The sequence below is a fragment of the Helianthus annuus genome, chromosome 4 (assembly GCF_002127325.2).
Source record: "Helianthus annuus cultivar XRQ/B chromosome 4, HanXRQr2.0-SUNRISE, whole genome shotgun sequence".
NCBI classification, from domain to species: domain Eukaryota; kingdom Viridiplantae; phylum Streptophyta; class Magnoliopsida; order Asterales; family Asteraceae; genus Helianthus; species Helianthus annuus.
Window position 1 is genome coordinate 24,574,435 of NC_035436.2, and position 72,089 is coordinate 24,646,523.

The window sequence follows — 72,089 nt, forward strand, 5'->3', positions numbered from 1 at the left end:
TACGTAAGTAAATGCCTCACTTGCCAACAAGTGAAAATTGAACACAAACGAGCAAGCGGTCTGTTGCAGCCATTGGATATTCCCATATGGAAGTGGGATGAGATCACAATGGATTTTGTTACTGGTTTACCTAAGACATTCAAGAAGAATGATGTTGTATGGGTTGTTGTCGATAGATTATCAAAGTCAGCACATTTTCTACCAATTCAGCAAGGATTTTCGGTTAATAAGTTATCCGAAATATTTCTTCAAGAAATTATTCGACCCCATGGCACACAATCTTCCATTGTTTCCGATAGAGACCCACGTTTCACCTCACGATTTTGGAAAGGTTTTCAGGCAGCTTGGGGGACACGACTAAAGTTTAGTACGGCTTTCCATCCACAAACAGATGGGCAGTCAGAACGCACGATTCTGACCTTGGAAGACATGCTCCGAGCATGCGCACTTGAATGGTCTGGAAACTGGGATGAATATCTATGTCTTGTTGAGTTCGCTTACAACAATAGTTGGCAAGCAAGTATTGGCATGGCACCTTTTGAACTTTTGTACGGTCGGAAATGTCGCGCACCATTATGCTGGGATGAAGTCGGAGAAAAGATTATTGAAGGGCCAGAATTAGTTCAGATTACAAATGAAAAAGTCACTATGGCCCGAGAAAAACTGAAAGAAGCTCAGAGTAGACAAAAGAGCTATGCAGATCAAGATAGGCGACCCCTCGAATTTAAAATTGGTGACCATGTATTCTTAAAGGTGTCACCTTGGCGTGGCGTTCGTAGATTTGGAATTAAAGGGAAACTTAGTCCCCGTTTCATCGGTCCGTTTGAAATCCTTGAAAGAATTGGGGAAGTGTCATATCGACTAGCTTTACCGCCTCCACTCTCTCACGTTCATAACGTTTTTCATGTATCCTCTTTAAGAGGATATAATTATCATCCACTCCATGTCATTAGTTATCCATTACTTACAATTCACGAAGATTTATCCTACGAAGAGGAACCAGAAGCCATCTTAGATCGACAAGAAAGGATTTTGCGTAGGAAAGTAATTCCGTTTGTTAAAATCCTTTGGAAAAATCACTCTGAACACGAAGCAACATGGGAGTCTGAAGAATCAATTCGTTCTCTATACCCTAATCTATTCTCGCAATAGAATTTTAGTCAAGTAACGGTAAATCTTGCTCTTTGATATATGTTCATTTGTTTCTGTTTACAGTCATTTATGCTTTACCTTAAGTAAATATATTTTCGCTATGACTAAGCATATCTATGTAGGAAATATCAGTACTAATAGTCACTCTAAGTATCTATAAACCTCTATTGACTTTTCGTACGGAAAGATATTTTATTAAGATACATTATAGAAGGATCATTAAGACACATATATAAGGTAATTGACAAGTATAGTCATGACCTTAGTTATGAATTTCAAATACACATGTGTGGTTAGGAGATTCTGGTCATATAAGTTAATAAATCTGTTATGAAAATTTCGTTTCTGTTACTTATGGTTATATTCTTATTTGATAAAATTTCGAGGACGAAATTTCTTTTAAGGGGGTAATAGTTGTAATGCCCATAAATTTAAAATCATTATTCTAGAAATAAAAAGAATAATAGACCACTAGAAAACCCTAATTAAGACACCCAAGTAATTCTGCACAACCCCTGAAAGTTTCAGAGCAATCAGAATCAGGATCAGGACCCCTAAAACTCAAAGGGGGTAAACCCTAGTTGACGATTATCTACTTAAAACATTGTCTAAATATAATTGGACCAAACTTCCGACCAATCAAAGCTAGTCCCGTGCAGGGCAAGCCAAAGAAGTATAGGTGTCCCTTACGGACCGTAAGGGCTTAGGCTTACGGTCTGTAAGCAGGAGCAAAATCGAGTATAAATAGCAGAACATTAGCACTTGCTTCTGTGCACAAAAACGACGCTCAAATTCTCAATTGACGTCGAGTTATACTTCTTCCACTACCCAAACACACACACACACCTCGAAACGCTGCCGCAATCAAGGTAATAACCCGATCGCTATTACGATTCAACGTCCGATTGATTATAACTATCCAACTATTGTCTGAGTGCTGCTCAAATTGAGCTTCTACTTTGATTATTCGTCGTGATTTCAACTTGAATATTTGAGTGCTGTTCGAATTCGGACTATGCTCTGTTATTCGTTGTGAATCCGATTGAATTATTAAGTATTGCACTTGATAATAGTTGTGAGGGTTTGATCTCGTGAATTGACGTAAATGCTGTATTAAGTTACTAACCTAGTTTGTGTGCATGTTATTTAAATTAGGTGAAAAGATTAATCAGTAGTCAAAACTCTGCTCATATAAATCTAAAATATTAGCACAAGGTAGCTTCACTTTGAAGTTATTAAGGTACGGATCCTTACCCCACTCTTTATTGCTTCATATTCAAATTGTTATAAAACCACTAAATTACTATATCTGTTAAAAACTCCTCACGTCTTTGACTATCGATTCATTTGACAGTCCGTTCGATTCCTATCATTTGATTTAACTTTCATGTCATGCGATAGTATTATGTTGTTATACTCATTATCGCATGTTCCAATATATGTTCCGTTTTGTTATGAAAATAAGTTTTATAAGTTATGTGAATAAGACCATTTGTACTCTGATACCCTGAGTATCGCTTCTCGTGGAGTGTCCCACGAGCATGTTGTTGTGGCATCAACATCATGTGCTCCATCCGTGACGGAGAGATCAGTTCACGGCGTCTCTTAAGTACAAGTGTGGTACATAAGGCTATTAGGAGGCGTATGGATCGATCCTAGAATTTAACTATAAGGAGGTGGATAACGGGTATGCCAATTCGCCATCTCATGTGATAATTATGTAGGAGTAGCTACCTGTGTATTGTCACGTTTTAAGTTTGCTCATGGGTACATCCGTAAGATATGATTATGAAATTATGTTCTTGCATCGTATCATTTTCGCATAAAGTTCCATCCGGATAAGATTTCATATAAAGCGTTAATTGTTATTTGAGCCTAAAATTCCGTACTGAGCATTCGGCTCATTCCGTATACTTTTTGTATATACAGGTCCACAGATTATTTTGGGAGGAGAAAAGAGAGAAGAATAAAGCCTAGGAATAAATCTGAAGATGTTAGTTAATTAAGATGAATGTCTCCGCTTGTATATTAATCTTAATTTTAATGGTCGTGTGGTTGTATCCTTATCAAATAAATAAATGGAATTGTGACTTTTGGTTATGTTACCGTTATTGTGACACGTCAGCCCTTCCAGGTTGGGGTGTTACAGTAATGCTCGCACACGCTTAGGTGTAGTATCCTTTCGACTGAGGGCGTCAGCCACAACATTTGCTTTGCCCGGATGGTACTTGATGGCACATTCGTAATCATTCAGTAGCTCGACCCATCGACGTTGTCGCATGTTCAACTCCTTTTGCTTGAAGATATGCTCGAGACTCCTGTGATCGGTGTAAATGGTGCACTTGGTACCGTACAGGTAATGTCTCCATATCTTAAGTGCGAAAATAACAGCTCCCAGCTCCAATTCGTGTGTGGTGTAATTCCTTTCGTGAACTTTAAGTTGGCGCGACGCATAAGCAATGACTTTATCCCGTTGCATCAACACGCAACCAAGACCCTGAATTGACGCGTCGCAATAAACCACAAAATCGTCTGTGCTCTCTGGCAATGAAAGAATCGGTGCGTTACAAAGTCTGTCCTTTAGGTGCTGAAATGCAGATTCTTGTGTCTCACCCCAACGGTAGGTGACTCCTTTCTGAGTTAGTGAAGTGAGAGGTTGCGCAATCTTGGAAAAATAGTTGATGAACCTTCTGTAGTAACCTACCAAACCCAAGAATTGGCGTATTTCCGTTGGTGTGCGAGGTGCAGGCCAGTTCTTGATTGAGTCTACCTTGGATGGATCAACATGAATCCCATCCTTGTTTACCATGTGGCCTAGAAAGTGGACTTCATGAAGCCAAAAGTCGCATTTCGAAAACTTGGCGTACAACTTTCTGTTCGAAGGAGTTCTAAGATAAGCCGTAGATGATGCTCGTGTTCCTCCTGACTCTTAGAGTAGATCAGGATGTCGTCGATGAATACAATAACAAACTTATCCAAGTAAGGCTTGCATACTCTATTCATAAGATCCATGAAGACTGCAGGCGCGTTTGTCAATCCAAAAGGCATAACCAGGAACTCGTAATGCCCATAACGAGTTCTGAATGCTGTCTTAGAGACATCCTCGTCTTGAACTCTCAGTTGATGATAGCCTGACCTCAGATCAATCTTTGAGTAGTAGCTCGACCCTTGCAGCTGATCGAACAAGTCATCAATGCGTGGTAGTGGATAACGGTTCTTCACAGTCACCTTGTTGAGTTCGTGGTAGTCGGTACACATTCTGAAGGTACCGTCTTTCTTCTTCACAAATAATACTGGAGCTCCCCAAGGTGAAGAGCTAGGACGAATAAAACCCTTATCCAAGAGTTCTTGTAGTTGCGTGGACAATTCTTCTAGTTCTGATGGAGTTAAACGATAAGGTGCTCGAGCTATTGGCGCTGCTCCAGGAGCTAGCTCGATTTGAAATTCAACCTAACGATGGGGTGGGAGACCAGGTAATTCCTCAGGGAATACCTCAGGAAAATCATGCACAATCGGGATATCTTCGATCTTCTTTTCTTTCTTCGAGGTGTCAGTAACAAGTGCTAAAATAGCGGTGTGGCCCTTTCGCAAACACTTCTGGGCCTTAAGAAAGGAGATGATGCCCACCACAGCACCACTCTTGTCGCCTTGAATCTCGAGAGGTTCTTTACCAGAACGAGGAATATGAACAATCTTCTCTTTGCATAGGATCTCTGCTTGCTGTTGGGATAACCAATCCATCCCAATGACGATGTCGAAACTACCCAGAACTATAGGAATGAGATCGATAGAGAAGGTCTGACCAGCTAAGATGAGATTACAACCCTTAACTACGTGTGTGGCCTCTAAACTTTTACCATTTGCTAGCTCTACTATGTGCTTGGTGTTCAAAAGTGTTGGAGCACGCTTTAACATTTGACTAACTTTTTGAGACACATAACTGGTATCGGCACCCGAATCAAATAAAACAGTAACATAAAAGTCGTCGAGAAGGAACTTACCCATCACTACGTTAGGATCATTCCTTGCATCACCCTGACCCAGTAAGAACGCACGGCCCCGGGCGCCATTGTTTCCATTGTTTCCCCCGTTGTTACCCCCATTGTTGTTTCCGTTTCCTTGGTTGTGGTTCTGATTCTGATTTAACTGTGGGCAGTGTCTCTTGAAGTGACCTTTAGTGCCACACTGAAAGCATCCCTTGTTGCCCTGTTGTTGTTGCTGATTCTGCGGTGCTTGCTGTTGCTGCTGACGATTCTGATTTGCAGGCCGTGAGCTCCTGCAATCCTTGGCTTCATGACCCATCTTGAGACACCTCTGACAACGTCCCTTGTTGCACTGACCACTGTGGTGTCTGTTGCATTTGTTGCACTTTGGGTGGTTTCCTCGATATCCACCCTGCCCTTGACTACCAGAAGATTGCTGACCAGGACTCTGGTAGTCATCAGTCTTTCGCTGCTGTGCCTGGGACTGAACTGTAGTCGAACCCTTGCTGGAGTCTCCATCCCATTTTCGCTTGTTGTCACTGGGAGTAGCAGAAGTAGTAGTAGTAGCACCTATACGCTTAGGCAGCCTGTCCTGTTCCATTGCCTGGTCTGTGAGACGATGAGCAAGGCGAGTAACATCCTGGATGGTAGCAAGGTTAGCAGAGGTCACATGGATTTGAATCTTTGGTACTAAGACTTTGAGGTACAGCTCGATACGCTTGATGGGAGGATCCACCATGGTTGGACATAAGACTGCCAGTTCATTAGATCGCTTCGTATACGCCTCTATCTCTGACCGTGTCATATTCAGGTTAAAGAACTCCACTTCCAGCTTGTGGATGTCATCACGATTACAGTATTCTCGCTTGATCAGTTTCTTGAAGTTGTTCCATGGGGTGGCATTAGCAGCTGCCAGCCCTAACATTTGAACTTGCGCGTTCTACCAAGTCAACGCAATGCCTTCGAGAGTACCAGTGGCATACTTCACCCTACGAGCCTCAGGGCACTCGCGCATCTCGAAAACAGACTCGAGCTTCTCGAACCAATGGAGGAGTCCAACGGCCCCTTCAGTGCCACTGAAAGTAGTAGGACGACAGTCCATAAAAGTCTTGAATGTGCATACAGGTGGCTGAGCGTTCTGACCTCCTGCTTGAGCGGCTGCAAGTGCCGCAGCAACTTGTTCGTTGATCAAAGCCGTCAGCTGGGCTTGTGTGAGGTTGATTCGTCCACTCATGATCTTCACAATACAGAGAACACGAGTGAGAAGTGCGTCGTAATCAATACGTAAGTGTGGGATGACAGAAGAGAGCGAACACACAAAGTTTCCAAGCAGTAGTTACTACGTTATCTATGCATACCATGAGCAATGTTCTATGTAACTAACAAGTAGGTAATATAAACATGAATCACATTACCTATAGTGTCGAGTCTTGCACGGGTAGCAGTACCGAATTTCCCAAACTAAAAGATTTTCAAAATCAATTCGATACCGACTTTTGGCGTTTTATGTACCAGGTTGGTATCGGTTTTTACCCTTCATGTATCAATAACCGTATCGGTATTTTTGATATCAATACCGGTTGACAAAAGCTTATTCAACTTAAAAAGTAAAGAAACTATATATATTATTATAATATTAATATATAAATATACTAGCTTATATCCCGTGTGACACACGGGTTTAAAAAGGTTAAATTTAAAACATATTAATAAATATGATGTATGAATTTAAAAAAAAATCAAAATAATATGAAACCAAGTAATTTAAAATAATAATGTTTTGACACTTGTCAGTTCCATTTTCCATTTTATGAACACAAGTTTTAGTTTAGTAAATTGTTCAGGAAATATAAGTCGACGTCTCCATCTTTTAAAATGTTCCTATGAAATGTGTATTTAGAGTATGAACTATGAAGTAACATAAATTAATGCTAATCTAAAATAAAATAACAAAAATAAGTAAATAAATAACAAACTAAGTAATTTGAAATGAAAGTGTAAAAAAAATTATAAAATTACTTTACAAATTTCTAAAAACTTCTTTGTATACAACATTTGATGTTATATTTGAAAGATTACCATCACTATTCAGAATAACAACTTTGAGGCCATCACGTCTTGAAACATTAAGCCATAACTGCCATAAGAACGAAAGGTACAATAATATCAGACCCACAACCATAAAAACGTCATAAAATTGCTGGCGCAAATCATATAAAATTCACCAAATTTGGGTTGTGCGTTATCTTGAACGGGTCAAAAGGGTCAAATAAAAATACAGCTAAAATGGATCAAATTGGTCATATGGATCAAAATTCGCCAAAAGTGAGCTTTTAATGCACAAGGGCTCCTATATTACATTATTATTTTACACACAGTTTGTTTATAAATGATTATACTTTAAGAGAAGTGTCTGGGAAACACGCCTCGACCCGTAATAACCCATTTTGACCTCTAAAATATAGCAATAGAAGATTTTGTACATTTGTGATCGATATTCAACAACGTTGGAGACAAAGTTGTCGGTCGACTCCCTGTTGCAGCGGAGTTAGACAAAGTAACCTCCAACCCGGTCTTAGGAGAAACCTAGTAAAAATACAAAAAAGAAAACTATTGTCAAATTGAAGCTAATCAATTTAAACAAAATTAGTTTATGTACACGAACATACCGTAACAGTTGGTTTTTGAAGTAATTGAGAAAGAGAAGCAACTGCAGTCATATACAAAGAGATACACGACTCTGGTCCGTGTCAAAGCTGCAATAAAGAAAGGTAACAATTTTCTAGAAAAAAAATATGGAAAGTAATAATAATATTTATAAAATATGGATTATAGCAAATGTTCATCCATATATTTGACTTAGACAGGGGGCAAGACCTGTAGTCCTTGTAAGCTTTTTCGTAACCGCATTGAGTCATAACGTTGTATACCTATGAGTCATTAGTAGTGGATTAATGATAAATACTATTTTGCTAATGTGACTTACAACTAATGGTGCAGAAAGGGAGTATTATATATTATATATTAACTTACAATTTCTCATGACCGTGGATGATAGCCCACTGTGAATCTTTCAAACACTCGTGAGCCCGGTTTCTCTCACGGAATTGCAAGTTCCATGATAATTCTGCACTCAACTATAGGAAATAATTACATACTATATCATTAATATGTCTAACTCAAGTTATCATGTAGAAAAAAAAAGAGTTTGAGCTAAGAAAACACCTGCAATCTGACTCAAATGAAACATTGCAAACGCATCCAAGTTCACCTAGACGGAAACAGTAATAGTAACCAATCAGCATGGGTTATAATGAATCTATGGTCACAAAAATCATACACGTATAACCCGTTACAACTTATGTATCTGTTAATTTTAAATACCAAAAAGATATTCGGTTAACCACTTTTGTACTTCTTAAATTCACCTCTTTACAAACTTCTTCTGCCTCTTTAGACGACCTTGCATAATTAATCAAAACCTGAAACATTAATCCATAACTACCATAAGAACGAAAGGTACCATAATATCAAACCCACAACTATAAAAATGTCATAAAATTGCTAGCGCAAATCATATAAAATTCACCAAATCTGATGCGATTAAGTTTAAATAATATTTTTTTTAATGTGACTTCCAACTAATGGTGCAGAAAGGGAGTATAATATATTATATATTATCTTACAATTTCCCATGACCGTGGATGATAGCCCACTATGAATCTTCCAAACACTCGTGAGCCCGGTTTCTCACACGAAATTGCAAGTTCAACGATAATTCTGCACTCAAATATAGGAAATTATTACATACTATATCATTAAATATGTCCAACCCAAGTTATCATGTAAAAAAAGAGTTTTGGCTAAGAAAAAACCTGCAATCTGACTCAAATGAAACATTGTAAACGCATCCAAGTTCACCTGAAAAGAGTTTTGGCTAAATATGTATTATCATCAGTAGGTGTAACCACAGTTTCTAATTATACAAACTAACAACACAACAATTAGATGTGAAGAATACCACGTCATACCTAAATAAAACTAAAAAACGCACAAATCTGAGGCGATGAAGTTCATAAACATCACAAAACTCATCAACGCTAGCACAAATCATATAAATTCACCAAATCTGATGCGATTAGGTTCAAAAACATCACAAAATTCATCCTCGATAAAGCAAATCATATGAAATTCATCATAATCGATCGATTAAGTTCTTCAACAACACCAAAATTATCATCCTTTGTAATGAGATTAATAGATCTGAGATGAAAGAAATCTTACATGAAGAACAGGATCAAAGAGGTGGTATGCGACAGCGGGTCCTTTTGGATTGTGTGAAAACCCTAGAGAATATATCTTTTTTGTGAAACACAAGCTTGCAATGATTTTACCCCAGATAAATCGATGTCAATCAACAGAAATCGAACCTCCAAATAGCTATTAGATTGCGATGAAGATGAAGAGTAGGAAAAAAGTAGATCTTTGATGTAGGAGAAACATCTTACAATCGATTGAGAACAAAGAAGAAAGGCGAGATAGAGAAACGACTGAAATTTTGGGGCAATTATTAGGGTTAGGAAGATGAAACACAAAAAAAAACCCGGTTCAGGGGAATAAGGAGGCGTGGATAGTCTAGATGATGAACACGGTAGCAAATAAAAGGAGGGGTTGACATGTGTCTCAAATGAATGTGAAGGGGACAAGTGTCCCAACCTTTGTTCCTTTATTATATATAAAGATAATAATAATAATATATAATAGTTGATTTTCCGCCCGTGCGTTGCGGCGGGGACCCAATGACTGCAAAACGCGTGTCAGTAACGGCAAACATATATCAAATATCAAAACATAAATAAAAATGTCGTGAAAAGGATAGTCACTCCGTCCTAAAAAAGTGATTTTAAATAACCTAATATATAATAATAGGACCCACACGTGTGATTTTAAATAACCTAATATATAATAATTGGACCCACACGTCCTACACGTTGGAAATTCGATTGTTTTCAGTTCAGTTATAACAGTTATTACGGTTCTAACACGTTAAAATATGGATGATCTCGGTACCGGTACCGATAACGGCAACTAAAGTACGATCCAGAAAATCATCGAAATTAGGTACCGGCACCGAAAATGCTCGGTACAATACGATATGGTATTTGAAGGTAAAAATCAATAAATACAGGTATGGTGCTAGACCGGTGTCGAACCGAAAGTAACGATTCTGAAAACGTCAAAAGGTGGGTACCAAATTGGTACCGAAAATGATTTGGAATAGTAAATTTGGTACCGATACGATACCAGTTTGATTACAGGATTTGATACGATTGCTTATCAATAATCTAAATATCCAAGTTAATTTTATATGTTACAATGCCTTCATTACAGAAGAAGACAAAAAATAAAGCAAAATAAGCTGTTGTTTATATAAAACCTCATTCAAACGAAATACAGTTTACATACTGTGTGTATGAAAAGTAATCTAAACGGTGCAATTACTTGCATTGCTACGTTGCTACAGGATTTGATGAGCTCGGTACCAACCGGTACCGAAAATACCGTTACCGAAATCCCCAAAAGTGGGTACCGGTCGGTACTGGTACGACACCGGTATTTGAGGACAAAAACCGATGAATACCGATGCCGAACCGGTACCGAAAATACACCCGGTTTGGTAAATTTAATACCGGCACCGGTTGTCACACCCCCAAAATCCACACGCGGAGTAACACCGCTTGGAGGCGTGACTGACCAGGATCAAGCCACCAATCATATTGAACATTGTAAGTAATAAATAAAGTTCAACTCATCAATACAAAAGGTGTTCAAAACAAAACATAGTTAAGTGTTTAGCGGAAGCATAAATGTGAAAACCCAACATAAGTGTTAAGTTCGAAATGTGATAATGTTTTTAACATGGCATCCACTATCCATGTCCCACAACGACCGCGCCTCCCTGTGCAAGCTCCATGAGTACCTATCGACCTGCAAGGCATGTAACAACGAGTCAACAACAAAGTTGAGCGAGTTCACAGTTGATTGTTCAGTTATTGAGTTCGTTTCAGACATCGTAAGTTTGTTTCAGAATCATGTGTTACCCAGTATCCTTGTTTCCCAAACATATCCATATTTAGTGGGAGGCTTCCCATGTTGTATATTACTAGACTAGTCGTATCTATAGGTCTCCTTCCCAATCCGAGGACAGTGGTAAGTATGAGATTACGTAGGTTTTACGTAAGTGCCCTTCCCAATCCGAGGACAGTGATAAGTATGAGATTACGTAGGTTTTACGTAAGTGCCCTTCCCAATCCGAGGACAGTGATAAGTATGAGATTACGTAGGTTTTACGTAAGTGCCCTTCCCAATCCGAGGACAGTGGTACGTAGCGAGTATGTAGATTTAGCGCTGGCGTCCTTCCCAATCCGAGGACGGTGGTAAGTAGTCTAGTAGTGGTATATGTACAAGTTCTGTCGTATTTATTCAATCCCATTCCCAACCCACCGGGAATCCCATGCCTTAGAAGTGTGAACTCACCTTGGTTTGCTCGGTTTGATTAATTACTTGGTTCCACTTAATCAATCGTGGCCTATGGTATGCATGTATACACAATCAGTTGACATTCACAAAGTTCGACTAACAATCAAGATCATCACGTACATGCAAGTAACAACTATCACATAGCATCTAACAGTTATACAAGCTCATGCAAGTCATGCTTATCATTAACAACCGCTGCCTAACCCAGTTAACCCTTAACAAAATTAAACTTAGTTACTGTGCAGTTTTCTAACTCGACGAAACACACTTGTTTCGTCGTGCATCCCTTCGGCGAAACACACTTGTTTCGTCGTGCATCCCTTCGGCGAAACACCCTCCTGTTTCGTCGTGATTACCCTCGGCGAAACACCCTCCTGTTTCGTCGTGGTTAGCGTTTTGTCGGAAAGCATCGGTTACGTCGTGACAACAGTTGATTACCCAGAAACCCTAATGCTCATTAACAGCCGTTTTATCATAACATCGATCATACAGTTTCATTACAATTAAGCACTCATTATTCGTCATTGATCTATCACACATAATATCTAGCATGAATGCTAAATCACAAGGTACCCTTATCCGATTTATGTTGAAATCTGAATGTATTCAATGATGAGACCTATTTAGCACAATTACAATATTAACAGAAACATGAGTAGTGAACGTAACCAATTAAAATCATGAACGACAGAATCATCAAACTTTCATAAGAACAACATCACATACAATCATCGAATTATCGGCACAACGATGCTAGGTTTCTAAAGTTTACGAAAACCCTAACCCTACACACCAAATTCATCACATAGCAATTACATCGAATCGTAGAGTCTTACACTAACCGTAACGCCGGATATTTTAGATAGATCGAGATGGATGGGCTCGGGGTTCTCTACAATTGCCGTCGCACAGAGATTCTATGGAAATAGTCTCTAGGGTTTTGCCAGAATAACCATTCACGCACCCTAAGTCCTTATCTACATAAGCTATACTAGGTTGGGCCCTTATTGGGCTTCGGAGAACTTGGGCCGGCGAAACACCCTGTTTCGTCGAGGTGTTTGTGACGAAACAACCTGGTTTCGTCGAGATGGTTCGCGGCGAAACGCTGGGTTTCGTCGAGGTTGTTCAGGGTACAACATTCTAAGATTCTAAACCGATTAACAAGTTATAACTTTTAAATCACCAAACATATAACACAATAATCACAATATGATTTAACATATTACAAACTTGTACGGTTACAAAACAAACAAGTCGTGTAAACGAACAACTTAACAATTAACGTGCAATTAATGCAAGGGTAGAATCTTGGAAACTCGAGTTGTCACACCGGTACCCGATACCATTCATTCAATTCTATTTTTGTTATTGTTCATTCCATTCTGTTTTAATATATATATATATATATATATATATATTATTACTGTTCATTCCTTTCCGTTTTTAATATATAGGTAAATAATATATATATATATATATATTCAGTTTTTAATATATAAATAGGTAAATTACATATGAATCTCTATTTATAGGCTACACTATTAATAATTTTATTAAAATAAAAGAGCGTTACCGAATTATTAATTTTAGTCAGCAACTAATATTTTTAACTTAGTTACATTGAATAATGAAACCAACAATTTAAAAAGGGTTATTGGATTTTAATAATCCTAAGTTTTACCAAGTGGCCGATAATAATCTCAACTTTAAAAATTCCCTCCAATAATCCCAACTTGTAAAAGTTTGGCCGTCATTGATCCTTTTCAAACATATACGAATTTGATCTCCTCAATGGATTCAATTACACCTAGAGACTCCTTAATTGATTTACGTACACCTATGTTAGAAAAGGATCAATGGCGGCCAAACTTTTACAAGTTGGGATTATTGGAGGGAATTTTTAAAGTTGGGATTATTATCGGCCAACTGGTGAAACTTTGGATTATTAAAATCCAATAACCCATTTAAAAATATTATTAAGATATTTTATATAGAGTTAAATGTCATTTTAGTTCCTGTGGCTTGAACCATTTTTACAATTTAGTCCAAAGGTTTTACTTTTTGTCTGTGGGTCCAAAAAGTTTCACCGTTGTCATTTTAGTCCGCAGGGGTTACTTCATCCATTTTTCTGTTAAAGAGAAAGGCAATTCGGTCATTTTATATGTAATTATGTTAACTAGAAGAGCATTTCGGCTATATAAAATAACCGAATTCCCCTTCTCGCTAACAGAAAAAATGGATAAAGTTAACTCAATGGACTAAAACGGCAACGGTAATCCAGGGGCGAAGGTTAGAAGGGGCCGGTGGTGTCCGACCCCCCGAACTTTTCGCTCAGTAGTGTTATGTATGTAGCTTTCGTATAGAAATTTTTGAGTATATACGTTTTGGACCCTCCGATTCTAATAAAATTTTTTGGGTATATACGTTTTTGACCACTAATCAGAAATCTCAAGATTCGCTACCAAAGTAATCTTCTTTAAAGTAATCTTCTTTAGTATGTATGGCTTGATAAAATGCCAATATAGAATAAAAAGGTAAAAACGCTAGAATATTGTGTACTACGACTGAGACTACAATAAGGTTAAAGATGATCAAGCTATAATCTATATAATAATCATACCTTTTAATTTACTCTTTGTATTCTTTCTATTTACTTAAAAAATGTTATTTATACTTTTGAGTAATTGATTAGATGATTTAATAATGATAAATAATTCTTACAATTGTCTATGGGGTTATATCAAACCCTCTTTTATAACTAGACATGCATACTTGTATGGGTTATATTCTTACGTTTATTAATATCTTTCATTGTTAGGCGTGGTTTTTTTAAAAAAAGTCAACAAAAACGTCCGATCAAGCCCTCATACCGTCCCTTGGGCGTGATTGGTCATTTTTTTTGTTTTTGCGTGATTTAAATCATGCCTTGCCCCTATTTGTTTGTCTAATCATCCTCCATCTTCCTATTCTTTATACAATAAGATTTTTTAATGTTTTTTATTTATTTAATTATATTACATCTCATTTAACATAATGCGCCACATCCCCACTACACCTCTTTCGTAAAAACGCCCAATAATGCCTAATTGCTGACTGGGCTACCATATAGCGCAAAACGCCCTATGATGGGGCATTATTCACCAAGATCTTAAAAAAATAATATTGTAGTTGGTGTTTAAACGGTTGATTTGTGTACTTATGATGATGTCAATCATTTTGTTCAATGTATACTAACAATTATGCCTCGATAAAACAAACAATATGAGATTTACATACAAGATTTGTAGACCCCTTCAGAATTTTGTTGTTTTGCCTTAAAATAGAAAAATGAGAGCCGAAAGTAGCCTTTAAGTAGGTCAATTCAATGATTATACCATGATACCACAAGCCCATTAGCATCATGATATGTTAACTTAACCCTATGATCGTGGACCTAATATATATCCAAATTGGATATAACTATTGGGATTCCTTAAATTATCTGACGCAAATTTTGATCGGTATTAGTTCGATATATTACAATATCAATTTTTGCTATAACAAATTAGCAACTGACAGAAAAACCCAGAAATTATAATTGTGATATGCCTCAAAAGATATCAACATATATTTTACATTATTCGAAAAAACCATAAAACATAAACCGTTACCGGTGTGATAATGCAATTCAATACGTTCTAAAACATAAAACACAGTTATAAGACCTACATCTGTACACCTATATGTATAAACATTTACCATGTAATATCTGGCCCTTTTATCACATATTGTCCGTTTTGTACCCGATGAGTTATCCATCCAGGAACTCATTGATTAGATTTTGGTTCACCCAGTGGAAACTTCCCATAAGGTCACCCATCCTAGTATTACTCTCACCTGAGCACACTTATGTAGAGTTTTCATGTGCTTCACAAATCCATGGCCAATTAAGCATAGAACGCGTTGGTAATTTTAGAGGCGGGACATTCCTTATGATCAAAGAATCTTTCTGCCCACGACTGATGTTATATTTGTCTAGGATGTTACAATGGTCCATGTTAATCTTCTCGATAACGTTACAATCACCCCTATAGGGACTCATCGTCCTTGATGAGGTTTACCCTACCATCCCGAACGAATCAGGAGTGGCGCTGATACCATTTGTAGCATTTGGTCTCTCGTACCACCAATATTGTCACCCGATGGGTTGCCCATCCAGGAACTCACGGATTTGTTTTTAGTTGCCATGATAGAGACTTCTCGGGAGGTCACCAATCCTAGTACTACTCCCCATTGAGCACGCTAAGCTATAGAGTTTTCATGTGCTCCACAACTAATTAAGCCCAAAACACATTAGTGATTTAAGAGGCGGAACATTCCTTATGAATAAACAATCTCTCCTGACGACGATTGATATGAGATTTGACTAGAGTGTTACAATAGTCCATGTTAATCTTCTTGGTATCGTTACATACCCAATTTTATAAATCACATGAAACTCATATGAAATATGTCACAGACTAAACTTGCTCTTCATGCTACATACACATACCAACACCTTCGACAATAACTAATGTGTTCTTAACATGAAACCCTATTTAGATTAGGGAATATGCCACAGAATAGTAATGAAATTTTAGGAGTTTTCCAATTAGATCACTAATAAAAGTTATTGTTCCAATTAGATCATTATACTTTATTTTTGTGTTCTAATGCTAGATATTTTACCTGAATAGCAAGTCATAGTCCTACATGGCATTTATTTATGGTTAGCTGTTTATCTTTTTTTATGACTATAATTTAAATGTTTTTGGCGTAGGAGTAATTAGTACTTTCTTCCATTAAAAATTTACTGACATCTAACTATTTTGCACGATTTTATAAAAATTTTGATAACTTTTTAGAGATTTTGAAAAAAAAAATCACATTTTTTAATCTTTTTTTGCATTTTTTTAACTTTTCTACAATTTTTTAAAAAATTTTTTAATCTATTTCGCATTTTTTTTCTAACCCTTTAAATCTATTTCGCATTTTTTTCTAACCCATTTGGCATTTATGTGTCATGTCAACAAGTTTTTTAAATAAAAAATCTAAATAAATGCCATGTAGGATGAATGACATTCTATTTAGGTAAAATATCTAGGATTTAAACATCAAATGAAACTTGAATGACCTAATTGAAACAAAAAAATTATGAGTGACCTAATTAAAACACTCTTGAAACTTGATTACTATTGTACAAAGTTAACCCTTTAGATTACAAGTATTAGTTACTCAAGACATAAATATAACTACTGCTATTCAAAACATAATATCTTTTTTTCAAGCAAAAAAAAAAACATCTTTTTACCAATCAATAGTTAAATACATAAAATACCAATTTGCATCTCAAGGTATCGAACGTACGTGACATGTCAAATGTTTAACGGTATGGTCTACTATAAAATCTGCTTAAACATATGGAATAATGGTCGCTCCTTCTCATCCACTGCAGGTGCCTAAAGGATCAAGGAAATGTGTATACAAGAAGGGCTTACACTTCTTATTCATATGTGGGACAAAATGGTCAGTCATTAACAGATGCTCGTGAGACAAGTCCATAAAAGCAGTATTAGAGCGGGTGTGGTCATTCGAGCTATTGGAAGGAAGTTAAAGTCACGGTCCTAAAAGCTTTTGAATAGTGGTTGTCCGAGACAATCTACCTAGAAGGCTAATCCCTGTAAGTAAAGTTGGTGGGAAAGATCATTATCTGAGGAAGGCTATGTAGGGTGACATGATACAATTGGGAGTTTCCTGCTCCATTTGAGGGTGTTTGGAGGGATGGAACGAGATTTCTAGAGAGGGTAATGAACCAAGTCAAGGGTGGGGCATTAATCAAACTCTAAGGATGACTAAGGGATAATCCATGGGGAAATGGTTATTTGATGTTGGAATCCTATTATGTCAAGTGCCCCTTTAACCAATTCATGTACAATCTTTACAGGGGTGTTGTTAAACGAGTTAAAAGAATGATGAAAACCAATGAACCTCAATCATACATTGGATAGACTAAAGGAATCATGGACACCATATGGTGCTCAAAAGACTAACATGTAACACAAAACTAACTAAAACGTTACTAACATTTAAATTAAATCGCAAACAGCTCCTGAAGCAAGAGAGAGCTTCCATTACATCAACACAAGTTGTGCGTCTTCCTTCGGTAGGCTTGTCATCGAAGGATGTTAGCCAAATCAGAAGAACAACAGGCTCTCGATGGATCAAGCAAACAGATTCATGACTTCGAAATCCTCTAGTTTTCTTTTAATTTTCTTCAAAAGCATGATATATGTAGCTAGTCATGTGAACTCAACACATATATTTTAAAAAAACATGACATGTGTACATAGTCATGTGAACTCAACACATAGAGTTAAGTGTCATTTACGTCTATGTGGTTTGTCCACTTTTGCCACTTTAGGCCAAATTTCAAAATTGTACTATTTTCCTTCCTGACAATCTTAAAATGTGTCATTTTAGTCCAAAAAACTAATACAGTTAATAAACTCAGTTAGCTCAGGGACGTAATGACACTTAAACCTTAGGGACGTAAATGGCACATAACTCCTATATGTTTTTTTTAAATTTTTTAAACTTATTATTATTATTATACGCACACAGTTAGGGATGAGCATTTAGTACCGTGTACCGGTACCGAATTTCACGTACCGAATTATTTCTGGTACGGATTCGTTACCACCTTTTTGGCGTTTTCGATACCGGTACTTTTGGTTCGGGACGGTACCGGTATATTACCGAATTTTACCTTCAAATACCTGTACCTTAACGTACCGTACCGAACATTTTCGCTACCGATACCGGTACCCATATTTGACGATTTTTGGCACCGGTAATTTCGGTACCGCCGATACCGAACAGATTTTATGGTATTTTTGGTTGCTTGTATAGCCTGCTTGTATACAACTTAAGAAAAGTCAGCTATTCCTTAAACTCCAGGAAGTTGTTTTAAAAACAAGAAATTGTATGAATGATGGAACACTCTGTGGGAGTGTGCAAACATTTAAACATGATACACTCTTGAAACTTTCAGATGTAAAAGGTGTTGATGAAAAAACGACTATTTTGCATTTTGTAGTACTTGAAATCGTTCGGGCATAAGGTATAAGAATTGCCAAAACAGCTGAATAAACCAAAAGGCTCTCCTCCTTTAGTTCTGATGTACTTCTAGAAGAATCTGCTAATACTTCTCAAGATTCCGATGAATATTAAGCTCGGTACCGGTACAAAAAATACAAATTGCCAAATATGGGTACCAGTACGAAAATGTTCGGTACAGTACGGTGTGGTACTTGTATTTGAAAGTAAAAAATCCGAAAATACAGGTACCGAAAACGAAAAAAACTGGGTACTGAATCGGTACCGGAAATAATTCGGTCAGGAAATTTGGTATCGGTATCCAGTACCAAATGCTCGTCCTTAACTATGCTTGTGTGTATATAATTATCCTATATATTATCCTATATATTAATAATACAACCTTATGAATAGTAATTTTTATATTATAATAACATATACATTTTTTTCTTTACTTTTTAGGTTGGATAAGTCTGGCGTCATTAGTGCATTTTATATTATAATAATTTTTTAATTTGTATCACGGGTCGGGATAAGCTTGGTGTCAACCGGTATTGTTATCGAAAATACTGGTACGCTCCGGTTCGGTATCGGTACATGAATGTAAAAACCGTCACCAGCCTGATACAGAAAACGTCGAAAGTCGGTACCGAATTGATATTGAAAATCTTGTAGTTTGGGAAATTCGGTACTGCTACCCGGTACCGTTTGCTCATCCCTGATCACGGGCACCGTACGAACAACAACGGTATCGTACAACTTTTTTGTTGATTTTCTTCAACTTTTAATGATTTTTTTTAGTTTCATGGGTAGGGATGAGCTCCGTGGCAACCGATACTGAATTAGCACTGGTACCGAAAATACCAGTTATGGTACAGGTATATTCGGGTAAAAATCGGTTGCGAACCGGTATCAGAAATGCCAAAAGTCAGTACTGAATTGGTACTTAAGATATTTAGGTTCGGGAAATTCAGTACTGGTACCCAATACCATTTGCTCATCTCTAACTACAATTTTCATACGAACAACATCATTACAAAACAACTTTTTTTGTTGATTTTCTTTCGGTTATCGTTTGGTGTTTTTTTCTACATTTTATTTTTATTCTTGTCAACGATTCCGTGCGCAACGCACTCGTCGTGATTTCAAAACACAGACTAAATAATAAAAGAAGTTAGCCGCAACGCGGCGGGATGACAAAACTAGTAAGTTTAAAAAATATATAGGAGTTATGTGTCCTTTACGTCCTCGGGATTTAAGTGCCATTTACGTCCTTAGGTTAACTGAGTTTTTTAACTGGGTTAGTTTTTAAACTGAAATGACATGTTTTAAAAATGTTAGGAAGGAAAATAATACAATTTTGAAATTTGGTCTGAAAGAACAAAAGTGAACAAACTATAAAGACGTAAATGACAATTAACTTTTAACATATATATAATAGTTTTACCGTGAAAAAAATCAACGATATAGACAAGTGTCTAAATTGATAAACCGTAAAACTTTACACAACACTCGAAATACGATCTATCAATTAATTAACTACTAGCATACAACATATGGTTCTCACAACGCTCAATTCGACAACTGGTACTAATTATTGCTTCACAACGAATCAAACCGCGACTCGTATATCACAAATGGGTCTTGTAAGTTGTAATACAACTCTCAAACATGGGCTTATTTTGGGCCTTTGTATATCTTTGTTGGCCCATGTTTCATTTCATACAAAAATGCTGATCACACAACCACCGTCCACCACCCAAAATTTTCCGACTGTGACGGCGGATGGCGGAGGAGAAAAAGGGGAATCACAAATGGCGGGAAACAACGAAGATTCCTTTCAATGGGATGAACACTCACAGTTGTATTATCATGCAAGGTTCGACATTAATTTATCGAAATTTCACTTTATTTGTTATCACCACACCAGTGATTTCATTAAGCGTCTTACCGTTGAGTTGCTCGATTGCTTTGTGGAATTAGTTTCATGTTAGATTATTTCTGAAGATTCAGAGTTTGAATTTCTATATTTTGATTGTGGTAATTCGTTTTCATGAGTAAGCTAGGGTTTTGTTGATTTAATAGTTTAGATGTGCTTAGGGGTGCAAACGAGCCGAGCGGCTCGCGAGCTACTCGAGATCGGCTCGAGAAAAAGCTTGAAACGAGCCGAGCCTTGTCGAGCCCGAGCCGAGCTTAAGCCTCAAAACAAAGCTCGTTTGTTTATCGAGCCCGAGCTCGAGCCTCACATGTGAAGCTCGTTAGGCTCGTCGAGCCTTAGTGTAAACGAGCCGAGTCGAGCCAAGCTTATTTAAACTTGTTTACAAGCCGACCTCAAACCTAAAAATAAGCTTATTTAGTAAACGAGCCCGAGCTTCACTTATCGAGCTCGCGAGGCTAAAAAGTCTATTATTTATATTATTTTTATTTAATATATTAATGAATAGATAATAAACGAGCCGAGCCCGAGCCGAGCTCGAGCTTGAGAAAATACAAACGAGCCGAGCTCGAGCTTTGAAAACAAAGCTCGAATCGAGTCGAGCCCGAGCTCGAGCTCTCATAAGTTAATCGAGCTCGAACTCGAGCCTGGTCGAGCTCAGGCTCGGCTCGTTTGCACCCCTAGATGTGCTTGAATCTTTGTGGTTTGTATCGATCACTGGATTGAATTTCAATAGAAAAAGTGATCTCATTTTGTCAAATATATGAGGGAGATTATATCTAGAGCCCGGAAGTATGCAATGCATTTAGTTCTGAAACCAGAAGTGATGTGTCGAAAAAAGTGTGAGGATTTATTGAAAGTTTAAAGTTTAACTGTACTTGTCGTGGTCGGGTTGGACCTGTTCTAGCACTTCAGAGAATGGGGATAAGCTGCAACATGGAGAAAACCCGTTAGAACTAGAAGTGGTCTCGAGGCTATAGCCTTGGCTTTAAAATGTGCGCATTAGCAACACATAATGCGTGGGTCACATGGAGTGGTGATGAGATCGTACCGCATGATGCGGCGCATAGTTATTAAAGGCGCTAGGCGCACTCAAGGAGCATAGGTCTTGCCTGCGGCCTAGGAGCAAAGCGCAAAAAAAGCGAGGGCCTGAGAAAAATAAAGCGCATAATGAAAAAAAAATGTTTTATGTATTAGAAAAAGAGTACTATTCTTTAAATAATATAACCAAAATCTATTATATAACACTTTATATCATTTATTTAGTACAAAAAGTTCTAAAATATTAGTGTATTAGTGTAGAAAAGTAGTTTTCCTTGGATAAAAGAAGAAATCTGGCTAGAATCTTGTCGGAATTTAGAGAATTTGGCCGGAAACTCTCCGGAATCTAGGAATCTCACCGGAATGTGCGCCTAAACCATCACCTGGAGAATTAAAGCGTAATTTCTTCGACTTAAAGCGCAACTGACTCGCCTCGCCTGAAAAATGGGCCTAGGCGCAAGAGGCGATGGCTTTTAACAACTATGATGCGGCACCTTATACAGTTGACTAGATTTTGAACTAATTGGAGTACTGGACTGCGATTGCTTTGGGTCTGAGTTTTTTAAATCTGATTGAACAAATCTGACCATCAGTTGATCAATGTGTATCGAGTATTTGAACAATCAGACCGTCAATTGAACAACTTTGGCTAGAGATGAGGAGAATATCCTAAATTTAGTGTTCAAAGTTAACAAGTTAAAGAATTATTTGTAATATTTTTTAACGAACGTCTCGTATACTTGATGTGTGCGCTTCGCGCATTGCACATCACGTATCTGCTTTTGGGGTCAATACTCATCGGAATGCCACACACTCTTCAAAACCAAGGCTATAACCTAACGGTCAAGTCAATACCTATATGATCCGTGTTAGTATGTACATATAGGGAGCGTATCAAGTACAGAGAGACAGTCTGCTGGGGAGAGTATGAGAGGAATTCATGGAAGGTAGAAGCCAAGGAAAAATGATCTGTCATCAAGTGGTTGGCCCTTCTTTAAAGGAGGAGGTGTGGGCTGGATCAGGAACAATGTGCAGGGCTTACCCAAGCACAGGCCCGTTGGTTGAGCCTGATCGGGGACACACGTTATTTTCTAAAATCTTAATGCCAAGTTTGATAGCTGCTTGAGTTTTTATTTGCAGTATTAAACTGGACATACCTTTTTGCTTTCTTGCAGTAGTGGATTTTATCACGATCCAGCTGCAGGCTGGTATTATAGCAGCAAAGACGGTCTGTATTACAAATTTGAAAATGGCAGTTACGTGCCATGGGAAACCGACCAAGTGAGTTCATTTCTCTTTCTTATCTGGATTTTCTGTTGGGTTCCTAACTTCTTCGTTTGTGATCCAAATTTGTTGATTTTTGGTAACCGTAAAGCTATGTTATTGATTCAGGTTGATCCATCCAATGCTAATCAGAGCATAATTACTGCCGATGATAATTCTGCTCATTATGAGTCTTACAAGCATGAACCTTGCAATAAGGTTACAGATGAAGTTAAGTTCGAGGACGGTGACACCGAGTGCTTAACCAATGACGTGCCTGAAAATCTACCACCGCCTTCTGAATGGTGTTACTTTGGCTCAGTAATTATATTTTTGACAAAAATGCCATTTTCGTCCCTGAGGTTTGGCCAGTTTTGCGACTTTCGTCCAAAGGTTTGTTTTTCTGCATCTGGATCCAAAAGGTTTGAAATCTTGCCATTTTCATCCAGATCGTTAACTCCATCAATTTTTCTCTGTTAAGGCAGGGGTATTTCCGTCTTTTTTGCTAACTGAAAGGCAATTCGGTCCCTTTCACTTTATGTAAAAAGACCGAATACCCCTAAAAAGACCGAATTGCCCTTTAAGTTAACAAACAGAAATACCCCTGACTTAACAGAGAAAAATGGATGGAGTTAATGAGCCGGATGAAAATGACAAGATTTCAAAACTTTTGGATCCAAATGCGAAAAAACAAACCTTTGGACGAACGTTGCAAAACTAGCCAAACCTTAGGGACGAAAATGGCATTTTACTCTTATTTTTTTGTTTGAATTTTGGAAATTTAGTTTATGTGGTTACTCTAAATCTCTATTAATGTCTTTATCTGTTTATGTATTTAGGCTAGAAGACACTCTTATTGAACTTTATCTGTCGGGTTATTCCACCCAAACAACAGATGGTGCGGATGACACTTGTTTATCTATTCCAACAGAAGGTATGTCAAAAGTCTTTTAGTTACCTTTGCAGAGACTTTGCTACGGTTTGACTTTGACTAAGACTTAAAACAGGTTTATTTTTGTCTAGGTGTAGAGAACGATAAGGCTGATGAACTGGAAGAGGGAGAATGGGTCCCAGATGAGACTCATGAAGTCGTCGATGAATGCGGAGTTGCTGCAGATGAAGGTTCTTGCGATTCCTTAATATGTTTACGACTTTACGGTTTTGTATTTAATATAATACGTTGATGATTTTAGCGTACTTTACTAGTTGTAGACGCAGAAGTGCATATTGACTAGAAATATGCTATTTTGGCCCCTCAAACAGCTTTGGCCCCTCAACTTTGGCATTTACCAACTTAGCCCCTCAACCATAATAATGCCATGTTTAGCCCTTCAACTTTGGTAAGGACATGTTTAGCCCCTTAACTAAAACCACTTTAGCCCCTCAACTTTCATAATAAGCGACTTTAGCCCAGAACATGTTTAGCCCCTCAACTATAATAATGACATGTTTAGCCCCTTGACTACATCAAACAACTTTAGCCCCTCAACTTTAATCATAAACAACTTCAGCTCCTCACCTTTAGTAATGACATGTTTAGCCCCTTAAATTTAGTAATGACATGTTTTGCCCCTTGGTTTAAAAAAGCGAGCTTAAAGCAAAGGGTTTGGCAAAATGCTTTATTTGGTCTGAAGCGTCAAAACACGTGAAGCGTTTTGAGGCGAGCTTTAAGCCCGAAGCGACCATGGTTTGAGGTGACGCCTCGGCCTAATCAGGTGCAAAAAACGATGCTTCATAACGTTGTTTCAACATTAATGTTCGCGGGCCCGGGATTTCGGAGCGGCATTCATGTTCGCAGGACGTGCTGGCACGCACTAGTTCAACCAAATTCCAGTTCAGAAACTCATTTTTTGCACCCCTCTGCGCGCGGGTAGGACTTGTGGTAAAACATGTCATAAAGTTACAATGGAGTAGTAAAGGCTTTACCTTATAAACAACCACACCTTATAAACAACCACTCACTTTGTTCCCACACCAATGTGGGACAAAGTATTTACCACCTTTTGAGACTTTCATTCACACACCCAAAACTTCTAACATATAAGTCCTAAACTTTTGCTACTAACCTAAGCGGTGCTATAGCGGTTAGCGGACCTCAGGGTGTGTGGCGGTCCAAATAGCGGTGGCCTATAGCGGTGCTAAATACCGCTATTTGGCCGCTATTTGGAAACCTATATAGCGGTTATAGCTTCAACTCATTAAAAACCCAAGTCAAAGAGTGTACTGCTTGGTCCTTAGTTGCTAGGTAATAATAGAGAAGAAATGGTGGCTAATCGAAGTTGCTGAATCGAACCTTACATGCTGATCGAACCTTACATGCTGATTGAACCTTACCTTCCCTGCTGTAACCGGAATAGAGCATCCATCATCATCATCATCGTCTAAAGAATGTGTATCTGGGAACAGTGTGAATGTGGATGCGACCGTTCCTCTTGCAGCAGTGAAGAAGAGATAGGGAGTGGGATAACGGCGTATGATGAAAGTGAGGATGTTTAGGGTTATTTAAGTTTGGGTATTTTAACATATAATATAACCCCCTCCATCTTCATTAGTTTATATTTAGTCCTCATACTTGTGAATTTATATATATTTTTTCATAGATATATTTATATATATATATATAAAAATACATAAATTATGCATGGTATAAAAATTACCGCTATATCACCGCTATAAACTATATATCATATAGCGGACCTTGACCGCTTTCCGCTATTTTACCGCATTATCTGCATAGCTACTAACTATTAGCTAGATGATCTTATTGAGTGATGATGGAGATGAATACGTACTTGATTATGATGATTATTGATTAAAGACTGTTTTTATGTTTGTGTTTTAAGTGTGTTTCGACTTTAATTTATGTTTTAACTATGTTTTTTATGTCTTAAGTGTGTTTTTTAATCATGTTTTTGTGTTTATTATTGATTAACAAGTAGAATAGGTCATATTGATGTGTATAATATTTTTTTTTATTTTGAGCGCTTCGAATATGTGAAGCTCTCGCTACGCGCTTGAAGCTTTAAAGCTTTTGGAACCAAAACGCTTCGGAGCGCCTCGCGCTTTTTTAAACCAAGTTTTGCCCCTTAACTAAAACAAGTTTAGCCCCTCAACTTTAATAATGAACAACTGTAGCCCCTCAACGATAATACTGACATATTTAGCCCTTGGTTTAAAAAAGCGTGCCTTAAGCGCGCTTAAGCGCAAAGCGACCCTAGGCGCAAAGAGCTGCGCCTTGTGTGACATAAAGCGAGCTCTGTACAAAAAGCGAGCTTTTTTGGAAAAAAAAATCCCACTGAGGCGCACGCTTTTTGTACAAAAGGTGTTTTTGTGCTTTAAAGTGTTATACATGCAGCTAAAAAGGTTGTACATTATATGATTTATACATTAAATCATATATAAACCTTATTAATCACTATATTTTAGGTAAGGGATGCTAAAAGCCTATAGGATATACATAAAAAAATATATAAGCACCTTGTGCCTCTCACGTACGAAAAGCCCACCGCTTTTGCGATTTGCACTTTGCGCTTTGATTTTAGACCTTGTTGCTTTTGTGTGCTTTACGCTTTTTTAAACCAAGGTTTAGCGCCCTCAACTTTAATAATGACATGTTTAGCCCCTTAACTAAAACGTCAAACAACTTTAACTCTCGTGATTTGCTAATTTTTATCTACGTTTCGAACCTGTTGCGGAGCGTGGGTGGTAACCCACTAGTTGACATCTTATTTTGCTAATGGATCAATAGTCATTACTTATTGAAACTTTTTGGTGCCCATTTCATTGCTTTATAGATGCTTTTGAGGAAGAAGAAATGTGGCGTGCACAATATGGTCAGCCAGTCCGTTTAGACAAAGAACTTGTACCTGATTACCCAGTTGTTGACTTGTGGGATTGGTCAATGGTAAAAGAAACCAAAAGGATCAGAAAACGTCGTATACGAAGATTGGTGGGCCGATTAGTGAAACGGGACACTAAACTCCACCCCTCAATGCCTTCAAGTGGTCGGGTATTGAAAACCGCACCAATATGTGAAGTGCATCTTGATCTTGTTAGGGTTAGATCAGGTCGGGTGTACAAATTAAGGACTCCAAAAGTTTCTTATTTAGCTTCCTTGTCGTCTTATGATTCCTCAAACCCGACAAAAGATTGGGGCTTTCCAGAGCTATCAATGGTCAACGAAAGTCAAACACTAGTCAAGTCAAGGCAGCATATTGAACCCAAATGCATAGGAGTTCACGTTGAAGAAGATGGACCAGAAAAGGAACTTTCTTTATCCGAAAAGGTGAGTTCTGTAAAAAAATAAAATAAAGAGTGAAGTGCCATTTACGTCCTTGTGGTTTGTCCACTTTTGCCATTTCAGGCCAAATTTCAAAATTGTACCATTTTCCTTCCTGACATTCTTGAAACATGTCATTTCAGTCCAAACAACTAACCCCAGTTAAAAAACTCAGTTACCTCAGGGGTAAAATGGTCATTTTACATCGTGGTTTGCAGTGGTTCGGAGGTTGATGCACGGTGGAGGGTATGTAAAACCTCTGAACCACTCCGAACCACTATGTAAAATGACCATTTTACCCCTGAGCTAACTGAGTTTTTTTAACTGCGGTTAGTTTTGTGGACTGAAATGGCATGTTTCGAGAATGTCAAAGAGGAAAATGGTACAATTTTGAAATTTGGTCTGAAATGGCTAAAGTGGACGAACCACAGGGACGTAAATGGCACTTAACTCAAAAATAAATAAAAAATGCATGACACCTGACGGTTTTATTACGGACCGTTTCTGATTTTTTACAATCATCATGTTCTTTTTTTTTGAATCTAATCTCGGGTTGTTTTTGTTAGCATAAGGGTAATGTATACAGAGACAGAGCTGCAGAGAGAAGAACTCTGCATGGCGGTTTTGGTGTGGGCCCCGGACAAAAGAAATCAGCAGATGATGTTGATCCAGCATGTTCATCCCCTGTTTCCGCTACTCCTGAAGAAGCTGCATCCGAAGCTTTGAAAATGTCGTTTGGAGACGGGAGTTATGCCAGAAGAATTCTAGAAAAAATGGGCTGGAAAGAAGTAAGCATGAACACTCGGATGGTTTTCAAAGTATTAGATTATAGTTTTACGTCGTTTGCTCACCCATTTTTATACCTTGCAGGGAGAGGCACTCGGAAGCAGCATGAAGGGTATAACTGAGCCATTACAGGCAGTTGGAAACAAAGGAAGTTCGGGTTTGGGATGGAATCAGAACTCCGATTGGAATCGCGTTTGATGTCAGTCAAAACTCTTATTGGGTCACCACAAAGTGAGTGTTAAAAAATGTCCATTGTCTAGTGTATACATGACAAAATTTTAAATAGGTTTACGGATTCCCTAACTGAATTGAGATTAGTTGTCCAAAAGGTACATCTTTTTAGTCAATGATATGAATTATGGACACTGAAGTTAAATCCCCTCGCATGTCTTGTATACGAGGGTATAGCTGTTTTCGTCATAAATTTTTAATATTACAAAACACAAAATTCCGCCTCACATTAGCAAATCTTAGTTTTGAAAGGTGCTTAGGGTGGAGGGTATAGTCAATCACCCTAGGGTGTTTGAGTGAAATCCTACCCAATAATATTATGCCATGTCAACTTTCCATTCTACTCTCCATTTTACACTCAATCACTACGTATCCTCAATTAAAAAAAAAAAAAAAACTTGATTGGTCTCTCCTCTCCTCTCCTCTCCTCTCAATCACATTGGTGAACAATCACCGATTTTTGTTCACTCTCTCCAACTCAAACACCCAACTCAATCAAGTGGGGGTGGTCACCGATCGGTGACTCCCACTCAAACACCCAACTCCCCAAACCTATACCCTCTACCCTTAGTAACCTAAGTCGGCGCTAATCCCCACTTATCAATAGCTTTATCTCAGTTAGGGGTGCAACTTCGCAATTATTGCTATGCATTTTGGCGCGCCTTTACCTTCACGAGCTGGCGCTGCACCACCACCACCACCACTATCGTGGTAGCTGCTTATTGTATTTTTGGTTATGTTATTTTACTTTTTAAACATTGTAAATATTTATCTTTTGTTGTTTTAGATGTAAAACATTGTAAATATTAATCTTATGTTTACAGTTTACATTTTATCTTGTTTGTATAATAATTGTTATCGTATTGCTTATCATATGCACATGTTTTGCTTATCCGATATATATAAAGAAGAGTAAACTTCCGTTTTGCTCCCTGTGGTTTGGTCACTTTAACGGTTTTGACCCAAACCTTTTAAAATAGCCATTTTACTCCCTGATCTATTTAACTTATATCTATTTTACTCCACGCCCCAAACGGCATCCATTTGCAATGTTAAAAACAGTCACATGCCCCTCACATGATGGGCATTTTAGTCTTTTCCCATATTTTTGATATTTTATTATTATATATAATAATACATATATAAAACACATACACTCTATCTCTCTATATTTTCTCTCTCTCTCTACATGCTTTCTCTCCTCCATCAATCAGCCTCACCATCAACCACCTCCCCACCAACAACCACCATCCTGCACCATCACCTACCGACCACCGCTAACCACCGCTAACCACCGCCTGCCGACACCACCCACCACCCCACTAACCATATGCTCCCCCTCATCCGGCTACTCAGTTGACAACTGAAACCCAATCACTTCCAACACAGGCAAATCAAAACCTACCTTACAATTCACCAAACACAACTCCTTTAAATTAGGAAAACAAGAAAACTAAACGGGGACTAGGCCATGGCTTGTTTGCACAAAATAACAAGTCCCTTCAATTGTTCTTCTTCCTGCAAACCCCCAATAAACAAGAAGCAAGAACTGAATCAAAATGTGGCATTACCGTCGCCCATTTCAATTTTAAGAAGTTTAGCAACAGCAACAACAATTCTGATATGAGTGACCCTAATTTCATACCCTCAATAGTTTGAAGATTGAAGATGAAGCTATAGTATTTTCCTTGATGCAATTTACCTGTAGACCACAACAAAGAAATGGCGACGAGAAGCGGCGGAGCAACGGCAGAGGCCCCGAAGATAGTATGGAACGAGAGAGATAAGAGGTTTGAGACAAAGGGCAAGAAAGCCTACTTAGAGTACAAATTGAGAAATGGTGGAAAAGTTATGGATATTATTCACACCTTCGTTCCCTCAAGCAAGAGGGGTTTAGGGTTAGCTTCACATCTCTCTGTTGCCGCCTTTAATCACGCTCAATACTGAGTTGAAAAACCCTAATTTTGGTCGAAGGAAGTGGCTGTGATGGTGGTCATAGAAGGTGATTGTGATGGCGATTGTAGGAGGTGGGTTCCTGTGAGGTGGCTGTGATGGCGGTTGTAGGAGGTGGGGTAGTGATCGGTGGTGGGTGTTGGTGGTTGGTGATGGAGAAGAAAGAGATAGATTATGTAGAGAGAGAGAGAAAAGAGAGTGTCTGTATACTACATGTATGTGAATTTTGATTTTTGAAATACTAATAAGTTATTAAATCTTTCTATATATAATTACTAAAATACCCTTACTTTTATATTTGAAGTTACCAAAATACGCTTTCAGATAACAGACAATTTGGATGGAGTTAGAGGCAGGGAGTAAAATGGAAAAACCATAGCAAACTATTGGAGGAAAATGATTATTTTTAAAGGTTTGGGGCAAAACCGTTAAAGTGACCAAACCACAGGGAGCAAAACGGAAGTTTACTCTATAAAAAATAATACGGCAAATACTATTGTAACATAGACGTTTTACAAACTCGTAACATAATTCGATATCTCTAAATAATACGGAAAACACTATCTAAACAATTACTAAAGCTTATTAAACCTTTGTTCGGGTTTTACAAAAAAAAAAAAAACTTATATACGGGTCGTATAACATTATACGGCCTATATACAGATGTTAAAAACCCAAAAATCTGATCAAACTTCACAAAAAATACACATATATTGCTCGTATACAATTGTATACGGCTCGTACAATGTTATACGGCCCGCATACATGTAAAACAAAAAAAAAAACATTCCACTGCATTTATTTCTGTGCAACAACATTCTATACGACCCGTATACATCTAGGAATGTGAAAATAAGAAAATAGGGGTATGAGAATAGTGGAGCCGTTTTTTAAATTATTTGGTTGATTTTATGCCAAAGTTGCAAGCCTTTGTGTGTTATTTGTGTCTTCTGATGTTTTGATTTGGTTTGATGGATGGATTATTTTTGTTATTTTTGGTAAAAAAAGTAGTTGGGTTAAATGCATTATTTATAAGATATAATGGGTAAGGGTAGTTTGGTAATTGCCAAAAAAGTCATTGAAATTGACAAAGAAATTTAACACCGTGAGTGAAAAGAATGTGACTTAGGCTTTTTTAAACATAAAGTATGAACTCTGACATTTATATAGTTAAAGGACATCCGTTGCAATTTGATATAAACATTTGAAAATAAACTTCATTTACTGTTCCTTTTCTTCTCAAAACCACCACCGCCGGAAAAGTGTAATTGTTGGCCACAACAATCATCATCATCTCTTACTCGCCGATACCACCATCAACTACCACCGTCACCATCATTAAAAAGGTTGATCTCAACAACCCACCAACAAAAAAACTCTAATTTATGTTAAATCAACACCCAAAATGATCATTATGCCCTCATTTGATTAGCTCATGACATGACTTAGCGTTAAAACGCAAAATGAGTTACAACAAAAGGACGGCGTCTGTATAGAATTTTAAACACAAAGGACATCCGCAGTAATTTCGTTAGCTAATGGACAATGCCTTAAATTTGGTTGAAACTTAAAGCACATAAAATGCGGTTTACTCTAGATATTAAGTGAATATGACCATTATACCCTCGTGTGAGTGGCACTTTTAAGAGTTAACAAAAAAATTATTGGATTAAGCCAAAAGGACATCGCCTGATAAGAAACAATAACATAAAGTACGTCCAACATAATTTCGTTAGTTAAATAATAACCTATATGAGCTCTCGAGGTTGTCAAACAACGCACTAAATTTAATTACTGATTTGTGTTTTATATTGTGTCTGTCAACTGTGGGTCAAGGATCTCAAGCATAAATACGGTATAAGCTTTTTAGCTCTTCAGGAATCTAAAGTGGCTAATGTTTCCAGAGGGGTGATGATGAAATTATGGGGTAATAGAAACTTTGAGATGGACAGTGTGCACTCGTCTGGCCTCTCGGGAGGTTTGATCTGTGTATGGGATAATTCTCTATTCCGTCAATTTGAAGCTACCAGAGACAGGAATTTCCCTCATATCAGGGGTAGTCTGGTGGGAAGTGGAGTGGTCTTGAATGTTCTTAATGTTTACACTCCTCAAGGGGTGCCGACTAAGAAGGTGTTGTGGGATAAATTGGTTGATCTGATAAACAATTTCGACGGGCTATGGGTGGTGGCCGGTGATTTCAATGCGGTTAGGTTCCGGGAAGAAAAGAGGAATTGCGAGTTTAAAACTTCATGTGCTAATAATTTCAATTCATTTATCTTCGACTCAGGTCTTATGGAATACCCTTTGAAGGGCGGTCAGTTTACTTGTGGTTCTATTAATGGAAGGAAGCTCAGCAAATTGGATAGGTTTTTGGGGAATTCAGACTTTTTTAATGCCTGGCCAGATGCTTCTTTTCAGGCTCTTCCTAGAGTGTGGTCTGATCATAATCCCATTGTTCTGATCTCAGAGTCCCTGAACTTTGGCACCAGGCTGTTTCAGGTTTTTAACTCTTGGTTGGGTAGGCAGGGCTTCAAAGAAGCCGTTAATGAGACCTGTTTGAGTTTTGTTAGCTCTGGAGGTCCTTCGGATGTTACTTTGATCAGGAAACTTGGCCACATTCGTTGTCGGTTGAAAGAGTGGAGGGACGTTATGATTAAAAAGGGGAGCGAGGAGGTCGCTGCCGCAAAAGAGGAACTTCATGAATTAGAAGTTTTGATGGAAGCCAGGAATTTGTCCGAAGAAGAGGAATGGGTGTATTCAGAAAACAGGAAAGTGATTTTAGAAGCCGAAGAGGCCAAGGTCAAAGATCTTAGACAAAGGTCCCAGATCAGATGGTCCAAAGATGGCGATGATAACTCGAGCTTCTTTTACTCTATGGTAAACTACAGGAAGGCTAGTAACACGATTCACTGTTTGGAAGTCGATGGCAATTGGAATTCAAAACCGTCGTTGATTAAAAAAGAGGTTTTTAAATTCTTCAGAGACAAGTTCGTTGAAGATTGTGTTAATCGGCCATTATTGGGGTGCCCGAATATTAGAAAGATTTCTGTTGACAAAGCTTCAAGGTTGGAAGAAAGATTCTCAAGGTTTGAGATCAGAGGCGCTGTGTTTGCTTGTGGAGATGATCTGGCCCCCGGGCCTGATGGCTTTAACTTCAGGTTTTTCAAAATATTCTGGGCTATTTGAGGACGATTTCGTTAGAATTTTGGATTATTTCTTCGATTCTGGGTGCATAAATGTTGGATGCGGGTTGTCTTTCATCGCTCTCATTCCGAAGATTAGTGATCCCGATGGGTCTAGGAGATTATCGGCTGATAAGTCTTGTTGGGGTTGTTAACAAAGTGGTGTCCAAGAGTCTAGCAAGCAAGCTTAAGTTGGTCCTTGGTTCCATGATTTTGGAGTCCCAATCGGCTTTCATGAGCAGCAAGTTCATTCTTGATGGGCCGTTAATTATTAATGAAGTGTTTTCATGACTGAAGAAGTGAAAAAAAGAAGGCGTTTTTCCTCAAAATTGATTTTGAAAAGGCGTATGACAATATAAATTGGAGGTTTCTTATTAACGTGCTCGAGCAGACGGGGTTTCAATCAAGATGGTGTAGATAGATTATGGGAATTCTTGGTTCCGCTCGAGCGTTGGTTTTAGTGAATGGTTCACCTACTTTTGAATTTAAATGCGGAAAGGGCATGAGACAGGGAGACCCTTTCTCCCTGTTTCTTTTTCTTTTCATTATGGAAGCTTTATCTTGTATGTTCGAAAGAGCGTGCGAGATTGGCATTTTCATAGGTGTTTGTCTCCTGAATGAAGGCCCCCGAATCTCTCACTTGTTCTACGCGGATGACACGTTTATCCTTGGTGAGTGGGACCTTGATAATGTTGTTAACGTTGTTAGAATTTTGAGGTGCTTTTAAGCTTGCTTGGGTCTAAAAATAAATATTGGGAAGTCGAGTATGTTCGGTGTCGGGGTCAGTCCTTCAGAGTTGGAGGACATGTCGGCTGTGGTTGGGTGTAAAACTGATTCGGTGCCATTCAAGCATCTGGGCATTACGATTGGAGCCAATATGAACCGTATTAATAATTGGCGTCCGGTCTATGACATTTTTGAAAAGTGACTTTCTCTTTGGAAGGCATCGATGTTATCGATCGGGGGTAGGGTGACGCTAATTCGGTCGTTCTTGAGAGTCTTCCTTCATAATTTTTCTCTTTGTTCAAGGCGCCAGGGAAAGTTATTAAGGACTTAGAAGGTCTGATTAAGAATTTCTTGTGGGGTAGTTCGAACGGTGCTAAGAAGACCCATTGGTTGGCTTGGGATAGGCTTGCTATTCCTAAGAAGTTCGGAGGGCTTGGTCTTAGTAAACTTTCGGATATTAATTTGGCTCTTCCTTATAAATGGAATTGGTGGTTCAAGAGTGAAAAGGATAACCTTTGGGTTAGGGTGATTCAATCAATCCACTCGGGTGGATCTGGTTGGTCATTTCTGCCGGTTTGTAGGTCGCTGGAGGCATGTGGGCTGCTATAGTCTCCGTTTTTAATAAACCGGTTCCCGATGGCTTTTCGCTCCGTAGCTTTTTTAAAGGCAGGTTGGGTAACGGTGAAGATATCCTTTTTTGGCTTGATCCGTGGCTGAAAGATGGGCCGTTGAAGGATTTCTTTCCTAGTTTGTTTCGGTTGGAGCTAGTTAAAACATGTTCGGTTCGAGATCGGTTGGAAGGAGATGGGTTTTGGCTTTGGAGACATGATCCGGAGTCTGAGGAAAAGATTGAGGAATGATGTATTGCAAAATACATCTCTTATTCGTGTAAAGTTCGTATAGTTTTTTTTTTTAATTTTTAGTTTTGTTTTATTTAGAATTTCGTTACTTTGATCGGATCTTATGTTTCCAGGTCTTCGGAGCTAAAAATGTCGAAAAACGAAGTGTTATAGGCTGGGAAACGAGTTGAAAAGAGTTGGAATAATTTTTAGAGATTTTGGGATGCTGAAGCTGATAAAAGAGCGATTCTTTCTATGAAAATCAAGGGCCCGGGTCGCGCCACAAGGAACACATACCACTGTCGCACACCGCTAGTATTAAAATATTAATTTCTGGCAGTTTATGGCGTCGCGTGCCGCGACTGCATTAGGACTTACCCGTCGCGTGACGCGACGGGGTTAGTTGACGGCAAGCCCTCATAATTCCTTGTGTCCGTACGATTTATTAATAATAATTAAAGTGCTTGGTGACTGTGCTGAATAACTTAACTGCTTTCTGATTTCTGTGTTATACTTACATGTGCTTGTTAACATACTAGTCGTGTACAGAAAAGTTACTAAATAGTCCGATATGCTTTCCTGAGTGTTGAGAATTAAAAATGTTACAAAAATATATACACAGGACACTTTACAGATTAATTAAGCACTTTAACGGAACAGTATCAAACCGAACAACCGGACATTACCCGGAACACCAAAATAATGCTAGAAGCACTGTTTTTATTTTACTAAGCTAGTTATGATCCCCGAACACCTTAACACCCTATTATTACATAACACATAAAACACTAACTAAATCACTTAACTTTTTAACCAATCAACTAACTAGTGATTGAAACCAAACCAATACCCCCCCCCTTTCAAAATCGGTCACAACATTAGGGCCCCACTTGTGATTTGTTGGAATTGTTTATATGATATTGTTAGTCCTTTTTGAAACATAATACCCAAGAGATAAATTGAGAAAATGGTCCATATAAGAACACTAGAGATCATAACACTCCATTCCAACACACACTTCACACAAACCTTCCTCCTTCCTCTTGGGAGCTCTTGGCCGACTCCCTTCACCCACACACCACCCATCTTCATTTCATGTTCAAGCTTTTCAAGAGCATCCATAGGTGTAAGAAGGTGAACAACGAAGCTCGGTGTGTTCGGAAGTTGAAGGACCTTCTCTATTCGCTATTAACCACCACATTTCTTCACTTGAACATCCCTAGTCTTGAACTAGTGGTAAGAACTTAGATCATTGCATTTTACATGTTATTTAAGTGGTTAATGATGTGTAGTGTTCAAAATGATAAGAACTCTAATGAATCTTGTGAAGAAGTCTTGAACATAAACTAGTTGGTGATAAAAGCATGGTTAAAAGATGAAGAAATTATGATATTCATGTGTTGTGATGATTGTTGGTTGTTGTTACTTATGTAGTTGATGGATCATCATATGGTCTTGCTAAATCATGATTAAAAACATGATCTAGCAAGATGAGAAAGTTAGAAATGTGTAGGATGATGGAATCATCCACACATAAACTATGAACTAGAATAAATAAATGTTTTCTTGAAAAATAAAGATCAAAGTAGGTTACAAACTTGTAGATCTAAAGATCCATGAGTGGTTTCTCAAAAGAACCAAGTGAAAAATATAAGTTTCATTAAATATTGGACCTTACAAAAACTAATCACATTTTTGGTGGATAAACAAGTGTAGAAACACTTGTGTAACTAGAAACTTTCATGAAGAAATATTTTTAGAAAATATGGTGGAAGTTGTACACACTTAAAGTCTTTAAAAATAAATTTTCTTAAAGAACTAATCACATTTTGGAAGGTAACAAGACTTATAAGTATGCTAGTAAGTTACTACATATTTTCATAAATATTCAAGTTCATGCGTTTATAGTTTATGTTTGTTTTTTTTGACAAGTTTGGTAAATAAAGATTGTATGTTGATGATTGAGAATTGTTTGAATGAATTTTTGAAAAGAAAATGATATGCTAGTAAGCATGGACACCTCCATTTACAAAGGAAACTCTGGCGAAATTTTCTAAAAATCCCAACACTTAGAAAATATTTTTCTAAAACAAGTATTACAAGTATATTTTATAACTTGTGTTTCGAATATAAACTTCGCCATAATTTTTTTAATAAAACACCAAGTATCGGAGGTTGACATCGTAAATAAAATTTGATAAATATATATTTGAAATATATATTGTATACTAAAACTCTTGTATGAATATCTGTTTATTTTACCGTTATATTATTTTAGGATAAAATAATATATAACTCAACCAAGTGCGTTGACGTTTAAATTGTGTGATATGTGATAAAAGTAATGGGTAGATAAACCATACGTGTTGTGCATGAGAAATTGATTGTTATTTGTACCTTATTAGGACGTGCTTGATTTCCTGATTATTAGAGTAACTAGTCTAACCGAGCAAACCGAGGTGACTTCACACTTTTCTACAAAGCATGGTAATTCCCGGTGGGAATGGGAATGGGTTCAGGAATAGGGATTCCTCGTCCTTTGGGACGCGTTCAGGAATGTGAATTCCTCGTCCTTGGGACGTACTTAGACTTACTGGACTAGAACCCTATCAGCGAAGTCCCTCCCTTTGTATCGACTTAATCGCTGAGGCTATGGCGAGCGGGTCATTAGTTAATAGCGCTATTAGGTTTAACAAACCTCACACCGTGCCAGTCGGACGGGCGTGTACTAATGGACTATGGCACGTCGGTGATGATAGACACCGACGCTGGGGCACAATTAATTTTCGTTAGTAGTCGATATGATAAACGAGTCCGGTAGTTTAAATAATGGGGTAGCCCCCACGGCCGGAGTGCCGGGCTGGATAGGTAGGGAAGGTGGACATGGGATGGTTAACTGATAAATGTTTTCGAACTATGGGTAACCCCCACGGCTGGATAGCTGATTAAGATTAAACTACGTTTTTGGAAACAACCCTAAAATGGACAAGCAACCGTGAACTCACTCAACTTTGTTGTTGACTCGTTACATGCTTTGCAGGTCGCTAGATGCTATGGGGCTTGCACATGGAGGTGGTCGTTGTGGGATGCGAACTGTTATGTCCCGTACTCAATAAATAAACTTTATGAACTTATGAAACTTATGTTTGAGTCTTTAAACTTATGAACTACGAACTTGTGTTTTGGTTTAACGTCTTATGCTTCCGCTATTTAAATTGAACTTGGTTAACTTACTTTTGGTAACCAACTGTATTGTGGTTGGTCTTACTTACTTAAATACGTTGTTCAATATGATTGGTGGCTCGATCCTGTTAACGTCACGCCTCCAAGCGGTGATACTCCGCATGGTGGATTTTGGGGGTGTGACAGATTGGTATCAGAGCCATTGGTTATAGTGAACTAGGTTTTAATAAGAGAAAAGCTTTTTGATAAAATCAGACTATAAGCTGTACAGTGCTCAACAATCCACAACGACGCTTCGCTCCACGTGCAAGACTCGACACAATAGGTGGTATGATTTATGTTATATTGTCCGTTAGATAGTTCATACTGTGCATTAATTAACGTGATAATTGCTATTTGAACCTTATATGCTTACTCTCTACTGTCCTCCCACACTTACGCACTTTCGCGACACTTTTCTCACATACGTTGCTTCGTGGTGAAGATCATGAGCGGACGCGTAGGACGTATCAACCTCACTCAAGCCCAGTTGACGGCCTTGATCAATGAACGAGTTGCTGAGGCACTCGCAGCTGTCCCTGCAGGAGGTATAACCTGCCATATCAACCCATCTTAGGTCGTTTAGACCCTACCCTCTCAAACCAACTCTTGTGTTTTAATCTTGTCTTTTCGCTCTCGCGCGACAGGTCAACCTGCACAGCCTCCTGTGTGCACGTTCAAAACCTTCATGGATTGCCGACCTAGTACTTTCAGCGGCACTGAAAGAGCTGTAGGTCTTCTTCACTGGTTCGAGAAGCTTGAGTCTGTTTTCGAGATGTGTGAATGCCCTGAGGATCGTAGGATGAAATTTGCTACTGGAACACTCGAAGGTGCTGCGTTAACCTGGTGGAAAGCACAGGTTCAACTGTTAGGGCTGGCGGTTGCTAATGCCACCCCATGGAACGACTTCAAAGAACTGATCAAGGAAGAGTACTGCAGTCGTGACGACATCCACAAGCTAGAGGTGGAATTTTTCAATTTGAAGATGACGGGGTCTGAGATCGAGGCATACACGAAGAGGTCAAACGAGCTGGCCATCTTGTGTCCTACAATGGTGGACCCTCCCATCAAACGTATTGAGCTGTACCTCAAGGGTCTTTTACCAGAAATTCAGAGTCACGTAACCTCAGCTAATCTTGGCACCATTCAACAAATCATCAAGTTGGCTCATCGTCTCACCGATCAGGCAGTTGAGCAGAACAGGCTGCCCAAACGTATTAGCGCTACTACTATTGATGCCCCCAATGATAACAAGCAAAAATGGGATGGAAATTCGGGCAAAGGCTCTACCTCTGTTCAGTCTCAGTCTCAGCAACGTAGGACTGAGGACCACAGGAGCCCCAGTCAGCAGTCTTCTGGAAATCAAGGTCAGGGTGGATACAAGGGGAATCACCCCAAATGTAATCGCTGTAACTTGCACCACAGCGGGCCATGTGGTAAAGGTAACTGTCATCGGTGCAACAAGCCTGGGCACGTTGCAAGGGATTGCAGGAGTCAGCGTCCAGCAAATCAGAACCGACAGCATCAGCAAGCCACACCAAATCAACGCCAGCAGCAGCAACAACAAGGTAACAACAAAGGGTGCTTTCAATGTGGTGCTGAGGGCCATTTCAAGAAAGACTGCCCCCAGCTAAGTCAGAACCAGAACAACAACAATCAGGGGAATGGAAACGACAATGGGGGAAACAACAATGGCAATGGGGCAAGGGGTCGTGCGTTCGTGATTGGTCAGGGTGATGCAAGGAACGATCCCAACGTTGTGATGGGTAAGTTTCTTTTGGATGATTTCTTTGTTACTGTTTTATTTGATTCGGGTGCCGATACTAGCTACGTGTCCTTAAAAGTTAGTCAGATGCTTAAGCGTACTCCAACACTTCTGAACACCAAACACATCGTAGAGTTAGCAAATGGTAAAAGTTTAGCGGCTACACATGTAGTTAAGGGTTGCAAGCTTGTCCTTGCCGATCAGACCTTTTATATCGACCTCATTCCTATCGTTCTGGGTAGTTTTGACGTTATCATTGGGACAGATTGGTTATCTCAACACCAAGCGGAGATTATTTGCAAGGATAAAATCATCCGTATCCCTCGTTCTGGTAAAGAACCCCTCGTGATTCGTGGCGACAAGAGTGGTGCTGTTGTAGGCATCATCTCTTTCCTTAAGGCCCAGAAGTGTTTGCGAAAGGGCCACACCGCTATCCTAGCCCTCGTTTCTGATTCATCCGCGGAAGAAAGGACGATAGAAGATATACCTATCGTACGCGACTTTCCTGAGGTATTTCCCGAGGAATTACCTGGTCTTCCGCCTCATCGCCAAGTTGAGTTTCAAATCGAGCTAGCTCCTGGAGCAGCACCAGTAGCTCGAGCACCATATCGTCTAGCTCCATCAGAACTCGAAGAACTGTCTATGCAACTACAAGAACTCCTGGAAAAGGGTTTCATACGTCCTAGCTCTTCGCCATGGGGAGCTCCAGTGTTATTCGTGAAGAAGAAAGACGGTACCTTCAGAATCTGTATTGACTACCGCGAACTCAACAAGGTGACCGTGAAAAATCGATATCCTCTTCCATGCATTGACGATTTGTTTGACCATTGCAAGGGTCGAGTTATTACTCTAAGATTGATTTGAGATCGGGCTACCATCAGCTGAGAGTGCGAGAGGAGGACGTCTCCAAAACAGCGTTTAGAACTCGTTACGGCCATTACGAGTTTCTGGTTATGCCTTTCGGATTGACGAATGCACCTGCAGCCTTCATGGATCTCATGAACCGAGTGTGCAAGCCTTACCTGGATAAGTTTGTTATAGTGTTCATCGATGACATCCTGATCTATTCTAAGAGTCAGGAGGAACACGAGCAACATCTGAGGCTTATTCTGGAACTTCTTCGAAAAGAGCAGTTGTATGCCAAGTTTTCGAAATGTGACTTCTGGCTTCGCGAAGTCCACTTTCTAGGCCATGTGGTAAACAAGGATGGAATTCATGTTGATCTATCCAAGGTTGACTCGATCAAGAACTGGCCTGCACCCCGTACACCAACAGAAATCCGCCAATTTTTGGGTTTGGCAGGATACTACAGAAGGTTTATCAAGGATTTCTCAAAGATTGCGCAACCTCTCACTTCACTGACTCAGAAGGGTGTCACCTATCGTTAGGATGATGCACAGGAGTCCGCATTTCAACACTTGAAAAATAGGCTTTGTAGCGCGCCTATCCTCTCGTTGCCTGAAGGCACAGATGATTTTGTGGTTTACTGCGACGCTTCCATCCAAGGACTTGGTTGCGTGTTGATGCAACGTGACAAGGTCATTGCCTACGCATCGCGCCAACTAAAGTTCACGAAAGGAACTACACTATGCACGACTTGGAATTGGGAGCAGTTGTTTTCACGCTTAAGATATGGAGACATTACCTGTACGGTACCAAGTGCACCATTTACACCATTCACAGGAGTCTCGAGCATATCTTCAAGCAAAAGAAATTTAACATGCGACAACGCCGATGGGTCGAACTCTTGAATGATTACGAATGCGCGATCAAGTATCATCCGGGTAAGGCCAATGTTGTTGCCGACGCCCTAAGCCGAAAGGATACTATACCTAAGCGTGTACGTGCGTTACAGCTTACCATCCAATCTAACCTTCCCGCTCAGATTCGCGATGCTCAGGTTGAAGCATTGAAAGCAGAGAACGTCAGCGCTGAGTCCCTACGAGGATCGAGGCAACGGCTAGAACAAAAGGAAAACGACGCCTACTATGTTAACGGACGCATCTGGGTTCCACTTTATGGAGACTTTCGCGAGCTTGTGATGGATGAAGCACATAAGTCTCGTTATTCAGTACATCCTGGTTTGGATAAGATGTACCACGATCTAAAGACTACATACCGGTGGCCTGGTATGAAAGCCAGCATAGCAACCTACGTCAGTAAATGCTTGACTTGTGCTAGGGTCAAGGTCGAATGCCAGAAACCATCAGGCCCACTTCAACAACCAGAGATACCTAAATGGAAATGGGAGCAAATTTCCATGGATTTCGTTACTGGCCTGCCTAGATCTCAACGCGGAAATGATACCATTTGGGTGATCGTGGATCGACTAACCAAGTCTGCACATTTTCTGGCAATCAAGGAAACGGATAAGTTTTCTACTCTAGCAGACATCTACCTAAAAGAAGTGGTATCAAGGCACGGAGTGCCAACCTCCATCATTTCTGATCGTGACGCGCGTTTTACCTCTGAACTGTGGTAAGCTATGCACAAGTCTTTCGGCTCACGTTTAGATATGAGCACCGCTTATCATCCACAGACGGATGGGCAATCTGAACCCACCGTCCAGACCCTTGAAGACATGCTTAGGGCATGTGTAATCGATTTTGGTAATGGCTGGGAAAAGCACCTCCCGCTAGTGGAGTTTTCGTATAACAACAGCTACCACACCAGCATCCAGGCCGCTCCATTCGAGGCATTGTACGGATGGAAGTGCCGATCACCTCTTTGTTGGGCAGAAGTCGGTGACAGTCAAATCACTGGCCTAGAACTTGTAGTAGATACAACCAAGAAGATTGCTCAGATACGACAACGAATGGCGGCAGCTCGCGACCGACAGAAAAGCTATGCAGATAAGCGAAGAAAGCCACTCGAGTTCCAGGTTGGGGATCGAGTGCTACTCAAAGTCTCACCTTGGAAAGGTGTAGTTCGTTTTGCCAAACGAGGCAAGCTCAATCCGCGTTATGTCGGACCGCTCGAAATCATTGAGAAGATTGGCAAAGTCGCTTACAGGCTGAATCTACCTGAAGAACTCAACGGAGTTCACAATGTTTTCCATGTGTCGAATCCGAAGAAGTGTCTGTCAGATGAGACCCTCATAGTTCCTCTCAAGGAGCTCACTATCGACAACCAGCTGCGATTCGTCAAGGAACCAGTAGAGATTACGGATCGAGATGTTAAGATTCTTAAGTATACCAGAATACCTCTTGTCCGAGTCCGTTGGGATTCCCGTCGTGGCCTAGAGTATACCTGGGAACGAGAAGACCAAATGAAACTCAAGTATCCCCAGCTGTTTAAGAAAAGTGCAACCACTTCTGAGGCTGAAGCTACTGCAGAATTTCGGGACGAAATTCCAAACCAACGAGGGGACGATGTGACACCCCAGGAAAACCAGGAAACCAACGCAACATAACTAGCTTCCTCAGTAACCACGAGCTAAATTTCGGGACGAAATTTTCTTAACAGGGGGAGAATGTGACAACCCTCATAATTCCTTGTGTCCGTACAATTTATTAATGATAATTAAAGTGCTTGGTGACTGTGCTGAATCACTTAACTACTTTCTGATTTCTATGTTATACTTACATGTGCTTGTTAACATACTAGTAGTGTACCGAAAAGTTACTAAATAGTCCGGTATGCTTTCCTGAGTGTTGAGAATTAAAAATGTTACAAAAATATATACATAGGACACTTTACGGATTAATTAAGCACTTTAACGAAACAGTATCAAACCGAACAACCGGACATTACCCGGAACACCAAAATAATGCTAGAAGCACTGTTTTTATTTTACTAAGCTAGTTATGGTCCCCGAAAACCTTAACACCCTATATTATTACATAACACATAAAACACTAACCAAATCACTTAACTTTCTAACCAATCAACTAACTAGTGATTGAAACCAAACCAATACCCCCCCCCCCTCTTCAAAATCGGTCACAACATTAGGGCCCCACTTGTGATTTGTTATAATTGTTTATATGATATTGTTAGTCCTTTTTGAAACATAATACCCAAGAGATAAATTGAGAAAATGGTCCATATAAGAACACTAGAGATCATAACACTCCATTCCAACACACACTTCACACAAACCTTCCTCCTTCCTCTTGGGAGCTCTTGGCCGACTCCCTTCACCCACACACCACCCATCTTCATTTCATGTTCAAGCTTTTCAAGAGCATCCATAGGTGTAAGAAGGTGAACAACGAAGCTCGGTGTGTTCGGAAGTTGAAGGACCTTCTCTATTCGCTATTAACCACCACATTTCTTCACTTGAACTTCCCTAGTCTTGAACTAGTGGTAAGAACTTAGATCCTTGCATTTTACATGTTATTTAAGTGGTTAATGATGTGTAATGTTCAAAATGATAAGAACTCTAATGAATCTTGTGAAGAAGTCTTGAACAAAAACTAGTTGGTGATAGAAGCATGGTTAAAAGATGAAGAAATTATGATATTCATGTGTTGTGATGATTGTTGGTTGTTGTTACTTATGTAGTTGATGGATCATCATATGGTCTTGCTAAATCATGATTAAAAACATGATCTAGCAAGATGAGAAAGTTAGAAATGTGTATGATGATGGAATCATCCACACATAAACTATGAACTTGAATAAATAAATGTTTTCTTGAAAAATAAAGATCAAAGTAGGTTACAATCTTGTAGATCTAAAGATCCATGAGTGGTTTCTCAAAAGAACCAAGTGAAAAATATAAGTTTCATTAAATATTGGACCTTACAAAAACTAATCACATTTTTGGTGGATAAACAAGTGTAGAAACACTTGTGTAACTAGAAACTTTCATGAAGAAATATTTTTAGAAAATATGGTGGAAGTTGTAAACACTTAAAGTCTTTAAAAATAAAGTTTTTAAAGAACTAATCACATTTTGGAAGGTAACAAGACTTACTAAGTATGCTAGTAAGTTACTACATATTTTCATAAATATTCAAGTTCATGAGTTTATAGTTTATGTTTGTTTTTTTGACAAGTTTGGTAAATAAAGATTGTATGTTGATGATTGAGAATTGTTTGAATGAATTTTTGAAAAGAAAATGATATGCTAGTAAGCATGGACACCTCCATTTACAAAGGAAACTCTGGCGAAATTTTCTAAAAATCCCAACACTTAGAAAATATTTTTCTAAAACAAGTATTACAAGTATATTTATAACTTGTGTTTCGAATATAAAGTTCGCCATAATTTTTGTAATAAAACACCAAGTATCGGAGGTTGACTTTCGTAAATAAAATTTGATAAATATATATTGTATACTAAAACTCTTGTGTGAATATCTGTTTATTTTACCGTTATATTATTTTAGGATAAAATAATATATAACTCAACCAAGTGCGTTGACGTTTAAATTGTGTGATATGTGATAAAAGTAATGGGTAGATAAACCATACGTGTTGTGCATGAGAAATTGATTGTTATCTGTACCTTATTAGGACTGTGCTTGATTTCCTGATTATTAGAGTAACTAGTCTAACCGAGCAAACCGAGGTGAATTTACATTTTTCTACAAAGCATGGTAATTCCCGGTGGGAATGGGAATGGGTTCAGGAATAGGGATTCCTCGTCCTTTGGGACACGTTCAGGAATGTGAATCCTTGGGATGTACTTAGACTTACTGGACTAGAACTCTATCAGCGAAGTCCCTCCCTTTGTATCGACTTAATCGCCGAGGCTATGGCGAGCGGGTCATTAGTTAATAGCGCTATTAGGTTTAACAAACCTCACACCGTGCCAGTCGGACGGGCGTGTACTAATGGACTATGGCACTTCGGTGATGATAGACACCGACGCTAGGGCACAATTAATTTTTGTTAGTAGTCGATATGATAAACGAGTCCGGTAGTTTAAATAATGGGGTAGCCCCCACGGCCGGAGTGCCGGGCTGGATAGGTAGGGAAGGTGGACATGGGATGGTTAACTGATAAATGTTTTCGAACTATCGGGTAACCCCCACGGCTGGATAGCTGATTAAGATTAAACTACATTTTTGGAAACAACTCTAAAATGGACAACCAACCGTGAACTCACTCAACTTTGTTGTTGACTCGTTGTTACATGTTTTGCAGGTCGCTAGATGCTATGGGGCTTGCACATGGAGGTGGTCGTTGTAGGATGCAAACTATTATGTCCCGTACTCAATAAATAAACTTTATGAACTTATGAAACTTATGTTTGAGTCTTTAAACTTATGAACTACGAACTTGTGTTTTGGTTTAACGTCTTATGCTTCCGCTGTTTAAATTGAACTTGGTTAACTTACTTTTGGTCACCAATTGTATTGTGGTTGGTCTTACTTACTTAAATACGTTGTTCAATATGATTGGTGGCTCGATCCTGGTAGCGTCACGCCTCCAAGCGGTGATACTCCGCATGGTGGATTTTCGGGGTGTGACACATTCGTTCGTCGACTATGGTTTGATATAAACTAATCATTAATCATTCATAAATGACAGTTACGAAAAAAAGAAACCATAGGCGATTTTCAGAGCAGATTTCGAGTAATTCGGAGAGTTTTAGCTTGCAAGAATCATACGGTTGAAGCTTGGAGCATAGGAAAGAAGATTATTCGGGTCTTATCTCCCGGTTTTCATTATTTTCTTGTTTTCGATTCTTTAATGATGAATTCTTGTTTTGAACTTTGTGTTTTGATTTTAGACATCATGTTTTCCGGCTAAAACCTTTGTTACTACCTAGGGTAGATGATAGTTTAAAAAAGTTTGGATTTTTAACGGTTTTCTATTGTTTGTGTATGGATTGATCTTTGAAAGTAAATAATTCTAGAACCTCTAATTTGGTGCGTATGCGTATTTAGATTTGATTGTTGATTATTTTTTGTTTCACATAAATTTTGGTGGATGTCTTTCATATAATGAATTTGTGTTGATTGTTCGTATCTTTGCGGTTCGGGTGATCTTTGGGTAAATCGGTCGATAGCCTTAGAAAGAGTAATTAAAATACAATTAGAACTAAGTATTTTGCTTAACTTGTCGCTAAGAGGCTCGAGTTTGTTAGTAGGTCTCGGTACGATATATAGCTAAGATAGGTTTTGAGAGAAATCGGTCTTAGTTCCCTAATCGCACCTATGTCTATTAAACCAAGTTAGAATCTAGGATTGCCTTAGACTTTCGCGCTGAGAGGTAGATTGTCGTATTAGGGCACTTTTAGAGACGTTAGAGGACTGAGAGGAAGTCTAACAACCGGTGTTCACAACAGCCTTGTAGGATCTCACAGGTTTCTTCCTGAGAAGGGTCGGGAGGTCTTAGTAGAGATACCTTAGGGTTTAGTATTTTAAGATCCCAGTTCCATACCACTTTAGTACCGTTAGAAATCCGTTCCTAGTTAAACTGGATTCAAGCCTAGATAGTCGTTAATCTCTATTGAATCAAACCTTAGTTCTTATTCGTGTCGTAGTCTAGTTTTAATTTAATTTGAATTCTAGGATTTTAGTAACCCCCCCAAAACAGTTAAGTTAGTGTCAGTGTCAGTCTAAATAAAGTCTTTAACGTAGTTGATTAGAGTCCTTGTGGGTTCGACATCCAGACTTGCTTTTCTTTACTAGAGTCGACCGGTACACTTGCCGTTGAGTAGTTTAGTCGAGTTAGAGAGTCTAGATTATTATTACTTGAGTCTAAATTTAGGGTTATTTTAGTTGATTTTAGTTGAACTACTTGTAGCACATAAGGAGCTGGGTTCTCTGTAAGAAAATTTGCGGTCTGTGGTTCTCTCTAATCGAAGGGATGGATGGAAATGGTTGGGTAATGACTCGGGTTCGTTCTCGGTTAAGTCGGCTAGAAATGTTTTGGTCAGCAGAACGGATTATAGCAGTAATCATGTGATAAATTGGTGCAAATGGGTTCCTTTGAAGTGCGATATTTTATTTGGAGGGCTGAGTTGAACAGAATCCCGACTACGGACGCTCTTTCTAAAAGAGGTATTCTGGTTGGTGATGGTTTATGTCCGCTTTGTAGCTGCGTCGCTGAATCAGCGGAGCACTTATTAATTTCTTGTGGGGTAGCCTCTATTCTATGGCAAAAGGATAGTAGGTGGTGTTGTATCTAGAATATTTTTGCATTTTCGTTCAGGGATCTTTTGAAGGTTCACAATTTTAGCAGAGTTGGGGCTTTGAAAAAAGTGGCTATTCAAGGTATTGTTAGAGTGGCGTGTTGGTGTCTTTGGAAGGCTAGGAATAAGGTTGTGTTCTCGGCGTCCCTGGTCAAAGTGGAGGAGATTTTTAGCGAAGTGAGATCTTTGGGTTTTCTTTGGTTCAAGTACAAGTTTAAGTTCTCTCATGTCTTATGGTCGGATTGATGTAAATTTGTAATTATATAGTTGTAGTTGCGTTTTGTCGTTTTGTTGGAGGCATGGCTTTCGGGTTTCCCGGTTTTCAATGAAGTTCTCTTAAAAAAAAAAAACTATTGAAGCCATTTTAAATAAAAAATGTCTTGGTCTATCGTCATCTTTTTCAACAAAGAATTCTTGACCGGTTTCTTTCTTTTTTTTTTTTTTTCATTTCTATGTAAGAATATAATTTTCATCGGTGAAAAATCAAAGCCACCACCCCACAATACAAAAGCCACTTACAACTTCCATTTTTTATACAATTAATTAAACATCATGCAAATTTCAACAATAATTTAATATCCTATCATTTTCAATCTTTTATGTCAAAATCCAAAAACGATAAAGAGTGGTTACCATATTTTGATGCCACTTTATTCAAATATGTAAATGCAAGGATACATACATATGAACTAACCATACTAAAACAAAATCAAAATCTAAAAAATAATTATTGTTTTTAGCCAAAACTTAAAGTCTATGTTAATAATCCACAAAACTTAACAGATATCGTATAGAAGAAAACTTCTCAAATCCCAATTAACATCATAACTATAAAAATTTGCGTCTTTTATTAAAAATTTTGTTTTAGACTTTTTAATCATAATTTCAAAATTAATAATATAAACATCCTTGTTCAAAATAAAGCATCACATTATCTTCAATGAAAATTTAAAGTTAGAATTCAATTGAAAATTATTAATTTGAAAAAATAAAAAAAAGAGAAAATTAAGAAAAAACATAATTTTAACTAAATTTTATAGAAATCACAGTTGTATTTAGCGTATGTAGTACGTAAGAAGTCATTTGAAACCCACTTTCTTGGTGCCCCCCTTGCGGAATAGTGCTAACCGCTAAGTTTAAATTCTAGCCATACTACACTTGAAATTTGTTATAGTGGTGAATTGAGCACTTTATGACCAAGTTATGCAAATATGCTCTAGTGGATGTGCAAGAGCCACACTCTCTTCCTTGTGGTAAGCATGTCCGTCGGATAATGTACTATAACTCGTTTGACAATTAACCTAACCATCAACTATCGTCGTCACTGTCAGAGGCTGCCCGGAATACTCCCAACAAGTGTATTTTTTTCTTTTTTTTCGGTTTTATGTATTTGGATACTCCTAAGCAAATATTAAGATACCCCAAAATACAATATTAGAGAGATAGAGAAGAAAAATAAAACAATTTAAAGGAAAATGGCTTTTAAAACAAAAGATATTTGAATTTTGTTTTCTTTTTCTTGAAATATCAAAAATGTGAAAAGTGGGCTGCAAGCCTTTCAACCCACGTGAGCCACATCCTACTTTTTTTAGTTTTTTTTTTAAGTTTTGTTTTAGGCTAGTATTAGTTTTTTTTTATTTTTTTTATTATTTACAATGACTTGTCTATCAAGAGATCTTCCGATCGGTTTCTTTTTTTGTTTTCGGTTCTAGAAGCCACGAATCCTTATGAATGTTAAGTTTACTTATTTGAAAAGTAATCAAATTTAGTAATTCTAATTTCCATATCAAACCTAAGAAATTTATGTCAGTAAGTTTTTTAATGAAAAACTAACCGACTTTTAAATACTTTATTATATCAAGTATGAGACTTGAAACTTTACCGGACAGGATGGTGTACACTATAACATATACATGTTGGTATCGTTAAACTAAAAGTTCTTTGTTATTTATCTTAGTAGGGAATGGTTCAAATGAAAACCAATTTTATTGCGAAAACTTGTAAACTAAATAACAGCCATTGATTTAATTATATCAACGGCCGAGATTACACAACTGGGCGGATTAAAAAAAATAGACAATTTTAAAGGGGAGGGTAATTTTGGAAAGTGCACAAATTTTACATCTTCAACACTCATTTACACGATTCAGACAAAACATCCACCCCCAAATTCTCTCTCCGCTAGGGTTTTGACATACGGATCTTCATCTCGAAATCGGACGAATAATCGAATATCGAACGCAGGTATGAACTCGAAACCTCTTAATCAGTTTATCATCGTCGACTGTTTGACGTGTTACACACATTTCATATCGATTTACACACACTAAACCTCTTAATCCGTTTATCATCGTCGATTGTTTGACGTATTACACGCATTTCAAATCGATTTACACACACTACGCATCGATCATAACCACATCTTAACATCGATTGAAACGGTGTATTATTTGTTTGTAATCGCACGAAACACGGTCACATTTAGTTGTTATACACTGAATCGAACTTCATAAAACGTAGTGTAGCAAATGAATGTGTTTATAATTCACATATGTAGTATGATTTTCTCATGAATAATGTAGTGTACAGTGTATTACACACGTGTGATAAGTCTAATTGCATCTCACCTATTTGCGGACTGAATTATAGTATTTGTAGTTCACATATGTATTATGTCTGTTAATTTTATTGTAAAAAATGAGCATGACTGAATGTAATGTAATACACATGTGTACTTCTAACTATAATGTATTACACATGACTTATGACTTAGATCATGATGGTTGTTTTGATGTTAATGTATTGTAGCACATGTGTCTTATTGAATATATTGTATGTCACATGAGAAATCAAAATAACTTTTCAATTCATGTATTATTGAACACGTGTACACCTTAAATATATTGTATTACACACGAGTGATACTTATAAACTAATTTATATTTGTTTGTTGATGTATAATGCACATGTGCATTCATAGATATAATGTATATGGTTTCACACATGTATTTCCGGTTCCGATGTATTACACACGAGTGATATTGCTAAACTCATATCATATGTATTGTATCACATATGAGAAATCAAAAATAACATTTCCGTTCATGTATTACCGAACACGTGTACACCTTAATACAAGGTATTACACACGAGTGATACTGCTAAAATCATAATATATGTATCGTATCATGTATGATAGATCAAAAAATAACCGATTATGATGTATTACACATGTGCTTTAATATATATAATGTATATGGTTTCACACGTGTATTAATGAGTATGACGTATTACACGTGATTGATAATATCAAAATTGTAATATACTCGTTTGTTGATGCACGGTTACACGTGTGTATTAATGTTTATATTACACATGTGTTACACATCAGTGATATTAATGGTATATATTACACTTGTATGTTCATGCACCGTTGCACACGTGTACACCTTAACATATTGTATCACACACGAGTGATATTGCTAAACTCATATTATATGTATTGCACACGTGTACACCTTAACATATTGTATAACACATGTACGTTCATATATATGTAATGTATATGGTTTCATACATGAATTTCTGATTATTATTTATTACACATGATTGGTATTATCAAAATTGTAATAGAGTCGTTTGTTGATGCACTGTATATATGATGTGTTACACATGAATGGTATTGATAGCTTATAATACACTTTTATGTTAAGGTATTGTTGCACACATGTAGTACATGCGTGTATCAATTTTGGGCTATATAATGATATTTTTGGGAATATGTTAATGATATGGAACATGATATAATTTACTTTTGTCATGCGCAGCAAAAAAAATGGCACGACCCAGCAAAGGAGAAACCAATGAAGACGCCAAACCTAAACAGTCAACCCCTAGTAAGAACACAATCAAGAAATTGACAGTTGTGTATAAACCAAAAGACGGAAACAAGAAAACGGTTGAAGTGCAAAACAAGGAAAACAACGCTGAAAATAAGATCAAAGATGTTAAAGACATAAACGTGGACGACGCCGAAAACAAAGTTGAAAATCAAACCAATGAAAACAAAGCTGCTAGCGACAAAGAAGTTGGTATGTTATAATTTTGTAACAGTTAAACATGCACATTAGTTTATTTTGAAAAAAACACTACGATTGATATTTGTAATAATGTTAAAATATATGTTCTTATTGTTTACAGACACAAATACTATACTCAAGAAAGCAAGGAGACCCCGAACGTGTCAAAGGATAAAATTAATAAATCTGCAAACAAAGGTTAGACATCATGTATATTACACGTGTTATATATATGTAATATATTACATGTGTTGAATAGTATGTAATATTACACATGTGTTATTAACTGTACATTAGCATGATATTAATGACAACTTAGGGCCCCTTACAACTTATTATATGTTTGTATTGAAATACACACGTGTAATCAAATGTAAACGTATCGCACACGTATATGTAATGCACGAGGAGGACACATGTGTAATAATGACACATGTGTAATAATACACACGTGTATGACACATACACATGTATAATATTACACATGTGCACTACAACATTTTTTTATCGCGATAATCATTGTAAACGTGTAATCATCGTTCGAATCGAACGAGTTTTTGGTTAAAACGAATCGAATTTCGGCTGATTTCGGACTGAATCGATTAATTTTCAGTGAATTTCGAATCGTTTCGGTGTGATGTTTGTAATTTATAAACTGCGGACAAAATTTTGTGATTTTGGACAAAAACAGCGGACTGTTTATGTCATAACTGTGCCGCAGAACTGAATATAAAAAAGACATAAACTGTTGAGATTTATCAATGATTTCGATGTAAACCTGTTGAGTTTAGATCATTTTTGTTGAATCATAGACTGCTCACAATCGATTCCGGTTAGTTTCTATGAAAGTTTTTAAAGTTTTCAGAAAAGTTTTATTGATATCGGTTTGATTTGGTGCGATTATCAAACTGTTTGAGCATGTTTACAGTGATTACAGTCGTTTATCAGTTTCAATCAAGTTTTCATCAATCTTAGATACTTCATGTTCACATAATATTCATATTCATGTTAACGTGATGTTTTTATCATTTTAATAACTAAACTATTATTTGTATGTAGAAGACAAAGACAACTCAGCTGGGGCCAAAAAGTGAAAACGTTCAACAGCAAAAAATAAAGATGTTAAAAAAAGTAAGTCTGAAGAGAATATTAAATGGTGCTCGATACGAACACGTACATCTCCACGACAGATGTATTTGGGAATAAAGGGTTTGTCAAAAAAACAGCGAGATGCTGTAAGAAGTTTGGGATTTGGAAAATTACTATCATTCCAAGTTGATGGGATTCCTTCAAAACTTGGCCACTTCGTAGTTGACAACTTCGATCCCGAAGAAATGGCGATAAATCTGGGAAGTGACATTATTAAGGTAGACGACGACTCAATCCACCAACTGCTTGGAGTACCAAACAGTGGAGTCATTTTGGAAACTCTAAAGTACAAAAGGAACTTCACTGGAAATGCTAAGAGTTGGAAAGCCATGTATGAAGGGTCTTATGTTACAACATCTCAAGTAGTATCCCGGATGCACGATAACGGCGACGATGATGGCATTATGTTCAAGCTAGATTTCTTAACATTATTCATTACCACTATTGTCGAAGCTCAAGATCATGGGAAGTGCAAGCTCGAATTTCTACACCACATCGATGATGATACCGACCTGTCTGACATTAATTGGTGTTCATACATCACCCGTTTAATCAAAAACTGTAAAAATGGTTGGAAAAGATGTGATAAGAATTCATTTTTCACAGGCGCATTGACAATCTTAGTGGTAAGTGCTGTTTGATACATATAATATATATTATTATCTATGCACTACATATATGTTTTGATAATTAACATCATCGCTAACTCATATACAATGTAACAAAAAAATGCAGCTGTTGTATGTCGACAGATTTAACGTACCACCGTTGAATGTAGAACGCACGACAACCCCATTGAAATTCTGGACAATGGAAAGATTACGGTCGAGGGCAAAACTTGAGATAAAAAATGGAGGTTTCGGCAAGGGATGTTTGAGGGATCAGTACTTGGACTTGAATGGGGATGAAAGTGAAGATGAACATGGAAATAAAGACACACCACAAGATTTGACGGTATGATATATAAACATGTGTAATGATTATTAATACGTGTTGAACACATAGAGTTGTTTTAGTGTATTGCACATGCACATTCATAATGCATTTGCAATGTGTTACACACGTGCATTCAGAATATGGTATATTTAGTATATTATATTGGATATAATCAGTATTACACGTGTGTATCATATGCACATAAGCATACGTGCATGTTTAACATACCGAAGTTATTGCACGTGTGTAATATACATGATGTGTACTACACGTGTATTATTACACATGTGTACTACAGTTTTTTCTTTCTTTTTTTTTAATATAAAAATGTAATGCACATGCGCATTCATAATGCATTTGCAATGTGTTACACACGTGCATTCAGGATATGGTATATCTAAATATATTTATATTGGATATAATCAGTATCACACGTGTGTATCATATGCACACATGCATACGTGAATGTTTAACATACCAAATTTAATGCACATGTGTAATATATATATATATATATATATATATATATATATGATGTGTACTACACATGTTAATTATTACACATGTGTACTAATTTTTTTATATACAAATGTATTGCACATGCGCATTCATAATGCATTTGCAATGTGTTACACATGTCCATTCAGTTACGGTATATTTAGTATATTATATTGGATATAATCAGTATTACACATGTGCATTATATGCACATACGCATACGTGTATGTTTAACATACCGAAGTTAATGCACGTGTGTAATATATATGATGTGTACTACACATGCGTATTATTACGCATGTGTACTACTTTTTTTTGTGATTTATATAAAAACTAGCGATTTTTTAATTAAAAAACTGTAAAAAAAAATTGGTGTGTTTTTTACGCTTTTTTTTTTTAATTAGTTTTCGAGTTTCGCATTAAAAGTGGTTTTTCATTTCGGTTGCATTAACACGTGTGTTTATTGTATTTTATTTTATTATAATCTTATTTATTTATTTACTACTACTACTACTACTATTATTATTATTATTATTATTATTACTTTGTTGTTATTATTATTAATATTATTATTATTATTATATATTTTTTTCGCATGTTCATTCAGAATAATATGGTCAGTGTGATATATTAAAATGACGTTATATTACATGTGTATGTGTTATGTTATAAGTTTAATGTTATTAGTTATATTTGTTTTTTTAACAGGGACATGTCACAAAGCTAGACGCTTTGTTCAAGAATATAGCACGTGACAAAAAACTGGTTGAAAAAGCTTTGTGTGAAGCATGTTCGTCCTTCCCAGATATTCATGAAATAAAAAGTTTCGTAGACAAATACAAATCTGTATATGTAGATACAGTGGATATCGGGGAACAAAATGCACAAAGTGACTGGACCCAGTTTGTGGAAGAAAATGTCGGAGAGATTATTGCAAAGGTCGACAGCATTGGCCAGAAAAGGAAAAAAAGAGACAACACAGAGCCGAGCTTCAGCCTTGGCATTAGCTCACAAGAATCCGAGGACGAGCCAGCTCGTATGTGTGAACTAGTTGAAATCAACGAACCGATGACAAATGAAGAGCAGCTAGTTTGGATGTACATGTTGGAGATCGATAAAGAAAAAAGTGAAGCAGATAAGAAAAAGTCACCAAAGAAAGAGTTACCGAAAACAACATCAAAGGGAGTGTATGTAACAGATGACGAACAAGAACAAATGGAAGCAGAAGGGTCAGAAGTACAACCTTCATTTTTGTAAGTATTATAACGCATGTTCAATATAATAGTTTACATATAACATGAACATGTTCACATACACGTACGTGTTGTGTATAACAGCAAAGAAATCTTCGAAACGGGATATGGATTACAATTAAAGGCGTACCTGATGACACACATGATACCGGGAAAACAAGTGTATGGAAACACCATAGACTGTTGGGCAGCTGTGCTGAACTACCAGGAAAGAAATAAAAGCACCGGAACGCCTAGACGGTTATTTTGCTACTCATCGACATTTGTAAGTATGGAATACGTGTATGCATATATATATATATATATTTATGTGTACGGCAATTACAAATTTGATATTAGTCATTGTTTCGGTGATTTTTTTTTACATGTTTTTTTTTTTAATCGTACACATGTGTAATAATACACACCTGTAGTACACATACACATGTGTAATATTACACATGCGAACTACAACATTTTTTTATCTCGTTATTAGTTGTAATCGTGTAAGTATTGTTCAAATCGAACGAGTTTCGGTGAAAACGAATCGAATTTCGGTTGTTTTCGGACTGAACCGATTGATTTCGGTGAATTTTGAATCGTTTCAGTGTGGTGTTTGTGATTTCTAAGATGTTTACATTGATTGTATCATTGTTTCGATCGTTTTCGGTTAAAATTTGGCTGATTTAAACGAGTTTGAACACGTGTCCTTTTTTCAATCTGTTTCGGTGAAGCTGTTTCATTGAGTTTTATTAAAAAAATACACGTCACTATTCAAATCAGATTAAAACCAAAACAGATTTAACTGTACTCGAAATTTAGATATGTTATGATTTTAGAAACTCCAATAAATCATAAGTCAGTTGCTGATAGTATTTAAGGGTGTTGCTGAATCGAACTTAAAATTTTGTGATTTCAGACAAAAAACTGCAGACTGTTTATATCATAACTGTGTTGCAGATCTGAGTCTGAAAAGGATAGAAACTGTTGAGAGTATTTCTGTTGAATCATAGACTGCTTACAATCGATTTCAGTTATTATATAACTGGCAACGTTAACTTTATTTTATTACATAGATCCCGTAGATGCTAACTGGTATAAAAACGATGGAGTCAAGATCGAGAGCTTTTAAAAACAGTTTGCTTGCAGTGGTAGATGGTCAGCTAGACAAAATGGATCTCACATCATATGACGTCATCATTTTCCCAATGTTTGAACACCACCATTTTTACCTGGTGTGCTTTGACATGAATTGTCCAGCTATTGAAGTCATTGACAACATGCACAAGGAAAATTGTTGGGTTTCGCTGAAGGACGATCCAAAATTTCTATCAAAAGGGACGCCGTGTAAAGTTGTAAGTGTACAACAATCTTGAAAATTTAATGTATAATTCATATATGTAATGCGTGTTATATTTAATATATGTTTAATGATTGATTTATTGAATGCAGAGGCCCATATTTTCTGCTTACTTGAAAGAAGTGAAACACCCAAAGGCCCTATCTATACCACATGTAGCCCCGAGACGAAGAGTGATTGACTGGGGAACAAGGGAAAACTTCACAGATTGTGGAATATTTGCCATGAGGCACATGGAGGCCTACTTTGGAAGTAGCAAGCCACTTAATTGCGGGTTCAACAATAAAGAATCGGAACAACAAGAACAAATAAAAAATCTCAGAATGAAGTATGCTGCGAAGATACTGCTTTCAGATGCGAATCTGCTCAAACGAAAGGTGATTGAAGATGCGAGGAAAGTAGCGGACAAAAAGAAAGTCGCCTGATAGTTACGGTCATTAACACTTTATTTTGTTGGTTACAAACCACTAATGTTCGTGTGTAATAAGTTGTTAGACCTTACTTTTGGTGTTTAGATCATGTTATACTGTTGAATGACTTAGGTGTTTAGCATGTGTGGCTACACCCGTTAGGTAGTGGTATGTCTATGGTTCATACAATATATGTGGTTTATTAGTGGTTTACGTATGCTATAAAACATATATATCACGCGTGTGTAAATCAAACCTTTGATCACACACATATGTATGGTAAAAAAAACCATGGCACTGCGTTGAATAAATGTGAAATATAAAACTAGCGTTGAATAAATGTGAAATATAAAACTAAATCGAAGACAGGTACCATACATATGATGTAATATTGAATACAGAACGAATCACTGTGTATATGTAAAAAAAATATATGTTTGCACATGTGTAACAATAAACTATCACACACATGTGTAATATAAAAGGAAAACATGTATCATACATATGATGTAATATCGAATACAAAAAAAAAATAAAAAAAAAACGGAAAAAAAAAACGAATCACTACGTATATGTAATACAAAAAACCATATTTAGTTATAGGAAAACATCATTTTGCACATGTGTAATAATAAAATATAATACACATGTGTAATATAAAACTAAATCGAAAACAGGTATAATACATATGATGTAATGTTGAATACAAAAACGAGACACTACGTATATGTAATAAAAAAAACCATATTTAGTTAATTTTTTTTGCAGATATGTAATAATAAGATATCATACACATGTGTAATATAAAAGGAAAACAGGTATCATACATATGATGTAATATTGAATACAAAACGAATCACTACATATATGTAATACAAAAAAAAAAAAAAAAAGAAGAGCAAAAAAAATATATTTAGTTTTAAAAACATCTTTTTTTGCACATGTGTAATATTAAACTATCATATACATGTGTATTAAAAAACTAAATCGAAACCAGAAAGTATATTTTGCATTTATGCAATATAAAGTCAAACATGACATAAACCAGAATTATCAACATAGGTACGAGGTCTAAAACACAGTTATTATTGCAAGTACGTACAATGAGTAAAACGTAAAAAACATAAAATGTATGTAAACGTAATTCATAATGACCAGCAGATTAACAACCAACGCCAACTTAACGACCAGAACCAGATACGGCTGCAGCCTCTTTAGCAGCAGCTGCTGCCGCCTCTTTAGCAGCTTGCACTTTCGCACAGTTACGTTTATCATGATCATACACATACTTGTTACATCGATGACATAAACGCGGGTTCTTTTTGTGGTTCTCTACAGCTTTCTCTCCCGGACCAATTAGCCGCTTGTTGGTGCCACACCCTTTATTCCTGATGCCTTGTGGTGGGTGAATAGTAACTTCAACGTTTTCGGGCTGCCCGATGATATCACTTATAACCGCACTCTTATTGTTACAATCTGGTTCAGATGGAAACTCCTCGTATATGATATCTCTGATCTCTCTTATTTGTGTAGATAGTGCAGACAGTTTGTCAGGTTTACGTCTCAAACGGATAGTACACTGACCAATCAAATCAAATATCTCGTTCCTTATTACAGACTCTGGGTCATTGTCAGCTGCATATCTATTTGAAATAGCATGAACCCTGTTTGGAAGCACATCCCTATCCCACCGGCTGGACTGATATTTATCAGGAATCTTATCAATCTGGTTGAACCTGAATACACAAAAAACATGCCTACACAAGTAGCCGTTACGAGTGAAACACATACACGTACAAGAAACCGTGTTATCGCGCACATCAAGTTCAACCTACACGTAAAAATAACGATGGTCAGATTAATTAAAAAATGTATATTTAAAAAATGTCAAATCAACAAACAGTTAAAAAGTGTTTGGTTGGATTGAATACACATGTGCAACATATACTTACGGTTAGTATGCACATGTGTAATGCATTATGGTAATGTTAATACATATTACACATACATTGGCAGTTAATATTATAAATTAGTCAGAATAAATCAGAATTCATCATAAAAAAAACATAAGAAAAGAAAAGAATGTTGGTACCTTATATTCATTGACAATTTTGCAACTCTTGTTCGTATGTGCAATAGTATAGAACTTAATACCATCAAGTTCCTCGCATCTAATTATAAAACAGTGTGTCAATCCTTTGTAAATCTCCTTCTGCACTTCTAGGAATATTGTACGGGTGTATATATCAAAGGCATGCATCTCTATAGGAATCTTGTTAGGCATAAACGGCGTTGTCGTGTTACTGTCAAACTCTGCTTGGCGCTGCTTCTGACGCTGACCATCGATTGCTGTATCAAAACACATCATGAACTGCACCAAAGTATTGGTTCCACCGGAATGTACTTTAAACAGCGCGTTCGAGCTCTCGCATCTAGACGTTGTTTTCATCAAACAACACATAGGAACCTCTCGAAAATAGCAAGGGACCCATTGATCACGAATGGAAAACATTTCATTCAACCAGTTATTATCACTCAACTCTAAGCCGTTCATAAGTATCTGCCATCTTTCTTCAAATTCTGCAGGTGTGATAAACAGGTTCCATACCAATTTGTGTATCGATTTACGTAGATCAGCATTTGATGATGAGTCACCCGATATCTATAAATTATCAACAACAGTTTAGCACAATCAGATTATATAAAACACAAATTTATATTATAATATGAAGTATTGTGTAATGGTATACAAACAGTAACCAAAAAAAAAGGCTGTACACATATGAATGTGATCATACCTTAGCAGGTATCTTTTTAACAATATGCCACATGCACAACCGATGTATTGACTTGTCAAAGACAGCAGCAACAGCCTGTTTCATGGATGCGTCTTGATCGGTTAAGGTCAACAACGGTTGTTTTTTATGAGCTTTGAGGAACATTTTAAGTAACCATATGTAAGACTCGATAGTTTCGTCATATATAAGTCCTGCCCCAAATGTCACACATTTTTTATGATGGTCCACACCCGTAAAAGGCACGAAGATCATTTTATACCTGATAAAAAAACAGGAAACACGTCATAAATATACATATGATAATGCAGGTTGTATTACACATTGAAAAAAAACATTAGATACCGTATATACATTAAATCAGTGTTACATGTGTGTTATATAACATATTGAAAATAATAAAAAAAAAACTTACAGGTTTGTATGATATGTTGCATCAAAACCTAGAACGTCACCAAACGCCTCGTAGTTACATTTCGACACATCATCAGCCCAAAACAATGACCTTAACTCATTTCCAACTACCGTAAACTCAAAGAAGAAGTTGGGAAAATTCGATTTACGAGCATTCATCGTATCGACAATCATTTGTGCGTCTCGTTCACCAATAAAAAGTCGTATATCCCTAGCAGCATTTTTGTAATCTGTTTTAGTACCACGAACATTCTGGTGGCCACCTTTCAGTGAACATTGTAGCCTATGTGCAACAGTTGCACCAATTTTATTTAGGCTTAGCTTGTGAATAAATTGTTGATCAAAGAAATCGAGCTTCCTTCTTTTTTTCGTGAATTCCATGTTGTCTGTATCGACAAGAGAATGGTTGTGCGCTTCGACGAATCCATATAGACAAAACTTTGATGTTATAGGATCCACACTTAATTTGATACGTGCCTTGCAATTTGTCACTTTGAACCTGCTTCGACGACAATTTGAAACAGCAATAACAGTACTCGAGTCAAAATCTTGCAGCTTTGGTTTACCAGCCCTGTTACACAAAATATATTTTTGTGTGACGATGCCTTGAACTCGTTTTGTAGCGCCTATTCGAGTAGAAAACCCAGATGCATCAGCATATGTGTCATACATATTGACAACATCGTCCCAAGTATCATAGTAACGACCTAAAACAGGTTTTAACTCAACAGGAACATCAGGTATCCAATAGCTCGTTCCGCCTGGAGTGATATATATTTTGCTAGATACACGACCTATAAGATAATATGAGAAGTATTACATGACATTATCATTATACACACTAATAACAAAAAAAAATCACATACATGTATATCAGGCGTGTACAAACAATATACAATAACATATTTAACATACACATGTGCATCATACACATAGTTAAATGATGTGGATGATATGTAACATGTACAATACATAAGAATGTATTACATACGTGTAATGGTACTAAATGTATTCAAGTTCATGTGTAAAAATGTTGTTGCGTATGTGAAATTATACAGTGGTTGTAAACATGCATATGAACAACAGAATTAATCATATATAACACATAAACACAATATAACACACTTATGTAATATATTAATCATATATTATTATACCTCTGTGATCTACACCGGCAAATTGAACACCATCGGAATGCAGAATAACAGAATTAGACGATGAATGACCAGCAGAACTCGAAGAAGCAACATCATGCGATTTCGTTTGTGAAGTATCATCTTCATACATAGGTCTTTTTCCTCGATCAACAGATACACTTGAACTGTAATCTGAATTCATCGTGTTGTTGTTTGAATTTAACGCAGAGGAATGACCTAATCAACATAACAACAACAAAATCACGATTATCGATGTACATATTAACAAAAAAAATAGCGAATAACATGAATAAATCATTAATAAATTATATCGATCAATAATGATTATGAAATACCTTAGGTAGACATTGTAATCGATACAGAATTCAGATGAGTATAATGTCCTATATGTAGGAACAGGAAGTTGAATCCAATACGGAATTGATATACAGAATCGTTGATTTGAATTAGATTATACACACCTGAAAACAAGTGATTTGGATTGCGTAATTTGGGCGTGATAAGAACGGGATATATCAGTTAGAACATATGGACGATAATACCCATGTACTTTTTGAGTTTTCAAGTTTTCACAATAACTAGTGGTTTTCATTTGAACCTTCCCCTACGTACATATGAACTAACTATACTAAAACAAAATCCAAATCTAAAAAAAGTGTTTTTAGCCAAATATAATAGGAGAACAAGTTAAATTGTTTGAACAGTTATGGAAAGATTTTCATATATGGTGACAATCTTTAAAGTCTATGTTAATAATCTACAAAACTTAACAGATATCTTATAGAAGAAAACTTCTCAAATCGTAATTAACATCGTAACTATAAATATTTGCATCTTATATTAAAAACTTTGTTTTAGACTTTTAACCATAATTTCAAAATTAAAAATATAAACATCCATGTTCAACTTAAAGCATCACAATACAGTTAAAATTTTAAGTTAGAATTCAGTTGAAAATTATTAATTTGAAAAAATAAACAAAAAGATAAAATAAAAAACCAAAATTTTTAAGTAAATTTTGTAGGAATCACATTTGCATTTAGCGTAGGTAAGAAGGCATTTGAACCCACTTTCAAGGTAACCCCCCCCCCCCCCGGGCCCCGGGGGGATGTGCAAAAAATAACAAAAGAGCATATATATGAACTCGTTTGTCATAAATCAATACAAATTTTAGTGTTGAATAAAAATACGTGCATCAAAGTTAAATGAAAGGTAAATAAACCATAGTCTTGGTAGTGGTCACGGGAAAATAGTTGGCTAGCCATGAAACTAAAGAAGAAATACTATCAATGGTCTTTTGTTTTCAACAATCGTAATTTCAAATAGCAAGGCTATTGTCTTCCCCGTTTCCCTACTTATTTCCTCCAAGCTAACCTAAGAGGGGTTGTTTTTACCTTCTGAATTTGCATGTAAACAGCTAGCCAAGCAGCCACCTCGAAAACTGCTCTTTAGAAACTCCTTCAAAACTGTCGAGAACTCCTCGTAATTTATCGACCTGAACCCTCGGTCCTCTTTTCTTTCTCATGGACCGCTGTCCCTTTTCTTCGACTCACTAATAATGATGACAAATTTTTACCCCTAACCTTACACTTGTAAGATTTAAACCAACACCACTTTAGTCGAAGTCAATCGCCATGCTGCTATTAGACCACTAAATCATCATATAGCTAGCCTGTGTTAAATTAAAACCTAAAATAATTACTCAGCTGACTTGAATACGCCATGCTATTAGACCACTAAATCATCGTATTGCGATCCATTTGTTCTATTTTACCATAAATAATATCAACTGAACTAAATTATCCTATATACTAAAACCAAACACGATGGAGAATTCTTCTCCCGGCTTCTGTTAGTGCATTTATGTCTAATGTTTGCGTCTTTTGTAATTGTCATTTTGTTTATATGGTAGCACGTTCATAAGATAGAGTTGTGTTTGAAATTGAAATGTAAACCACAAGTGATACGCAACATAGGAGTCCTACGCAGCACATAACTAGTGCGTATGAGTCATACGTGAGGATGAGTCCTACGCTAGGTCTATATATAGGGTGGTGGTGAGCATGGAAAGTAAGTTTTGTCATTTGGAGCATTTAAAAAGGAGATCAAGTTGTAACGAAGTGCTGGCAGAATTTATAAAGAACGCTTATTTGCTGATTCTTAGCATACACAAGACATTTGCATGGATTCCACACTTGCATTTGTGTAGTAGATTTGTTTACGTTGCTCTTAACGTCTAACCGCGTCATACATAACAATTCCTGGAACTTTCAAGTGGTATCTGAGCAAAAGAAGTAATATCTACTTGTGTTATTGATTAGAAGTGAAGCTTTTGGCTTACAACTTCGTTTATTTTGAGTTTTAGAGCATTCTCACGATTGAAAATTGTCAAATTCTTATCAGGAGCATTCTATTTCATTTTTGTTCATTATCCTAGAAGAGTACATTGAAAAACATCCCAAAACACAACAAAAATGACAAAATTCAGCTTGGTGTGCTCCAAAGATTTTTTGGCGTAAGAGTAGTATGCGTAGAGGACCTAGAACATTGGAGTAGTACTCGCGTAGGACTTAGAACACAAGAGTAATACGCATCGTAGGACTAGTACACTCATACTAGTACACTAAAGTAGAACGCATGAGTTGTACGTTGACCAAATGGTTGTACGCATTAACTTTACTTGAGGGTGGTATACGCGCGCTGGAGTGAACTGCTTGTAGTTTTTGTAATACGTTCGAAGTGTTAAAGTGGTTTGGAATTGTGTCTAAGTGTTTGTGAAAGTGTATCAACATGGAACACCAAGACGAATGGGGGGCATTCATGACAAGGACTGTAGGGCAATCAAGCAACAGAGTTCAAACACTAAATCTTGACAACATGATGGGAACGAACAATAAAGCCCCAAAGTTGTAAAGATTGAAGATTTTCGGAGGTGGAAAAAGAAAAATGTTTAGTCAGTTACAGTAAGCTCTCACAGACGACATGTTACATCTATTGAAGAGTCATAAGACGTCAAAGTCTTTATGGGAAGCTTTGTATGAAAAGTATTTTTGGAAATACCAACATGATTCAAAGTAAAAGAGCCTTGATAAACAAAAAAAAATGAAAGTGTTACCTACTTGAAAAAAGAGATTTTACATCAATTGATCGAAAGGTATTATCATTTGTTGGCGGAGATGGATGAGTCTGGGATAGTGAACTGAAGACTAATCTGGAGAAGAATATTTAGCTTGCAGATGCATTGCTAAACAATGAGTGGGGAAGTTTCCTTATTATGGTTAAAGGGCAAATGAATTCAAGAAGTCTGAGTGTGAGTGAATTCTTGGGAAACTTAAGGCTCAAGAACTAGATATCCAGAAACAAGCTAAGATGCAATCCCAGATTATACATCAGGATGCCACTTTGTACTACAAGAATGAAGGCTCTGTTCAAGGACAGAAAATTTAAACGACTTTCAATGCTAATGCTAATTTGGGAAGTTTAAACAAGTATTATTATATAGTTGTGCCAGATGGACTAGAAGGGTTTACATATTCTGCAGTGCCTATTAGTCAAGAGGTTTCTAATTCAAGTGGGAGTGAATGTGTCCGGAATTCAGGGATATATTCAGATTAACCAGACTTTTTGCATCTCAGGCAAAGTTAACAGAGTCAACCGCAACGGTATCAGCAGAGTAAACTACAAATACCGCAAAGTCAAACTAGCTCAAGGCAAGGTCTACAATGCAATGTTTCAGTTAATTTGTCAAATCTGCAAAACTCGTCAAGACCAAATGCTAAGGAACACATGGCGTTACTTGCCTCTGTGTTGTCATCATAGGAATGTCTCGTAGCTGGAAAGATCGGGAATTACAATTTGGTGAAGGAAGATTACGACCAGATTGATCCTGAAGAGATGGAGTTGATCGACATTCATTGGTGCCTAGCTAGTGTGATGAGACATTCTTAAAGGTTTATGGATATAACTAGCAGAAAAGACTTGGCAGGGGAGAACATGAAATTTAGTTTTGAACGTGGAGAACGTGACCATTTCAAACGGGAATGTAACAAACCAAAAGCGGAAGGAAATCAATATTCGTTTGGTGGGAGAAGCAACTATTATCAAAAGGCTTACCAATATCGCCCACAACCAAAGAGTCAAAACCAGAATCAATCGTCTCCGAGCCATGTTATGTGACAACTCGAGTTTCCAAGATTCCACTTTCGCATTTATGGCACGTTCACTGTTTGTTTAGTTGCTTCTTATACAATTTGTTGCCTTGTAACTATATACGTTTTGATTTGATAAAGTGTATTGTGATTATTGCATGGTTAGGTGTTATTTTGCGAATGATATGACAAATGCATGAACTTGGCGATGAAACTGTAAATTGTGTTGTGATGGGTGTGCTTTATGTAAAAGGTGATACTTAGAGGGTGAGTAGAGTAGTTAGTGAAATTTTAATCACTCTTAACCGTAATCTCCTTCACTAATCATCACACAAGAATCAACATACGTACTTTCACATTCTCCAATCCTCTCTACAATCATCTTCTTCATCATTGGCACAAGCTCTCAATCATCACTCTTGATTCCTCTCCTTATCTAGAATCAATCCAAGGTAATTGTTTAATATTTGTTATTATTAATCCTTGATTATGTGGTTCATGTAAACCCTAGTTCTTCACATAATAGTTCTGTGTTATTGATTGAATTCTGATTCTTGTGAAATGATTTTGATTAGTGTGTAATCATTTGCCTGATGTTAAGATACAAGATATGTTAGAATTATTGATTGATAATTGGATTACAGCATTGGCCAAAGTATGAAATTAGGGTTTTTGATCGTAGTCTTCTGCAAACGTAACTGTTCCATTGGTTCTGTGAAACGATTTTTAGAATTCACTCATGTTGAAAACTCTGAGTTTTACCCTAGTCCGACCTTTGAATGATATGTTTCATATATCCGAGTTTTGTTTAATTGATGTTGTCCGAATTTTTATTGTATACCATTGTCCGAATTTTAGATAACAAATCACATGATCCGAACTTTATATATATAAATAAGGTGTCCGAATTTTATATAAGGATTCATGTGGTCCGACTTTATATATATGCTTGAAAGGGTCCGAACATTTTGAAGCCATGATGTCCGAGTTTTATTGTTATATATGGTCCGAATTTCATGTGGGACATGGTCCGACTTTCTTGAATGTTATTCACAGGGTCCGAAATATTTAAGGGATATGTAGGTCCGAGTTTCAATGATGGGGGTATGAGTCCGACTTTTGTAAGGGATCAAGGGGTCCGAATATTTGTAAGACATCAAAAGGTCCGACTTTTATAAGTGGTTAAAGGGTCCGAATATTTGTAAGACATCAAGGGGTCCGAGTTTTGTAATAAGGACCCTAGGTCCGAGGTTTGAATTGAATGATATATATGATGATGATGTCCGAGGTTTGTAATATTGAATGATATATATGATGATGTCCGAGGTTTGTAATATTGAATGATATATGTATGATGATGTCCGAGGTTTGTAATATTGAATGATATATATATGATGATGTCCGAATTTCTTGTGATGTTACTTAGTCTGACTTTTGTGGCATAACATATGGCCCGATCTTGTGATATAATGAATAGTCTGACTTTTAAGGGTTGATGAAAGATCCGACTTTCGTTGTTGAATTGTCTGAGTTTATGGCAAACACCAGTGTCAAAGCTTACTGTATGTTCAGTAGATATATTTGTATGCTACTGTATGTAACTGCATGATCCTGTATGTGTGAACAATCTCCTCATATCATTCTGTACACAATTATCACACAGAACACAGTTACTTGGATACCAAAGACTTGTAAACCCTAACTGAATATAAACACTTACATCGAGTTATGTGCAATGTACCTTAGGTCGTGTGTAACGGACCTAATCATTTATTTACACTAGAAGCAATAACATACCGAGCAAACCAAGGTGAGTTCACACCCTTACAAAGGCATGGGATTCCCAGGGTTTGGGAATGGGATTGAATGAATGAGGTTGAATAGATACCTGTACTTACACTATTACTAGACTATCTACCATCGTCCTCGGATGCGCAGGACACATACGTAAAACCTACGTATACTTGTACTCATCACTGTCCTCAGGTTGCGAAGGACACTCACGTAAAACCTACGTGAACTTATACTCACTACTGCCTCGGTTGTGTCAGGCACTTACGTAAAACCTACGTAAACCCCCGCGTACCCCTGTCCTCGGTTGTGAAGGACACTTACGTAAAACCTACGTAAACTCTGTACGTACTACTGTTCTCGGTAAGAAGAACACTTATGGTTGCGAATAGTCTAGTGTATATACAATTATGGGAAGCCCCCACCAATAGAACATACTATCGGCCCCGTAGAGCCACATGTTACGGAACAAACTTACTATTACGAACTTACTTACTGTGAACTCGCTCAACTAGTTGTTGACTCTCTGTTACATGCCTTGCAGGTCGTTAGGTATACACAGAGCTTGCATGGGGAGGTGCGGTCGTTGTGGACAAGGATCGTGAATGCTTGATTTAAATATTATGACATTACATACTATATTTATGATTGGGCTTTTACTCAGATGCTTCCGGTAAACTTTGCTATTATACTTATGTTTTGGAACACCTTTCATATGGATTGGTTTGGTTTAATTACATTTACTTTTACTATTTACATTGTTCTATATGATTGGTGGTTTGATCCTGGTCAGTCACGCTCCCAAGCGGCGATACTCCGCGTGTGGATTTTGGGGGTGTGACATGTTATTCCGATTGAAAGTTCTTCATCATCAAACCAAACAACATCATTATCATTAATGGTAGTTCAGGGTGACGAACGTTTCAACTGGAACAACGTGGTACCTAAGCCAAAGGGAGTTATGTTTATTGCTGAAATTAAACCGACACTTAATGTCGAAGAGGAGACAAAAACTGAATCTTTTGAATTACAATTTTTAAGATCTGTGTTTCCTACTGCTTTTGTTGAAAATTTTGCAGGGTATTTTACCGAAGGATTGCAAATAGCTGAAGTTAAAAATGCTGAAGAAGATTTTGATGTTTCATCCATTTTATCGGGATACTCATCTGAATCGGTTGAAGATATTGCTCAACATGCATTGATGGTACAACTTAAAGAGGTAAAAACAAATTTTGAACATGTATTTGAGGTAAAATTGAGTATGAATGAGAAAAAGGTTTACAATGATATGCCTCCTACTTGTGCGAGATGCATAGAGAAGGAATGTAACTTATGCGTTGTCCTTTAACTAACGAAATTATAGTACTTGTGCGAGATGTATAGAGAAGGAATGTAACTTGTGCGTTGTCCTTTAACTAACGAAATTATAGTGAATGTCTTTTACGTTTCAAATTGTATACAGGTGGTGTACATCCTTTTGTTGAAACTCATTTATATTTTAACATTAAGTCATGTCATGTGCCACTCAAATGAGGGCATATTAGTCATTTTCGCTTAACAAATAAAACAAAAAATAAGAACTTGTTATAACATTACAAAATAATTTACCATGAAGATCAAGTTCTACCTCTACATTTACCAAGCAAGTGGATGAACTCTTTGTCAAACTTGTGGATAGCCTTATCTACTAAATAGTTAATCTTGTCTACCAAATAGTTAACATTGTCTACCAAATAGTTAATCTTTTTGTAGTATAAATACTAGCTCAAGATAGAAGAAAAAAGGCACCTCATGTATACACTTTTATAAGTTATACAACTCTCTTATACTTTCTCTTATAACATTTCTAAAATTCTTAAAGTTTTAGCACTAATCTTGTGTTAATTCTTGTTATATTATAACACGTTATCAGCACGAGGCTCTAGTCAAGGAAACGTTCAAGCAATTATAATCAAACGACAAAAATGGCAAACATCGCAAAAATTGAGTTCCCGGCTCTTAATATCACCGGAGAAAATTATATGCCGTGGACGGCACATGTTAAGCGACATCTAAAGTCAATGGGTGTTTTGGAAACGTTAACGGAGTTGAACGAATGTAGCGATCAAGACAAGGCAAAAGCCGATGTCTTCCTGCATAAACACATTGATGAAATGTTACAATTTGAATATTCAAATTTTGAGGATCCATACGTTTTGTGGGAAGATTTAAAAAGCAGATTTGATAATCAAAGGGAAGTTTTACTTCCCACTGCTAGAGATGAATGGAACAATCTCAGGTTCCAAGATTTTAAAAAGGTGAATGAATACACCTCTGCTTTGTACAGGATATGCTCAACGCTCCGATTCTGTGGGCAAACTGTTACGGAGGATGATATGTTGGAGAAAACTTTCTCCACATTTCATGCATCAAATATAAACTTGCAACAACAATATCGGTTGCAAAAGTTTCAAAGATATTCTGATCTAAATTCATTTCTCCTCGTAGCAGAGAAAAACAATGAGCTACTAATGAAAAATCATCAAGCTCGTCCCACTGGATCATTAGCCATTCCAGAAGCAAATGTTGTTATTAATGATGATATTAAAGACTCTGGAAGAAAATGGGGACGAGCCCGTGGCAGTGGCCATTTTGGTAAAGGTAATGGTCGAAATTATTCCTTCAAAAGAAATAATAGCTTCCGAGGCAATTCCCATGGTCGTGGACGTGGTCGCGGTCGTGGTCGTGGTCGAAATCAAAGAACCCCCAATTACCACACTCCACAAAATACCAATCCCAACCAGTATAACAAAAGGAATGAAGCTGGTAGGTCCGAAAACAATGGCACTTCTTGTTTCAGATGTGGAAGTGCAAACCATTGGTCAAAGGCTTGTCGTACACCTTCACATTTATGTGAACTTTACCAAGCCTCTCTCAAAAGAAAAGAAAAGGAGATGAACCATGTGGATAATTTTAATGATATCAACGTCGAAATGAATGTCGCCGACTTTAACAATAACATGGAACTCTGAAAAGAATGTTGCTAAACTATAATAATTATATGCAACAATTATGTAATTTCCTTTATTATATATATCTTTATGTTTCAGTAGTCTTTCTTTTCATGTAACGTCTTCAACTAATAAATAAACTTCTTATTATAAAATAATTCACAATGTCTTCGTTATACACTTATTATTATTTCTCTTTATATTTTCAAGATTAAAATGAATACCACTGGAGCACAAGAACAGACAAATGATGCAGATATATGTATAGCAGATAGTGGAGCCACACACACTATACTTAAATCTAAGAAATATTTTTATGAGTTAAAACCAACAAAAGGAACCGTTGATACAATATCAGGTCCTACAAACTTGATAGAAGGAGTGGGAAAAGCTAATTTAATATTACCAAATGGTACAAAGCTCTTAATAGAGAATGCTTTATTTTCCCCAAAATCAACAAGAAACTTGTTGAGTTTCAAAAACATATATCATAACGGATATGATACTCAGTCAAGGACTGTTGATAATAAGAAATATTTACACATCATGAGCAAAGACCATATATTGGAAAAACTGCCAATGCTCCACTCTGGTTTGCATTATACACACATTAATGTGCCTCAAGCACATATGGCAGTAAAGGAAAGTTCTTGTGATCCTGAGACATTTAACTTATGGCATGACAGACTAGGCCATCCAGGATCTACAATGATGAAAAGAATTATTGAAAACACACATGGTCATCCATTGAAATATCAAAAGATCCCCCAATCAGATAAAATGCATCTATGTACCTCTTGTTCACTTGGAAAACTAATTACAAGGCCTTCATCCTTAAAAGTTGACAAGGAATTACCAATGTTTCTTGAAAGAATTCAAGGTGATATATGTGGACCAATTCATCCACCATGTGGACCGTTTAGATATTTCATGGTCTTGATAGACGCATCCAGCAGATGGTCTCATGTCTCTTTATTATCAACTCGTAATATTGCCTTTGCAAAATTTCTTGCTCAAATTATCAAAC

At 37.2% G+C, this 72,089-nt stretch overlaps 4 protein-coding genes and 1 long non-coding RNA gene across 5 annotated transcripts; 3 read left to right on the forward strand and 2 right to left on the reverse strand.

Moving 5' to 3' along the window:
* Positions 1-7,463: 7,463 nt before the first annotated feature.
* Positions 7,464-8,617, reverse strand: LOC110934457. Its single transcript, XR_002588358.2, has 6 exons — positions 8,564-8,617; positions 8,361-8,406; positions 8,169-8,272; positions 8,013-8,065; positions 7,805-7,891; positions 7,464-7,721 (listed from the first exon to the last, which is right to left on the reverse strand). It is a non-coding gene; the product is annotated as an uncharacterized LOC110934457 (long non-coding RNA).
* Positions 8,618-20,451: 11,834 nt separating this feature from the next.
* Positions 20,452-28,551, forward strand: LOC110935965. The gene is made up of 8 exons (XM_022178315.2): positions 20,452-20,667; positions 22,941-23,046; positions 23,158-23,333; positions 23,868-23,962; positions 24,052-24,150; positions 26,823-27,313; positions 27,874-28,095; positions 28,178-28,551. Exons 1-8 carry the CDS (start codon positions 20,519-20,521, stop codon positions 28,289-28,291), a joined length of 1,452 nt encoding a protein of 483 aa, XP_022034007.1. The 5' UTR covers positions 20,452-20,518; the 3' UTR covers positions 28,292-28,551.
* A 1,495-nt stretch (positions 28,552-30,046) lies between these two features.
* On the forward strand, positions 30,047-30,286 carry LOC110934456 (acetyltransferase At1g77540). The gene has a single exon (XM_022177490.2). The coding sequence runs from the start codon at positions 30,047-30,049 to the stop codon at positions 30,269-30,271; it is 225 nt and encodes a 74-aa protein (XP_022033182.1). The 3' UTR covers positions 30,272-30,286.
* Positions 30,287-58,947: 28,661 nt separating this feature from the next.
* LOC110933069 (protein FAR1-RELATED SEQUENCE 5-like) lies at positions 58,948-62,314 on the reverse strand. The gene is made up of 5 exons (XM_022176310.1): positions 62,134-62,314; positions 60,978-61,770; positions 60,566-60,824; positions 59,860-60,429; positions 58,948-59,598 (listed from the first exon to the last, which is right to left on the reverse strand). Exons 1-5 carry the CDS (start codon positions 62,312-62,314, stop codon positions 58,948-58,950), a joined length of 2,454 nt encoding a protein of 817 aa, XP_022032002.1.
* Positions 62,315-70,036: 7,722 nt separating this feature from the next.
* On the forward strand, positions 70,037-71,083 carry LOC110933068. Its single transcript, XM_022176309.1, has one exon. It carries the CDS (start codon positions 70,037-70,039, stop codon positions 71,081-71,083), a length of 1,047 nt encoding a protein of 348 aa, XP_022032001.1.
* Positions 71,084-72,089: the final 1,006 nt, after the last annotated feature.

Excerpts from the sequence above, each read along its gene's own strand:
- LOC110933069 (XM_022176310.1), bottom strand. The coding sequence starts at position 62,314 with ATGAATTCAGATTACAGTTCAAGTGTATCTGTTGATCGAGGAAAAAGA. Across the intron at positions 60,825-60,977 it reads GCAACATATCATACAAACCT|GTATAAAATGATCTTCGTGC; the intron begins GTAAGTTTTTTT and ends TTTTTTTATCAG. Across the intron at positions 60,430-60,565 it reads TTAAAAAGATACCTGCTAAG|ATATCGGGTGACTCATCATC; the intron begins GTATGATCACAT and ends GATAATTTATAG.
- LOC110933068 (XM_022176309.1), top strand. The coding sequence starts at position 70,037 with ATGGCAAACATCGCAAAAATTGAGTTCCCGGCTCTTAATATCACCGGA.
- LOC110935965 (XM_022178315.2), top strand. The coding sequence starts at position 20,519 with ATGCTGATCACACAACCACCGTCCACCACCCAAAATTTTCCGACTGTG. Across the intron at positions 23,047-23,157 it reads TGCCATGGGAAACCGACCAA|GTTGATCCATCCAATGCTAA; the intron begins GTGAGTTCATTT and ends TTATTGATTCAG. Across the intron at positions 28,096-28,177 it reads AAAAAATGGGCTGGAAAGAA|GGAGAGGCACTCGGAAGCAG; the intron begins GTAAGCATGAAC and ends TATACCTTGCAG.
- LOC110934456 (XM_022177490.2), top strand. The coding sequence starts at position 30,047 with ATGGCGACGAGAAGCGGCGGAGCAACGGCAGAGGCCCCGAAGATAGTA.